Source organism: Vanessa atalanta, chromosome 22 (genome assembly GCF_905147765.1).
Source record: "Vanessa atalanta chromosome 22, ilVanAtal1.2, whole genome shotgun sequence".
Lineage (NCBI taxonomy): Eukaryota > Metazoa > Arthropoda > Insecta > Lepidoptera > Nymphalidae > Vanessa > Vanessa atalanta.
This window is the reverse complement of record NC_061892.1, coordinates 3,676,687-3,737,634: the sequence shown is the minus strand read 5'-3', so window position 1 is coordinate 3,737,634 and position 60,948 is coordinate 3,676,687. Positions and strand designations below refer to the sequence as shown.

General features: G+C 34.3%; 1 protein-coding gene across 1 annotated transcript; it reads left to right on the top strand.

The window, feature by feature from the left end:
• The first annotated feature begins 22,367 nt into the window (after positions 1-22,367).
• LOC125072796 lies at positions 22,368-40,864 on the top strand. Its single transcript, XM_047683492.1, has 6 exons — positions 22,368-22,472; positions 22,901-23,077; positions 35,166-35,325; positions 37,295-37,468; positions 38,926-39,092; positions 40,718-40,864. Exons 2-6 carry the CDS (start codon positions 22,907-22,909, stop codon positions 40,862-40,864), a joined length of 819 nt encoding a protein of 272 aa, XP_047539448.1. The 5' UTR covers positions 22,368-22,472; positions 22,901-22,906.
• Positions 40,865-60,948: the final 20,084 nt, after the last annotated feature.

Below are 60,948 nucleotides of genomic sequence, written 5' to 3'. Positions count from 1 at the left end.
CTAATAAAATGTCTCTTTTATTTAAAAAAGATTTAAGACTCTTTATCGCATAAACGAACAGGTTTCTAGGTTAACAAGGTAGATAATCTTAGAAGAATAGTTTGCATCAAACTATTCGATCTATATTGTTAATATAGATAAGTAGAAAAATAAATTTATTCGGTTATTAATAAAATAATTTATCCAAGGTATTTCACACCTACAGTATGGTCACTCTACTTAACGCCTGTACACAGGGGGGTTATAAAGCGAAATCGTCCGAATTGCCTCAGTATAAAGCCTGTAGTTTCTGATCACATACTACGAACCAATCTTGCTTCCCTTTTAAATTGATGTGTGGTCAATACACGAACCGTAATACCCCGTTTATATAAGTATTTCCAACCAGGGTTTACAAGAGACTTTGAATGTGTGAATTACACAGTAGAACAGAGCTATCAGTAATCAACTAAGATCATTTGAACGAAGGAGAGATAGTAGCACCATTTTAATTTACGTATTGCACGAGTTTATTCATTGCAGTAACTAATTCTCTTCGATCGATTTGAAATTTAGCTCTCTATATATATTTATTACTGCTTTGCCCAGCAGTGGGATAGTAATATAAATAATAAGTATAGAGTCTGTGTTATTATTTTTATATGTTTCTGATGTTATAGACAATAGCAGTGAAAATATTTATTTTGAATAATATGACGTACAAATGGAAGTAAAGTATGAATTTACTATATTTACATTATCCAATTGCGCTCGTTTTAAAGCTAAGTGAAATATTACAGTGTGAGTGTTGTAATACCCTTTGTAATAGCAAATTTATGCGGACATTTTGACCTAAAATACGGTCATAATAGTAGTCATAAAAGTTGGAATTTAAATGCTACTAGGTTATTGGTAATACAGAGCCTGCTAAAGACCCGCTGGGTAAACAGTGTATTGATCACATCTTGAAACTTTGATGTGTGAAAGTTTTCAGAAGTTACCCTTAAGCAATTCAGTGTAATAAGGGAGTTGAGCATATGCGGACTCGAACCTGTGAAACTTGTTTGAGATGTAGATGTACAATTTACTTTTCTAATGAAAGAAAATTCTTCGAAAAATGCTTGGTAGATCCAGGTATATATCGTGCCGTGCTTTACGCTCTCTTTGCAAAACTCACCTCAAAACAGTTCATGTGACCGACCTGACACGCTTCATTTAACTTTGCCAACGTGCGCCATCTTTTTTTAGGTGGAGAGCAGGGCAGTAAACGGGCAGGAGGCTCGGGTGGATAGAAATTGACTTCCACCGCCCATGGACATATGCAACACCGGGGCCTTGCAGATACGTCGCCGGCTTTAAGAAACGTGTAGGCAAGGAGCGAAATCTGGTTTAACATTTGGTTTGGTCCTGATTCAACTCTATTGAAAAGATTTGGCAACAATCTGTTTAAGGGCAGCTCCTTATTATATTAATATTCCGGCATTGCATCAGTCATTTTAATATGGCTTAAGAATATATTTAAATGAAGCCCCTTATCAATCGATAACTTGCCATTTTAATCTGTTGGTGGTAATTATATCATTTAATGACATAATTATATATATATTTTTATATTTTGTCTACTATAAGCATATCTTAACATATTTAATTCCTATTCAAAAATGAAGAGTTTTTATAAGAAATGATAAAATGAATTTAGATTTCAGACAAAAAACATTTAATATTTTTCCAATTATTTAAGAAATGTATTGTATATAAATTTATAATGAAATTCAAATAAAATATTCCCACCGCTGGGCTACTGCCTCTTCTCCGTCTGAGGCGAAATTCTAGCTTATTTCACCGCGATGATCCATTACGGGTTGATATAAAAATGTGTCAGAATATCATAGTAAATATGCAGGTTTCGTCGTGATGATTCTTCATGTTGAGCACGAGTTGAATTATAAACACAAACTAGGTGTAAATAAAAAAAAATCGATTACGATAAACGTAATGAACTAAAGTTATATTTATTTTTAAAAATAGCGACAATATTTTTATTTATTTGTTTCGGTATGCTAAAAGAACATTTTATATTCGAAGTTTTAGGTCAATTGAACGAAGACGAAAATTGGGAAGTGCAGCGCCCGCCCTAAAAGCAACATGTCGAAACATTCTTTCTCAGTGCACCTTGAGATTACGAAACGATGGCTCCCTGAGAGCATCATGTCTATGCGCCTTTTAGATAAGCTATGCGTTGATTATAATCAATCAGTTAGAACATTTTTCGATTTTACATACAACATAAATAAATTAGTTTTGTAAATAATAAGTTTTTATTCAAATGCGATAAAAAGAAAAATATAAACTTTTACTGTTAACTTTTAACATCATTTCACACTTGATACATTCGACTCAATTCATATGATATAAAAGTTTGAAAAGTTTAATAGATTAATTTATTCATATCGAATTGTTTTATTTACTTGTTTATCAACACGAATAAATCTCGCGACAAGCTGCTATATTATATAAACTATGTCAAACGTGTCAAATGTGTATGCATTGTCATCATTTCAACTCATCTGTTAAAGATTCTTAATTAAGTTGCAAAATTTGATACGTACATACTTACATTACAAGTTAAATACAAGCATGTAATAAATTTAGTTTAGAGGAGTGATTAAATGATAGTGCTGTCTTCTTTTTTCAAATGTCAAATCAATCATGACAGAAAGAGAAAAATCATTGTTTCAAAACGCACCTTAAGCAAAGGTTATAAGAAAGATCGAAAGACGTCCAATATTAGGTTTGTTATGTAACAAATGACCTCCATTAAAACACGTCAATGTAAATATAATTAGTTAATGAAAATAACAAAGTAACTTTTTCAATAACAAAGTATTAAAATCTTTCAGTAAATGTATCACAGCTATAATAATGTTGCTCTGTCATATTTCGGCGACGCGAGGCCACTCAAGGGAGACGATTCAACTCCGCAGTGTATATTAAAAGTGCACAAGTGTGTGCTCAAACACAGATGCACTCAATATCACGACTGGAGAGAGTTCAGGTACAGGACCAATTGCTTTACGTGCTTTCCGAGGCACTCCGAGGCACTCCGATGTACCCACTTCCAACTTATCACTGAACACTTAAATAACTGATGTGGGTAACATTCAAAGTGATATGTCTTTAAAGGTATAAACAACATTGACCTTCAAAAATATAAACCAAACTAACCAAACGACCTATACAAAATCAAATTTTAATAACTAAATTATGTAATCATTGAAATAAAGACATAACAAAGATAAAATACTGAGGAATTTAAAAGCTAATTTAAAAATTTCAAAACAAAAACATTACTTAAATATATTACTTATAAGTTATGAGATCGAATTATGAGATCTATGGCATTTACAAAATTTTTATTAATTCCACATTGAAAAAACCTTATCATCGACTCGATCCGAGGTCTGAACCCAGGACCTCAGGATCTGCTGCCAAAGACAGTCGACCGCACATGCGTTCAGTATTAACAAAACTTTGGAAGCAATCGTCCAACAATTGAATGACATAGTGCGCTGGTGATACCCTGATTTCTTAAACAAGTGAAGGCTACCTCGCTACCAAAGACAAGTTGGTATGCTAAAGTGCCAGTAACAAATAACTCTGTACATATACCGTCATGTATGTACAAAATAAGATGTACGATTATTCGTCAATAAACAAATAACAATAGAAAATAATTGTGGTATATAAGGTGATCAGATTATGTCTAAGTGTAATCACTTCAAATAAACTTACCAGCATACATTGTTATAAGTAAGATATAAAATTGCTCAAAATATATATATATTTTAAATATTTTGATTGAAATATTTGAAACATCACTTAAAATTAAAAAAAAAATGTGGGTAATATAACATTTGATGTGATACGTCTTCAAAGGTATAAACAGCATTGAGAAAATTTAAACCACTACATTTTTTATGACTAATTATAAATAAAAAATAAATAAATATTGGACAACATCACATACATTACTCTGATCCCAATGTAAGTAGCTAAAGCACTTGTGTTATGGAAAATCAGAAGTAACGACGGTACCACAAATACCCAGACCCAAGACAACATAGAAAATTAATGAAATTTTTCTACATCGACTCGGCCGGGAATCGAACACGGGACCTCAGAGTAGCGTACCCATGAAAACCGGTGTACATACTACTTGACCACGGAGGTCGTCAGATTATATAATAATTAAAAAACATTACTACGGATAACTTTTGTCAATTCTTTATTGGACTTAAAATAAAAGATATTTAACGTCAGGAAACCTCTTATGGGATTGGATGAAATCTTCCTAACGCTAAATTAAATATGTTTCAATATTAAACAAAATTTTTCGCGTGAAATGTTTGGAGCGAATGGTATTACCTTGTTTCTTACGTTGCTTTTGATTTAATATTCATGTATTTTACTTACTTATTTTTCATATACTTTTCTGCTATTTTTATTAAATATAAATCGTATCTAATACGGTGAATTGAAATTTTATCAATAGAACAATGAGTTTAACCGACACATTTAAGATGTACGCTATAATTTTTACTCAAAGCGTTTTTAGTTTTTAAATCTTATAAAAGAAACAATTGTTTGTATATAGCTTCGTAATGTATATTATATCGAGAAGAAACGGCAAATAATCCAGCAACTCTTTTATTAATCACCAATCTATCAATCAATATAAATTATTAAAAAGCTTAATTTTTTAAAGGTAATGTAGAAAAATAATTAGGCTTTGAATCGGTTTTTATTCTCGAACTGTCAGCCCTAGGATATACGACCACGTTTAAACTGGGCCAAGTGCCAAGTTTTAAATAAACTAGGAAATAAAACTTTCTTTATTTTCATACACTTCGGTACACACGAGGACATGAATTCGATGTGTGTACTCGGCTGAGTGAGACAACATGCACCGGACAAGCGTGAAACTGGACTTGATGGAAAATTCCAAGTATAAATAATTGAAATAGAAACCAAAAGAATTGGAAAAAAACAGAAATAAAATTAATTTTTTTTTTAAATTAAAGAATTTATAACTAAAGGACCGACAATTACAGAGTAAACACAATAAAATTACATACATAGTACATAGATTTTGTTAATAAAATATTATATGGTTTTTGCTCTGTGTGCATTGCTCACACATGCAAAGAAGTCACGAAGTTGGAAGCATGTACACGTCACGCACACACTAAAGGAAAACAGAACAACGTCATAGGAGAGCGTTCAAGACGTTTGCCGTCACGGCGCACGAGTCGATGTTACCCCCAAAGACCCCCAATAGAAGTTTCACAATGTTGGCTTTTAATCTGATACGGTTTCTCATGTCATGTCACGGTAATAATTCTTGCGGTTAGAAAGGATATTTATTAAAAGTATATTAGAGCATGCTACTTTTGATAAAGTATTATATATATTAAACTAATAGTTCTATTTTCTCCTCCAATGAAGTGTTAAGTTCATACTAGGAGCTTGTATTGTTATAAATAATAAGATATTAGAAGTAAGGATTACACTAGCAACTTTATCTCTGCTAAGGTTATTGGTTTTACCATTGTTAAAAAACAAGTTTACATTGGTCACGGGCTATTGCCACAGTCACTAATGGCTAGGTTTTAAGGCTGGTCACGGGATTCTGGATTTAAAGGCGAGTCGTGACAATAATAAGTTATTGAGTTTTTGTTACAAACTTCTTAGTAGCCCGCAGTTTGGAAGCTGGCAATGTTTACAGCCCTCCGTTGTCTCGGATATTCGGTACCTTTTAATAATGGATGGGCCATTCCGGATTAGAGTGAGAAAATGGGGATACACTTGTATCCCCATTATAATATGTTCAATGCATTTTGCAGTCTTGAGGAAACCATCATCAAGTACTTTACAACAGAATTTTTTTATCTTCTTTATATTACAAAAACATTGCCAGCCCTAATAAATAGACCACATAATGCATACTCTACACTGGGCTATGTGCCAAGTTTTAGATAAACTAGTGAATAAAATTTACTTTATTTTCATACACTTTGATACACATCAGCTGTGATGATGGTCGAATTCATTCAATATAATAAAAAAAAGTAAAGAGATACGTCGTGGTACATTCGGTTCGAACGAAGATGTTTTGGCTATATATGTATTATGTATTAAATAACAGACGCAATGGAAATGGGAATATGTTATACATAAAAGAAAGAGGCAAAAATAAAAAGAAAGAGATAGAAAGTGCATACGTGAGTGAATTTACTCTCTTATAAAACTCCTTTCTAAAAATTAACATCAGAAGACTTAGGCCAATAACCATCACGATGTAAAAACTTTTAGAGTGATTCTAAATTTTGAGTCAATTCTATGTACATAGTCATAAGTAATCACAAATTTCTCATGTTTTGGAAATAGGTACTGAGTTGAAATAAGTCTAGTCAACAAAAAGATTAGATTTTTTTGTCCAGAAATTCTCAGTTCAGATTCAAGAAGTTTTTATTAAGTATTTGCGTTCACACGCCTCGGCAAACCACGTATAGCCGATGATCTTGCACTTGAACTCTTTTCATTTCATCGGATTATGAGTGAGTGAGTAGGAGAGAGTGTTATACACTTGTACATTATATACCCAACGTAGTTGGTTGTCTCACTTAAGAGAGATCACCGTGGGAACCACGTAAAGCCGATGATCTTGCACTTGAACTCTTTTCATTTCATCGGATTATGAGTGAGTGTGTAGGAGAGAGTGTTATACACTTGTACATTATATACCCAACGTAGTTGGTTGTCTCACTTAAGAGAGATCACCGTGGGAACCACGTAAAGCCGATGATCTTGCACTTGAACTCTTTTCATTTCATCGGATTATGAGTGAGTGAGTAGGAGAGAGTGTTATACACTTGTACATTATATGTCCAACGTATTTGGCTGTCTTACTTAAGAGAGACCACCGTGGGAACCACGTAAAGCCGATGATCCTGCACTTGAAATTATTTTCATTTCGTCGGATTATGAGTGAGTGAGTAGGAGAGAGTGTTATACACTTGTACATTATATGTCCAACGTAGTTGCCTGTCTCACTTAAGAGTGACCAACGTAACGAGATCGATCAAGTTGACATCATCATTTATAAAGAATATAATCATTGTTATACACAATTATCTTGAACATTTTTCATGACTGTAAACACGCAATTACCGTTCATAGCGGAACGTAGCACCGCAAATTGCTAATAGACGGTAAAATTTCCGCTACTATTAAAACAACTTTCATCAGTTGTGTAAAAATACTTTATAAGATTTTTCCTAGTGGATAAAACACCTTATTCAATACTTCGTTGTACGTCAGTTAGATGTGTCTCGGCTGAGTGAGGAATGCGTGCGATGGACAAGCGGAAAACTAAACACGATCAAGCGAGACTGTTCGCTGTTTGATAGTTTGAAAAATCCTATTATCAAGAAAGGAAAGATAAATTTAACGGTGAGTTCGAAATTTTAGAAAAAATTCTCATTAATTATTAGCGATTGATAGTGTTAGCGATTGAAATTGTTTTTTTAAATTAACTTTATTGAATTTAACTTCAATTGCGTCCAAAAACAGACGATGCAAGAATTATTTATAGTGAAATATATTTTTGATGGAATGAGTTATTTAGGTTAATTTTTGAAGTCTTGGACAATTTTTCATCACAATACTAGGAATTGCGATTCAACGGAAAAGGTTTCAGGGTACAATTTCGCAGTCATGGTTAGTAATTATTTTCTCTCTCTAATATCTGGTTACTATATTATTCAAATATAAATGGAAAATGATCGGTCACTGATCGAATAACGATTCGGAAACAGACATAAAATTGTATGTATGTATGTATGTATGTATGTATGTATGTATGTATGTATGTATGTATGTATGTATTTATGTATGTATGTATATATGTATGTATGTATGTATGTATGTATGTACGTATGTATGGATGGATGTATATATATATATGTATGTATGTATCCATGTGTGTATGTATTTTTATATAATGCGTACCTGTTTTGTTATTCTTATATTCTTCGTTGTCACACAACTTACTTCGTATCACACTTGATGACACACGATGACATAAGGCCACAGATCCCGAGGTTCTGAGTTCAAGCTCCAAGTCGGGCCAGTCGGATTAAAGTTATTTGGTTTCTCTGCCGCAAAAAATCTCAGAACCAGCTCGCAGTCTGGAAGTGTTATGTAGGTACACTCCCGTGCATCCAACGTAGGTTGGTCGCCCATGAACTTGGTCCCTGTAACCGAAATCGGCCGGACGACATCATCAAATGTTATAATTATTTCAAAAGGTAGAATCAACATTCCGAACCATCGGAAAACATTTATTATGATGTTGTGTACAATGACGATTCTAAAATGCCAGTAAATGTTGTATAAAACATATTTAGATTTTGAATATGACCCATATTGTTTATTCCAGTTTTTTTTGTTAATTTTGACAATTTCATTATTATTCCGTCCGAGTATAATATCACGACGGCTTTATAAAATAAGGACCACTTTAAAATAAAATAAAACACTGAATGTACGAACATTTTCAAGATCCACTAAAATGCACCTTGGACTTTAAAATGTCACAGCGTTTTAGGTGAAATGAGATTTTCGTACAAAAGTCACGTTAAGGCCGGTCCTACATGACGGGAATATGATATGTTAATGGCGACTCATTTGAGACAGCTACATTAATATTTATACAAGTTGATTTATGGATGGAACGGAATTCGACTTTACGTACGGACATAACGTGATTTTGTACTTAATGGCTGTAATCATTTGTGTAATCAGTGGTAAATTTTAATTAATTAACATTTTTAATTAGTTTTTGTAATTAAGCGAATTAAATGATTGGAATTTTAATAATTTCGTTTTGTGCTTTTACTGGTATGGTGTTCATCGGTTAATATAATAAAAATATCTGTCTGTTAATGTCCTATTGGGAGGTTAAGGCCTCTTCTATTTTTACAGGAGGAGAATAAGCATATGAAAATTCTCCTCGCCTGGGTCTTTTAACCGTTGGAAATCAAACTTTTTGACCACCGAAGCATCATAGCTCTTAAATATAATAACTATATGCTAAATTTTCAAGAGCTCTCAAGCTTCAGGAACATAGTTTTCTCTTTTACTAAAATATGAATTAGCATAGAGTCTTACCCGCGTTAAACGTACTGCTCTACAGCACTGAGTCGTAGCGTGATATTGTGTAGTTTATAAATGGTCTATTTAATGCAAAATGATTTCAATTTGGCATGAAAGATCCTAAGATTATGTGGTAACAATTAGTTTAAAACAATTTAACGCAGTCATAACTTTATGGCAATAATTAGTATTGTTATGATCCGCTCTGAAGGTTGAGTGAAAAAGAGTAACTACATGCACAAGGGATATAACGTCTTAGTTCCCAACATTGGCGGCGCTTTGGAGATGTAATAAATAGATAATATCTCTTATAGCGCCTATCTATGGAGGGAAGAGCAGTTACCATGATATTACATAGATCGCCCATTTGTCAGACTACCTAACAATGTTTAAAAAAATGCAAAATTGCACATATTTTCGTATTAATTCATAGATTTATATATTACTATAGAGTGTGAGGAAGGTCTTGAGTATGGATGTGGATGGACATGTATACATGTTCATCCTCTTGCCCTTATCCAAATTTTACTTTAGGTCGGCGCAGCACGTCTTCTTCTTCCATACTTCTATGTCTGACGTCATCTCACAAGTAACATTATTTCTAACCATATCGCCTTTCACACAATCCATCCATCGTTTATTTGGTCGTCCCCTACCTCTATATACATAGAGATTGTTAATTATATATCTTAGATTTATATATTTAAACTAAATTCAGGATATCATGTAGATTATAACATAAATCCTCCTTTCATTCGAGGCAACCATTAATAAGTACTGGCGATCGCGTACTGTCTGATAATTTATGCGTCGACTGATTTCTGAATGCAAATTAATTTATTGGTTAAAATATCTGCGACAGTTATTCGAGAAATGTTTAATAGACGTCATTTAAGATAATATAATTTACTTGATGTATTTTTTATAAAACACTAAATGAACGTCATACATAAGTCAGAACTGTTAAAAGTAATAAATAAACTTGGGAACAGAGATGTTATTATAATCCTTATGTTTGTAGACGCACTAGCTCACTCACCTTACAAACCAAAACACAACAATACTTAGTGTTGCTGTTTAGCGGTAGATTATATGATGAATGGGTGTTACCTACTGGAACAAGCTTATACAAAGCCATAACACCAAATAAGTACCCCATATAAGTTTTTAAAAATTATCTTATCGACGATAATCATGTTTCGTCATCGAATAAACACGACATCAACAATTTAGACAATACAGATCAGTATATATAAGTACATGTGTGAACTAGATAACGTCGGTTAGCTAAGCATTTTGGCCGACAAATGACCGAATCGCATATAAGATTGATCGACAATCACCCTGTGTGATGAATGTGCAACGCGGATGCTCCCGTGATTAATTGTTGACGCCTAATTGATTCTAGCGCTGATTTCGTATATATTGTACCTAAATTGTAAATTATTGTATAACCTCATTTTAGACTTGATATTTTGTTAGATTTTTAAATGTAACTTGATATCATTCGCGTCTTCGCGTTTTAGGGTTTGGTCATCAGCCGTTCTTCCTTAGTTGTCCTTCTTTGGAGTTCAAGCTCGATTCATCAACGACGGTTCGGTGATTTGGCCGTGAAAAAGCAATACACAGACAGACAGACAGACAGAGTTACTTTTATAATACTAGTATAGAAAACACGCGTTGTAATGTCTCTTTAGATATAATATGTAAAGTAATATAATATTTGTAAAGAGTGTCTAATATGACTTGCGTTGTATTGCAAGATAATGAACCTAATTGGGTGATGAGTATTTAAAATATACGGTATAAGCAAAGAAACACACGAATGAACATAATAGTTACGTATGTTTCATGTATCTTAGAGCTGGCATGGCTTCAAGCCGCCATACATATGTTAGCGAGGAGCGTGGGTGTAAAGTTAACAATTTTCATCCGACGAGAGATTCGTCGGGCGATAAGCAGGTTACGGCACAGGAGGAGCAGCTTATGCTAAATGGATTTCTTGGCTCCCAAATCCGTGACGAGGAAGGATATTACTGCGATTATCCGTCAAAAATGTTGCCCAATTATATCTAGAAATCATTTTTTGTAAATAACAAACGTGAACAGTAATAACGTTGAACAGATTTAAGTTGTTACATACGCTATAGGTTCCAATAAATTAGCTTGCTTGTTTTTCTAAACTATTTGGCGTTCTTCCGGTACTTATATTGTAAAGTTATATAGATGTACACGCTCATACTTTACTTGTTTATTATTGTAACAAAACCGTCACTAAACCGTAACCAAACTATTATAAGTACAATTCTATGGGTCATATAAAATATTGCTGTTCCAAAACATGGCCTACTTTAGGCAGAAGTGCAGAACTCTTGGCACGTACCGGCTTAGATAAATGAGTCCATTGAATTGAGTGACATCTCTCACCGGATTTATCTATAAATTTCCCGTTGACGCTGAAATTGCACGAATTAATAGTATCGTGTAAAAATGATATAAATAATAAATAAATGCCTTATGCCAGAGCTCTCAGCTTCTACCATTGTTACTAATTATTTGAAACTTTATTAAGCGAACCTAGACTTTTAATGGGATTTAAACATTATATATTAAGGAATTAAGGCCTTATATTTCAAAATACTGGGAAGAATATTTCAGTACAGTATTAGTGAGATATAAAAACAAAATTAATTTTCAATTAAAGCGCTCATTATTATGGAACTGATTAAGTTATGAAAAATAGTGTTTTGGTTATGTCCCTTGGGTCGGTAGTTAAACTGTCCCACTCATCCTTCAAATGTAACACAACAATACTGAGTACTACTGTTTGGCGGTAGAATATGTTTGATAATGATGAGCATTTTTGTATGTAATTTTTTCAATATAATTAATATTCGATGTCAGCCCTAATTCCAACGGTGCGACGCAGGGTGGATATCTAGTATTATATAAATGTACTGAAACAAAAGGCCGATTTTCGTGAATAGTTACAAGCAACTTAACGCACACATATTTGTCGTGTGACTTGTACCATCGTACAAACTTTTCGCTTCACCATAATCATACTATTGATTTATTTTTTTCGTTTTTATTCGGTAACTTCGACGAGTAAGCCGTGCTAGTCGGTATTCGGCATCGTCTTAGAAGGTTTTTTCTGCATCGGAGAACACATTTCGTGTATTTCCTCTTTTTATATTTGAGTTTATCGTTGAACGCGGTTTAATTGGTGCGGTAATTGATGTTACCGGCGGTGTTTGCTTGTTAGTACCAAAAGCAGTTTATGTTAGTGAATTCATTAGAGTTATTTCGGTTTTTCGTTTGCTTCAGCTGGGGATTCAAGTTAGGGATTTTAAAGCACGATATGTATGTATGATCTTATACAGTAAAGATTTTAATTAATAATTAGTGTGGTTACAAAGTGTGTTTTTTGTCAAGCTTGACTATTGTCGAACAATTTTATATTCTACTGCCAAACAGTAGTGCTCAGAATATTTGTGTTTCGGCTTGAAGGGTGAGTGAGCGAGTGTAACTACAGGCACAAGGGACGTAACCTCTTAGTTCCCAAGGTTGGTGGCGCATTGGTGATATAAGGAATGGTTAATATTTCTTACAACGCCATTGTCTATGGGCGGTGGTGACCACTTAACATCAAGTGGCCCATTTGCTCCGCCTAACGATATCATAAAAAAATTTTGTAAAGTATCAACTTGTTAATGGCGTACTGCCGTGTTAAAGCCCACTATCTATTTAAAGAGAGAGTTAGGTTCTTATCCCGTCACGCTCTAATGCAAATTGCGTACAGATATTGTAGATTTTCATCCACCACATGCTGGTTTTTTTTTTCGACGGCAAACACGAGATAAATTATTGTAAATAAAAATCACGCACATGACAGTTCACAATGTTTGGTTAAGATACAGGTGTTCTAACCGATGGACCGACAAACACAGATCTGTATTAAATTTATAATTACAATTATAAATCATAAAAAACTTAACTGTATGTTAGTGAGTAACCCTAGCCCCGAACACAGTGTTATGTCGTTGGATGTCATAATTAATTATATGACATTATTATTAAAACTGAAACTATTTATTTTACATAATTATATATAAAATTATTGTTGTAGTTAATTGTTTAATAATTTGTTAAACTTTAATTAATATTATTTTTTGTGGCAGAATATTTAAGACTGGCATAAACACGTTATTTTTTTTTTAATTGATCTGACACGAGGTTTCAATCCCTCTCAATATATTTGTTGGAGAATTATTATCAAGTATGAAATTATTCTGTCCTCCTACATACATAACCTTAACATGAACAGCCTGTAAATTTTTCACTGCTGTGATAAGGGTTCCTCTCCTTTTGAGGAGAAGGTTTGGAGCATTTTCCACCACGCTGCTCCAATGCGAGTTGGTGAATACACACGTGGCAAAGTTTCGTTCAAATAAGACACATGCAGATTTGCTCAAGATGTTTTCCTTCACCGCCGAAATACAAATTAAGCGCATGAAAATTCAGTGGTGCTTGCCAGGTTTTGAACCCGCAATCATCGGTTAAGATGCACGCTTTCTAACTGTTAGTCCATCTCGGTTTTGTCCTCCTATTCTACCGAACTTACATGTAGTTAAATTTTTTTGTCATACTATGTATAAGTAAATATTTTTGATACTTACAAAAAAAATCGATAAATAAAAATACCCTAAACTATATTGCCGTATTCGCTCAATTGTTTTTTTGCTGCGTTAATACGTAAGTAACATATTTTTTTATATTTGAACGATTAATCACAAATAAACACTGCCAACCTTGTACGATAGAAAACAACCTTAATAACAAATGTTATTGCTATTTACGTAATTATTTATAGTATAATATATCATAGATGCATAATCCATGTTAAGCAATAAATTTTCGCTCGTAATTTCATTATTAATATTATAAATAATAAGTAGTTTAAACTGTTAAGTCAATTATTTAATACAAGATAAAGTATATCACGCTTGACATGTTAATTGTCTGCACTCAATATTCCTTATTCAAGTAGGCTCATAAAAAAACTTTTGAATCGTCATGTTCTATGTTGAATTAAATTTAAAGCTAAAACCGGAGAATAGATTCTACCGAGAAGAACCGGCAAGAAACTCAGTAGCAGTTGCGTAGCTATCGTAGGGCCAGGTGGTGCACCAGGGTCCCTGAGCTCTGGGGGCCCTCTAATCTAAGCTATAAAAAGAGCTTTGAATAGAGATGAAGTATGGATTTAATTTACTAATGATATGTTCAACTCACTGTATCCTGTATCCTATTCTTATTACTATCTATAATTTTGAATGGCAATATACGTTAAAGAGGGGGCGAGGGCCCGATTCTTTTTCTATGCACCGGGGCCCCTACCCACCTAGCTACGCCACTGCTCAGTAGTTACTCTATTCGATCAATTTAATTATAGAGTACGTCAGTTAAGAATTAATAATTTTGTATATATCCTGCCTTGAAGTCAAAACACACTATTTATCTTTAATCTTTTAGTGAGTAATATGCCTCGTTTTTTTTTTTTTAGTATGAGTTTTAAGTTTTTTAATAGGCCAAGTTAAAAATAGCTGTTAAAACTTATTATAGAAACGAATACTGTGCCCCAGTGTAACTGGGAAGCGCAGTTATTTCATTATATTCTCAAGTTCATCGCGCGTTGCAACTTCTGATATAAGTTTATTCCTTTTGAAGATTTTTTTAGTTAGGCCTTAAAAAAAACAATATCATTTAGTAGTATTATAGCGTTCTAAATTTAACACGACTTTTAAATTACAAAAAAAACGTTTATTAGCATACGTTATACACAATTGTCATTACTTTAGATATACACATTAATTTAGATATAAGTATAATGATTATTTGATATTCGTATTAATTAGCAAAGACGCGGCAGAGAATTAAAAATTACGCACACCTGACGGTGACGAGGTCGGACTAAGTCAAACTAACCTTGTAATTACGCAGGAGCGGGGTGCGGGGAGAACCGAATACCGACTCCTGCGCGGTGTCGCTCGGACCGACGCGGGGTGTGGGAACGCGGGGAAGCGCTAGCCGCTGGTTCAATAATATTACGCGCTATAGTATGGATTGTATAATATACTAGCTTAACCTGCGGTTTAATTTATAAAACTTTACCTTAAACACACGAACCTTTTACCAGGGATGCATCGATACGCCTTTTTGCCGATACGATACCGATACCGATACTCTTAGAAAGATATCGGCGATACCGATACCGATACACTTATCGAATTTAAATAAAGGTAAAATAAATGTAAGTGGACATGTTGATTGATTGTTTTTTGATTGATTTGGAATGTGAATATTAGTAATTAAGCTCAGTAATTAAGGTTCATTAATAAGAGTAAGTAACAAAAAAAACATTAAACTAATTTTTGTTTAAAAAACAAAGTACTATCTCGTTTGCAAAGAAAATGACAAAACAAGAGGCGCGTTTACATTACTTTTTTAAAAATGTAATTTGAACAATATCGTTGTATCGGCCAGAAAAATATACCCGATATATCGAAAAACCTGCTGTATCGCCGATATATCGGTATCGGTATCGGTATCGGATGCATCCCTACTTTTTACCTCAAGGGGAGAATCAAAAAAAGTATTATATATATCCATATCCTTCGCCGGAACCCAAACTATCTCTTTATCAAATTTCATCTAAAAAGATTCAGCGGTTTAAGCGTGAAGAGGTAACAGACAGAGTTACTTTCGTATTTATAATAATACTAAATATTACAAAGACTTCTGAAGGCACTACTGATGTTGTATTAATTTGATTACTATGATATAATTATTAACATAACTCATATTGAATTCAGAATGATCGGAATCTCTCGAATATCTATTAGACGGTCAATAGTTTGATATTACTAATTATGGATAATCTAATCTTCCTTCCAATATTGTAACCAATTATCAATATGTGTGCATTTTGCTAAGTGTCTAAAGTATATTATAAATGTGAAAATAACTTCCTTTATTAATCCGTTTCATTATTACGCGTTCACGTCTTAAGCACTTAACCAATCATCATGAACTTTTGCATACAAGTTCGGAAAAGGATACGCAACACCTCACACGGGTGAGAAGCGGTTGGAAATTAGTAGGAAATAAAAAGGAAACTGAATAGTAGGGATGATCCAAGAATTGATTTACAATTGATTAGCCGAATACCCATTTTAAAGTAATTGTAAAATATTAATACTAATTTTAGATATAAAAAAAAAACGAATTAAACAAGAAAAAGAAACAGAGCCGTGATTTTTTACGTTAGAATTTGAAACGAGAAACCTTTTATTGTCTCAATAATTATATTACTATCGCAATGGTCGTATTACTTAATTTATTACGAAATTCGATGAGAATCGAGACGAGCTATTCTGTAAACTCGATACTCGCCGCATAGCTCGACCATGAAATGTCAGAAACTGTCAGTTTTAATTCATTGGAGTCAATGTTGCATACATTGACTCCAATGAATTAAAACGTCTAAAGGTTTAAACTGATCAAAATTCCACACCATTTGTAAACAAACTATTCCACACGACTCCAACCAAGAGTAGCCAGGTTAGGGTAGCCCGTCTGTGTATATATCACCTACTCATCATATCTTAACGCGAAATGGTTGTGTTCCGGTTTGAAAGGTAAGCAAGCCTGTGTAAATATAGGCAAAAATCTTAGTTACCAAAGTTGGTTTGCATTGATGATACGAAGAATGATTATAATGATGCAGTACCGTTAGGGATCTGGCAGCTCTACCAGCCTACCTATATAAAAAAATCGATTTTAAATTTATTTTCTTCGTTGATGCTGTATTTTATGTTCTTTTATATTTATTTTTATTCATGTACTAGTTTTACTTCTAGTATCTCAAGTAATAATCCTTAATATTTAAAAAAATGCGATTATTATTGACATTCATGTATAACTCAACTAAACTAGCGATAAAATATAATTAGTCCCTCTTAATTTACCAGTCTTCAAATAAATAAATTGCTTAATGAAATTTTGTTCTTCTTAATTTACTTTCTCTTTTGTCTTCAAATAAAAAAAAATGCTTAATCAATTAAACATCGAAAGTAATGAAAAAAATGAAATTAAATACGGCCGTGATATAGCTTGCAATAATCGAAGTAAATGTGTCAACAAGCTAAGATATGTCGACTCTCGAAATACCGCGGCGAAATTGAAATTGAACCGAAGTTCGGCCGAACTTTAGGCGATTTTTTAATGTTAAAGATATTCAAGACTAGTTTCGTATTTGTTTAAACCGCATACGGCCCATCGATAGTCATTTATTAATAGATTTAAAATAAATTAAAAGTTAAAATTCGATCAATAAATAATAGTTAAGCTGTATAAAAAACACCATACTTTACTCAATATCTGTATCTCTTAAAAGTACAGAATGATTCTACAAGATTATATTAAACGCAAAGCGACCACGGAATCCAAGTCCAACAAAAAGACCGCCATATCTATTCGCTGTCTATCTTTACAGTAAAGGCAAACATGACAAATTGAATCGAACGAATTTTTAATTGTATTAATAACATATTCAGAGACGCGGTCATGTGTTGCTGTGGCATTATATTATAATTATTAATATTATTAATTTAGCAAAATAACTTCTCTGAAACGTACGAAATATAATGATTGAAATTTCATTTCAAAATTATCAGCGGTTTTTCCGTGATACGCGTTCAAGAACAAAAACTTTTGTAGATATATACAGTATATATTTAATAAAGTACAGCATCGTATATTAATAGTAAATTTCACCACTTTCGACGAAGAAGACGCGTCGCTTTGCACTATAGAACTATTCACTTAGGAAAGCGCTTACCTTAACGGCGGAATATTAACCGTAACGGAAGCTATCGAATATCCTAAATAAAAATGTTTCCGAAATCGGAACCGAATTTAGCAAAAACCTATTACCAAAAATGAAGTCAAATTTTTAGCATGTACATTACATACATACATTATCAGCCTGTAAATTTCCCACTGCTGGGCTTAGGCCTCCTCTCCCTTTGAGGAGAAGGTTTGAAGCATATTCCACCACGCTGCTCCAATGCGGGTTAGTGGAATACACATGTGGCAGAATTTCGTTGAAATAAGACACATGCTGGTTTCCTCACGATGTTTTCCTTCAGCGCCGAGCACAAGTTGAATTATAAACACAAATTAAGCACATGAAAATTCAGTGGTGCCTGTCTGGGTTTGAACCCGAAATCATCGGTTAAGATGCACGCGTTCTAACCACTGGGCCATCTCGGCTCTGCATGTAATTATCTCTTTTACAATTAATGAATAATGTAATATTCGTAATTGGAACTATCCGAAATAATTTAATATTCGTAACCATATCTGAAACCTATAAAACATATTATTGTATACGTATCCAAATCCGAAATTAAATATGCATGACATCACTGATCTATACCGGATATTCGCTTTTGTCGTTACACAATAATGTTCCGAGCGCTCCTACCGCCTCGCGCTTAAATCAGAGATAAAAGTACAAGAAGTAAGTAAGTATTTCCGATTGAAATAAAGTGACTTGATCGTAGGATTTGTTAATACAAACCAAGAGACACCTGAAACAACCTTTGTATATACAATTCTATCAGATAAGTAAGCGTAGGGTCGAAGGTTGTCCCTTTATTTAATCAAACGTCACCCGTATCCAAGATTCCTCTTTAGATAAGGGTGCCCGCAAATTAGTTAGGAACGACATATTTAGTTCCGTTTTATTTTAAATACTTGCTGAGTCACAGGGATTTACTTGCTTTAATCGACAATGTTCCACTTATGTGGGTTATTTATTATTTACTAGTGGGTCGCACGCGAAGCGTTTGTTCAACAGATTTTTACAAATTTCGAAACTTATGACAAGATTTTAAATTAACATGGTTATTTTTATTACTACAAGTATTTAAAGTGGGATATATACCATGTTTTTTATTTTTATTTGTTGGAACTCGATATTTCGTGAACAAGACATTCGTAGATAATGTCGTTTTAAATACTTATGACATGATTTTGTTTTGATTTAATTTCATACTAAATTGACGACGTCTGTTCACGGTCTTAACATTGTTTTTTTTTATACAGCCATAGCGCCTTTCTCTACTCGGCCAATAACTTGTTTCCGCTCTCTAAAATTAATTCTTTGTTAACTCATAACAATTTACTTATCGTAATAATTTATTTTAATTTTCTGCAATCTTTTAAGTGAAGCATCGTCCCATAATTCACTAGAACAAAAACCGACTTACGCTATTAATATATATATAAGATTTAATACTTTATTTAACAACATATAAATAACAGATAACGAAAAACAACCAACATTGGATTTATTGGCGACCAATGTTGAAAGGAGTTTTGTAAGAGAAAAGGTAAGTGCATTTAAATATCAGAGAGGATATAACTGTCACAAAAGAACATTTATATTAAAATATAACAATAAACTACACGTATAATAAATGTTATATAATCTATAAATCTTTGTTAATAAATGGACTATCGAAATCTAAAATAGTTTCAAATAAAACTTGTAGACATTATTGTATGAAATCAAATAAATAAAAACTCCAGCTTCTTAAAATGATAAATCATTTCAATGCGTGTAAATGAGTTATATACCCAAAAAGTACAGAGTTCAGACAAAAGAAAATTCCATCCGTGTAGAAGAGTTGTCGTTTAGGGATGGATTACTTGTTGCGTAAATATTACTAAGCGTATCTTCGATTAATTTATTTTTCACAAATACGTAGGCAGTCAGGCTACCTCATGGTTACCACAAATACATTGTACATCACCAATGTAAAAACGTATTATATTATATATGATACTAATGTGCCCGCGACGAAAGTTATTGTTCAGTTCTATATATCTAGACTGATTGAAAAACCAAATGACGTAAACTAATCATAATTATATTCTTTATATTAGGGTTCTTTAATTGTTTAACCACTACCAACTAACAGTTTGAACTATTTATGTACGACGTAAATGTATTTAAAGAGCAATTCATTCGATCGACGCTAGACTGGAATACTACAAAAAACTCGGTAAAACGCTGCGCAATACTTGGAAATCAGATGAATATTTAAAGCCATAAAATTCGAATTCGACTTCGGTTTTATTCGAACAAAAGAAGGATTGAAAATCTCTAAACCTCAAAAAAAAAGAGGGAAAAAATTCCATTTGTGTAGATCAGAATAGCTGGTGATAAAATACCACTTAGGAAAGCAACTGGATCGTTTATATAAGTAATAGATTAAAATACGTGTTTTATACGTGTTTCAGCCGAGTCCAGTGGTTTGATTGCGTGAATCTTAGTCGAAGATTGCGGGTTCATATCCGAAAAATTACAGCTCGCGAAGATAAACTTCGTGAAGAAATCTGTATATGATAGCTGATTTGTTATATTCTGTGTATCCAGTATTGTAAAATATTGTGGTATCTAATATTATTTGTTATACGAAGATAGAGAAAACCTCAATATAACATATCGTTCCGACCCGGGAATCAAATCCGGAACCTGGTAATCTGCAGCCGTACAAGCTATTCATTCGACCAAAACATTATTAACATTTTTGGAGAAAATACAATTAAATGTATTTCTAAAATATTTAATGAAACATCTAATGAATTTTACCGCAAAGGTTGGAAGCGTTCTTGAAATTGTGACAATAATATCTCAGATATTCTCTGTGGCTGTAAATTATGAAATATTTTTCTCATTCCACTTAAGATTTTTGAAATGGAATGGATAAAGTTTTAAACTTTTTATTTATTAATAATTTATCAATATTGAATACATAAATAAAAAAATGTTATATCTCGGTTATATAAGGTAAAGTTTATACATTTGCTTGGTAATAGTTTTTTTTTTATTTACGCAATGGAATCCTTCAGAAAGGTACCGGAATTCTTACCCAATCTCAACCATTGCGATGGCCGTCCTCGACAAGGGTCGTGTCGATATAACGCATCCGTGGACCCAGCTGGGCTCTCCTCATGGCTCAGTGGAGTTCTCCTTAGGGGGCGAATGTGATCATGCCCCCCGCACTTCTGACTAGTACGTACGACAGCGCGTGGCCATCTTGGCTAAACAAAAACGAAAAAAAAAAGTCCAAAGATTATGGAATAAGTTGAGCTATATTTTATGTAAAGAACACAAATAAACAAAATATACCTATTTTTTTGAATTATTATAATTATTTACTATCAGGACTTATCTTATATATACAAATAAAAACTAAAAATAGTTTATATACAAATCGTGACCGCGAGGAATGGCAAGAATATTAGCAGCATTTCCCCGTTGTATAGCAATTCCGATTCTCTAGGCGAAAAACGAACCAGCCCGTCAAAGTGTGAGTGTATTATTTTATATATATTAATAGCATTTTTATCTCTGTAGTTGAAAGTTTTATCTTCAAATAATGGGCAAAATTTTCTAATGTTTTACATCAATTAATCAGGGTTTTGATTATTTCCAATTGATATTAAATTAAACGATAATGTCGAATTTGTTGCTAACAATACGTGTTAAGAGACAAAGTAATGTTATGTTATGTTTGTTATCAGCCGAGATGGCTCGGCTGATGAGATAAACGAAGATTACAAGTAGAAAACTCCTTAAGTACCAATGGTATTGAATCTCATGCTAGGCTGTAAAGTAAAACGTCGTGAAAAAGTCTGAATGAGTTGTACGCAAATCTGCCCCTACAAATCGACTCCCACAAAATCTACTAGTATTGTAGCAGCGTGGTGAATTAGTAACAAACCTGCTCCTTAAATAGGACCTTTACACAAAGTGGAATGCCTACAGACTGTTACTTAATCAGCAATACATAAACAAGAATGTTTACCAATGAAGGAAAAATATACGATGAATGAAATTCCTCAGATATTTTTCATAACTAAGACATTATTAGAAGAAAATTAAAAGAGGCACTGGCTGTCTCCATTCAGCCAAAAATATCAAATAAAATTTTATACAATCTGCGTCAAATATTTTGACGTCAATATGTCGCTTGTCAAAAATAACGACAATTATATTTGGTTCTATATTTATTTAGATATATATAAATTTTCTTAAGGATTTCGTGAATCAGTTTACAAAATTGCGGTGTCAAGTTTGATTACATAAGTTATAAAGGCGGTAGTTACGTAGAACATAGAGGGTGTTACAGATTAGATCAAAGGTAAGGCATCCGAAAGTTTTGAGTACCTAGGACAAGGATTCTAGATTATATTTAGGTAAGATTGAATTATAAATTTCAATATTGGAGAAGATCGTTATCGAAAGGTTGCAAGAGGGTTTTCGATTTACGACAACTATTAATTAACACCAATAGTAAGCAGAGATTTATAGCGGACAGATTCTCTCAGCAGCTAGTCTTCGTTTAGAATAATTGGCTTGGACGTAATTGGTCAAAATTACATCATAATTATTGCGTGTCGTTTTTTTAGAAATTGAATAAAACTTCGATACAAAAATGATAGACAACAGCAGTTTATAATTATATAAATATTAGTTCAGCCCTCGTGATCTTTTCTGTACCAGGAATACAACTATGCATAATTTCAAAATGATTAATTGACTAGTTAAGCTGACTTTAACGTTTTTCAGTAAAGTATGGCAAGAAGTGCAGAAGCAGAAGTTGAGAAGATGAAATTGTTGGAGGAGAGAATTAAAGCGCCTTCAATCTGGGGTCGGGTGCCCTGCGGAGTACGTTTTGAAGATCTACAGGAAAAACGGTATGAGGACGCTGTGAGGTTGTTAAAGAACCATTATTTACCTGAAGAGGTAAGTATTTTTAATATATGTGATATAAAGATTGAAAATATTTTGTTCTTAATAGGTGTCGTGTTGTTGATACTATTAACTGCTTCGTTGGTGTTAATCTAGATACTAGTGGCTATCTTTCAAAGCCGTCTATTCCAAGCCTCAGGGCCACCACCAGTAGCTAGTTGGCCGGACACCATAAAAATAGTGCACACAGGTGGTCTTACCCTGTTCTCTCACCTTCACCTTTTCTGAAAGAAACTTCGTAAGAACGGGTGAGAACAGTTAAACTAGGAAGAAAATGATTGAAGGAAAGTTATATCTATAAGAAGAGTTAATGGATATAGTCTTACGCCAAATACTTAGATAGACAACCGAGATATCAACGGCATCTTTAACTTTGAATTTGGACAATGACTGTGCAAAGTTTCGGTTCAACCGTTTAAACGATGCTTTCGTCATTCAATAAAAAATGAATAAATTATTTTTTATACATAAGATTCGAGGGCTTTGAGTTGTGAAATAGTCGAAATTGAATCCATAAAATAATGAAAAGCAATCAGCGAAATGCTTCAGGAGATTTCCAAATGTTTAATTAAATAACTGCCGGAAAAAAGACGGATCATTCGTAGTAAAATCTAAATTTTATTTAATTAAGAATTTGAAGGGGAAATAAAAAAAACAATCTCACTAAAGGTTTATTAGTTTAGTTGAAGATTACATGTTAATATATTTTTATTAGAAAAATAAGGCGAGATGCACACTGGCTAGAACATAATATCTTTTTTTTAAAAATAGGTAGATGGATTGTCAAATGGGCCACCAGATAGATAAGTAAGGTCACCATCACTTATAGACAATGGCGCTGAGGATAAAATTAATCAATCCTTACATCGCCAATGCACTACCAATCTTGGTAGCTAAGATGTTAATTCTCTTGTGCCTGTAGTTACACTTGCTCAATCAACCTATAATCAAGCAGAACAAAAATATACTAAATAGTGCTGTTTGGCAGTATAATCTGTCATGGATGGATGGTAACTGTCTAAATGGGTTTGCCCAAAGCCAAAAGAAAAACACCTGACTTGGTGCCGTTACAAGGGACATAACATCTTAGTTCCGTAGGTGGCGAATAAGCGTTCTAAAATCTAAATCTATTTTATTCAAGTATACTTATACATGCACCTTTGAATCGTCATTGTACAGAACTACGAGTATAACTGAAATGGACCGTAAACTTAAAGACATCACCGATTCGGAATATAAATTGTACAGAGAAGAATCAGCAAGATACGAACTAGTTATTATTTTCTAAAACTTGAAATACAAAGTTATATAAGTTAAATGCAATTATATATAATATGATATTCTGTCTGAAAGTCAACAAGTATTAGTTCCACGATTTTTATCGTCTTTATAATCTTGTGTTGCATAATATAACCGTATTTATTAATGCTTTTTTTAATAAACGGATATGGAAAAAGCATGGTTAATATTTCCTATAGTGTCAATTTCTATGGTAGCGACTAATTACCATTTGGTCCATTCGCCAGCTTACCTATTGATGTGGAAAAAATACGCTTTTACTTGGTAGTAGGGCTTTGTGCATGCCCGTCTGGGTAGGTACCACCCACTCATCAGATATTCTACCAAACAGCAGTACTCAGTATTGTTGTGTTCCTGTTTGAAGGGTGAGTGAGCCGATGTAACTACAGGCACAAGGGACATAACATCTTAGTTCTCAAGGTGGCGCATTGCTGATGTAAGGAATGGTTGATATTTCTTACAGCTTCATTGTCTATGGGCGGTGGTGACCACTTACCATCAGGTGGCCCATTTGTTCGTCAGCCTACCGATAACATTAAAAATAAATAGGCTACGATACAGAAGCTTAATGTAAGCTTAAAGTAAGATACGATGCTTAATGTAAGTGAAACCGCCAGGGGCCGCTAGTTTTATATTTAGGTGAAGTAATGCTTGTTTTATTTGTATTCTTCGCGATCACGTTCACGCATCGTTCATTCGATTGAGCTGAAACTCTGTACAGTAGTTGTTCGGACGTGCGTGAAGCTTTCTGACAAAGTACTGTCAACGTAAAAAGTATAGATGTTGAGAGAGTCGAATCGAATAGTTTCTAAAAATATATATATAAAGTCGACTCGTAATAAATAAAATATTAAGAAAAAAATTTAAAAAAGTATGTTGATTTAAATTTTTAGGATTATATGGAATTGTAAGACAAATATATCTTAATCAGACTCAATGAAAATTCGTTAAGGGTCACGTGATTGCCCTTCCTATATATAGTATAATAATATATATTTATAACCGTTGAAAAGTTTTCTTTGTAATAATTATAAGGTATCTTCTACTTAATCATATAAAATATAAATGAATATTCGAGAAATTGTGATGCACTATTAGTATAAGGAACAAATTGAAAATATTACACGACTAAACAGAGTCAGTAATTATTACGTAGGACAATGTATACGGTTTTACAACATGATGCCGGATAATGTTATTCTTTTTACTTTTGTGAGGTTAAAAAAGCCGACAAAGATTAACAACTCCATAGATGTCAAATGAAATGATCGCTTCGAGGTCGTTTAAAAAATAAATAATTAATTTATCATTGTAAATTCAGACATAAAAAGGAAAAGCCCGCTGAGATTTTATTGTTCATCTCAGGTATGTGGTTGTTTCCGAATCGAAAGATACTTAAATTCGAATGTTGACAACTGAAAAAAACACTAAACCAATATACACAAACTTATACCAAGATATACAGCGTTACGCAATTCATTTTTTTTTTATAAATTAATAAATATTGGATAATATAACATACATTACTCTGATTCCAATGTAAGTAAATAAAGCACTTGCGTTATGGAAAATCAGAAGTAACGACGGTACCAAAAACCCAGAAACAAGACAACATAGTAAAATAATGGACTTTTTCTACATCGACTAGGCCGGAAATCGAACCCGGAACCTCGGAGTGGCGTACACACTATTCGACCACAGAGGTCGTCAAACAGTTTTATGTAATACTTGTTGTTGTCGCGGCTTCGCTTGCGTTTTTGATTTTGGTTTCCAAGTGTTAAGCATAAAAAGTAGGCTATGTCCTTCTTTGGAGCTCCAGCTTGCTTTATACCAAAATGACATTAACCGTGCAGTGACGGAGTAAGAATACAATTCACTGCCCCTCTCTCTCCCATGGGTGTCGTAAGAGGCGACTAAGGGACATCTGAGCGACCATCTGCTCATCTGGTGGTAGGATGTCAATCATCCGCCTGGCTTGTTACCACCGTACGCATGGTGAAACACTCGTGAAGTGGCTGCTTGCAGCCGCGTTTCGAGATCAGCCGGCGTACAGCCAGTGCCCGAGCGCGCATTGTCGCGATAAGAGTTGGTCCGGTGGATGTTGCTGTTGAACCAATGCTGGAGGAAAGTATATTGACCCGCCGGTCAGGGAGACCCGTAGAAACGGTTGTTCCGCTGGCCGCCCGTGGCAGAGTACAGGGGCCCAAGCGTTCCTAACCAGCTCGCGAGGCTGCCCCACCAGGCCACGCATAATCCCGGTGTGGACCGTCGTGCCGGTTGGTGACCGGACGGTGGGGTCCCGGCGGCCACTACCGGGAGGGTTCGGGGGCCCTTCCGCCCGGCGGGTCAGTTTATTTTCTCTTCTGGCAACTTATTGGGGAAACACAGCTCCACACTTTGACCGTCCCTATCGTGGCAACGCATCGCTCGCTTCACGTCTCTTCCTCTTTTTTCCCCCTATCCATGACAGTGCATAAAAGAAATGACGGTCGTACAGCGGTGCACACCCCCACCATTCCCACGCTGTTTGAGGTTGAGTTCGTTAACATCCGTGGACTCCACGCTAACCTCAATGCTGTCCACCACCATCTCGAGACAGCACGGCCAGCAATGTTGTTTCTGACGGAGACTCAAATACTCCGTCCTGTCGATACCAGCTACCTTAATTATCCCGGCTACATGCTTGAAGAATCCTTCAAAGCGAAAGCCGGAGTATGCTTGTTCGTCAGGACGGATGTTTGTTGTCACCGTCTGCGCTGCTTGGAGGACCCTTCCTTCTCCCTGTTAGTGGTACGTGTGGACTTGGTTCGTCAGAGTCGGGTCTACGTGTGCCTCTACAGATCCCACAATGGTGACTTGGAGACAAGCCGACTATTTGACCATCTTAGTCGGGTGGCAGATGCTGCGCAAGAGCAGTTTCCTAACGCGGAACTGGTGTTTTTGGGGGACTTTAACGCTCACCATGAATCATGGTTGAAGTCCTCCAAAACTGACCATGCGGGAAGGACTGCCCATGCTTTCGCTCTCACGCATGACTTGACCCAGTTGGTTGATCAGCCCACCAGGATCCCAGACATTGACGGGCAAGCGCCTTCCCTACTGGACCTTCTGCTGACTAGCCACCCGGTGGAATATCAGGTTGAGGTTCGGGCTCCACTTGGTTCTTCGGATCACTGCCTGATATCTACCAAAGTGCCACAGGCCAAGCTGCCGCCACCAACGGTAAGCAAACGTCGCATTTGGCACTATAAGTCGGCAGATTGGGACGGTTTGCGCGATTACTATGCGTCAGTCCCTTGGAAGGAGCGTTGCTTCAGTGAGAATGACCCGACAGCTAGCGCCGCTGCTATTGCTGGTGAGATCCTGTTGGGGATGGAATACTACATTCCTAACTCAGACCTCGCCAGTAAGGGTACGCGTAACCGTTGGTTCACTCGCGAATGTGCCGATGCTGTGTCTTCTAAGCAGGCGGCTTATCGCGCGTGGATCAATGGCTGCGTTAGTGGGGCATCTAACATTGACTCACTGAAAGCAACCTACAATAAAACTTCCAAGTCTTGTAGGAAGGCATACACAAGAGCGGATGCACAGCGCATTGCGCGGTTTGGCCATGACCTTATTTCACAACCTAGAGGCTCCCGTAGCTTCTGGCGTCTGACCAAATCTGTGCAAAGCAATTTCTGTCAACCTTCGCTGCCACCGCTCAGGTATCCGGACGGATCGCTAGCTCACAGTCCGCAGGAGAAAGCTGATCTTCTGGCAAACCTCTTTGCGGATAATTCCGTAATCAATGATTGTAGTGCGCTGCCACCAACAATTCCTTCATGTGGCTACACGATGCCTGACATCAAAATCAGGCAACGTGATGTACGTGCAGAGCTACAATCACTTGATGTGCGGAAAGCTAGCGGTCCCGATGGAATACCAGCCATAGTGCTGATGAAGTGTGCAGCGGAGCTGTCTCCTGTGTTAACGCGCCTGTTCCAGCTGTCTCTTTCTACAGGATGTGTGCCGGATTCTTGGAGAGAAGCTAATGTGCAAGCGGTTCCCAAAAAAGGGGATCGATCTGACCCGGCAAATTATCGGCCAATAGCTATCACCTCAGTTCTTTGTAAGGTGATGGAACGGATCTTAAACAACCAACTGATCCATTACCTAGAAGATCACTGTCTAATTAATGATCGTCAGTACGGGTTTCGACCGAAACGGTCCACAGGTGATCTTCTAGCGTACGTAACACACCTCTGGGGTGAAGCTATCGATAAGCGTGGAGAGTCGTTGGCCGTCAGCCTCGATATCTCCAAGGCTTTCGACAGAGTCTGGCACAGAAGTCTTCTCTCCAAGCTGCCGGCATACGGTCTGCCGGTTCAGCTCTGCACCTGGATTGCTAGCTTCCTACACAAGCGCAGCCTTCGCGTTCTAGTTGATGGTTGCGCTTCAAAATCCCATGTAGTGAATGCTGGAGTCCCCCAGGGGTCTGTGATATCCCCCACGCTCTTTCTTCTGCATATCAATGATATGCTCTCTCTCGGGAACATACATTGCTATGCAGATGACAGTACAGTGCACGGGGGATACCACGGACGCGCAGCGGCTGGACGGGCGGAAACTGAGGAGAGACGGAGGGATCTTGTTGTTGAGCTCGATAGGACGTTAGGACTCATCGCCAAATGGGGCTCTGACAATCTTGTTGAGTTTAACGCCAAGAAAACACAGGTGTGCGCTCTCACAGCGAAAAAGTCACCATTTTCCCCTCCTCCTTCCCTCTGTGGCACCACGCTGGAGATACATAGCAAAGTCGCCATACTGGGAATCGACGTTCGGTGCGACCTCAATCCAAAGGATCACATTGAGGCTGTTATAAAAACAGCCTCACGTAAACTCGGAGTCCTGAACAAGGTGCGGCGTTTTTTCACGCCTGCTCAACTGCTCCTGCTGTATAAAACACAGGTACGGTCCTGCGTTGAATATTGCTCGCACCTCTGGGATGGCTCCGCTAAGTACCTACTGGAGGCCTTGGATCGGTTGCAGCGACGTGCGGTTCGCATTATTGGCGATGTAAAGGTCACCAACACCCTCGAGCCTTTACAATTGCGTCGAGAGATAGCGGCACTCAGCGCTTTCTATCGAATGTGTCACGGCGAGTGCTCAGAGGAACTATTCTCCCTTATTCCTGCTTCCCCTTTCCTTCACAAGTCCACGCGTGCTGGTTCTCGATGTCACCGCCTAACTGTGACATCAATTCCATCGCGTACAAAGAAATTTGGCAACTCTTTTCTTTGTCGCACTTCCAAAACATGGAATTCTTTACCAGCGCACGTATTCCCCTCCTCTTATGACCTGGGTTCCTTCAAGCGAGGCGTGAAGAGGCATCTTGCGGGCCGGCAAGGCGGGGGCGGCTAGAGCAGATCACCTTTCCCAACTGCACTAGCCGTCGTCGCGTTTGGACTCTACTACCACTTACCATCAGGTGGAGCAGAGTCATTTGCCCTCCCGGACAATAAAAAAAAAAAAAAAAAAAAAATGAATTAAATCCGGTTAAGTGGTTTGTACGTGAAAGAGCAACAGACACATTTACTTTTACAGTATGTATTTTTATATAGTTATGCGTTTTGCAGTTTCGAACATTTCTTTTTTAATTAATGCGACGTGAATTCTTGACGTGACAAGCATCAATTTCATGTTCTCGACAATACATAGACAATGTACAATTTGTCTATTCATAGATCAGGAAAGCTATTACGTCAGTGATTAGTCCTAATTTCGCATTCCAATCCGACGTAACAGTCTCATTATTAGACGTCGCATCACACGCCTCACGTATGATCGAATCGTAGTGCATGCATGCATAGACGTAAAATTAACCTGATATACATATTTATGAAGTACAATGTTGAGAAGGTCTTAATAAATATGTAATATATTGTTTTATAGTTACCGTGTTTTGCATACATTGTTTCCTACCAAACCATGAAATACTAAATTTTTCACAGTGAGACCTCGATAGAGGGAAAAATATTAATATGAAAAAAAAAGAGGAGAAAATTAAATATTGGTTTGAATTTGGAACGAAGTTCTTTTACGTAGACCTTTATCTCTCTTTCCTTTGTTTCTGTCTGCTTCTATTTTATACCGTTTTATTTAAAAGTATTTTTTTTTATAATTGCTTTAATTCACACAGGATTTTTGTGACATTTTTATTTCATTGTCTATTATTTCATCACGATATAAAGCGAAAGCATCTTCGTTCTAACAAGGTGTACCAAAAAATTTCTTGTTATTTTTTTTATTAAAATCATTTATTATGAAAATAATTTATTACAAATGAAAACTTACATCAAATAGTGATTTCATTCCAAAGTGTGACTAATATAGTACTGTGATGATGTTTGTTTTTAATGACATAGATATATTCAAAATAGTAAAGTATTATAACATAAAATGCATATAATTTTAAATATAAGACAAACACATTATCTAACATAACATATAAATACTTTAATTTTTTTTATGATTTTTAAAGATTGTAGATGGCCTTTATATGTCCTACTAGTGGACCAAAACCTTTAAGGAAAAATTTTAGAGCTATTACGATGATACTCCCCTATTGTAAGGTAATGATATCACAAGTGACAATGTTATACATATTTTTTTCAAGCTTGCCCATATTCGATCCAAATCTGTTACGATTCAAGTGTTCCCACCACAAAAAAAACTTCCTACTGAATCGTTTCGTCCTCGAAAAAATTCCTAAATATTACATTTCGAACACTCTGAGAATCTTTGCAATTTTTTAATAAACCTTTACAAAATCCAATCTGCCAAATCTTTTTCGACGTGTTAATTAAATTATTTTCAGGAAAATCGTTCAATGAAAAATGCGTTTTCAAATTGAGGTTGTTCTATTGTCATCGTTCCTTTTGTTAAATCGTCGAATAAAGGATTTCCTCGACACGAATGAATTAAAATTTGATTGACTTTTTGACACGGTGATTTATACATTATTACTAAGGGCACATGATTTATTTTAGCATGTTTCCTATAAAGTTCATTATTCCATATGATCGTGCTAAGTCTTTACTGTAGGTACTCATATTGTTGAAAGACAAAATAATTTGAATAGTGTATCATTGCGTACAGCAGTGCATTGAGGCCAAGTTACAAAAATATTAGCAAATGGGCTATTTGATGGTAAGTGGTCACTACCACAATAGACACTGGCGCTGTAATTGTTTGTGTCGCCAATAACCTTGGGGACTAAGAAGTCCCCTGTATCTGTAATATTGGCATACTCACACTTCAAACTGGAACACAACAATTGTATAGCTGTAGAATATCTAGTGAGTTGATACCCAGATTTACCCAGCAGGCTTGCACATAGTTAACCACCAAGAGAGATCGATTAAATTTAATTATGGTAATCTCATTTCTCACTCAAATATGTTTCGGAATTCAACTGTATCGAATAATAATAAAGATCAAGTAATTCGTTGTTATGTAATACAATTACTTTAGTTTCGGTTATTAGGACACAATATAAATAAACACAATAAAAAACAAATAGCCATGAAAATGTTCAAATATATCATTAGAATAATATCAAATAATGTTTTATAACAAAATGAATAAGAAAAAAATAAATGTGGGTAGGTCAATAAAATTGCGGGTACTACAAAACTAGATTTATAAAAAGAGGTAACATTTGCTAATAATTATTTTGTACGTGGATGTCTATATAAGGCATTTTTTTTAATTCTCATTTTATGAACTGAGTCAATAAGATGACTATGTAGTTCTCGTAAGAATACCCTATATAATACAAAAACTAAACTATGACTAACTTAAAATTAATTAATTCTACGATTCATATCATTGCGCACCATCTTATACGTCCTTTTTGCTGCTGCGGATGTTAAATTTGTCAAAATGATGTTTTCGAATCTCAACGTCCTGTCTGCCAACTCACTTCGGACACACTCCACCGTGCGACAAATCATTCGAGGCAACCAAATGCGACCGTATCATACGGCCTAATGACGGCGATTTTTAAATATATATGTATATATACCTTCATTGCTAATAGTAGAGTCTGGTAATTTATTGTACATTTTAAACGCCATTGAACAGTATATTTTTCTTTCGGCGGTTAGTCATATTTGCCATAAGCGATCGACGTCCCATTAGGGTAGCACCCAGTCGTTCAATGAGCTTCCATCTCAACATCAAGAGAAAATCTATTTTTTATTACGTAAATGTCCAAATGCTATTACATCTTATTATTTGTTGAAATATTAATTTAAAAAAATAATAGAATTTGTTTCTTATTATTTTAAAGGTATTGTCTCAATAATTTTTATCATCTCGAGCCGTACGAACTAGCCAATTTTCTATCTAAGGATGGTCTAAATGTCAAAGTTGAGAATGCGTCGAAAAAAATAGTGGGCATAAGTTGGCCACTAAGTACACGCACACATCTAAAGTAGTATGATGTTTAGCGAATGTCAAATGTATATTTCAAGCACACTAAGATAGTAAAGTTGGCGCGATTATTTTAGTTCTTTTGTAGTGTCTGCATCTAGATGTATAAACTAAGGTCAGGAGTATGTGAGTATGTTACGTTGAGTGTCTCGTGTTCTTTTTGTTAGTCCAGGTCTGCGACACAATGGTGGAATACCGTAGCCGATTCGCGTTCCATCGCGAAGACCTGCTGTCTACGATGACATAGTTGCCATTATCGTACTATAATTGAAAACCTTCGAAGACCGGCTGGATATTTAAAACTCATCGCACTTAGAGTTTGAAGCCGGGTTGCAGTACCTAATAAACTATTTACTACACCAACGAGCCAGTCCACTTCGCCTTATATATAATAACCCAAATAGAAAGTTTTGAAGTGTTTCGTGTTGCTTTCGTGATGTCTGGCCTAAATGTTCTCGCGGTTAAACATTTAAAAAATCGATTGTAAAATTTAATACTCGTTAAAGTGAGTTTTTGTGTTACGAAAGTAATGACTTCTTAGTTGATATATCTTGGGAATAAGATGATCATCTATCAGCTGTATTCAGCGAATTATTTTTTGTTCTTGTATGAAAACAATAAATGTAAAATATAACATTTAAAAAAAAGAACCCGCAGAGTTTCTTTCGCCGGTTCTTCTCAGGTCCGACGTGTTTATTTTAGAAACGATGGTAGATTTTTGACTATTAATAATTTGATAAGCAAGTTAAACGCTTCTATATTAGATAAAGATTTTTGACTTTGATTCGATATTATAAATATTGTTATCGTATTTATACTTTAATGCAATGGCGAAAATATATTTTTCTCATTAAAAATATAACAATGAAATTATACCTTAAATACGTCACGGTTGACGGTGCGTTGTACGTGTAAGGAATTGTTTTTGATAGTGTCATGGTCATTTTTTGGAATGCCTTACTACATTTTGCATATAAAAGAAATAGGAATTTCACCTAGCATACTAAGAGGCAAAAAATATAGAGAAAATAAGTATAGAATATGTAATATAATATAAGTGGGCAAACGAGCAGGAGGCTCACCTGGTGAAAAGTGACTACCACCGCCCATGGACATCTGCAACACCGGGGGCTTGTAGGTGCGTCGCCGGCCTTTAAGGAATGAGTACGCTCTTGTCTTGAACGTTCCCAAGTCGTATCGGTTCGGAAAAACCGCTGGCGAAAGCTGGTTCCACAGAATGGTTGCAGTGGTTGTGTTGAGTCCTCATTGCAATAAAAGTGAGTGAGGAATATAAAATATTTATGGGAGTTCTTGTCAAGCCTTTGTTCCATAGAAACGACCAAATATGTGGTAGCTTTAAATTTTATGAAATAATGTGAAGAATTTTTGTAATTTTATTTTTTAATATTTGGAATAAAATTTCATGTAAAGAAGCTTATGAATTATAGCATATTATGAAAGTGATGTTATTCTGGGGATCCATTAACTTGGCAGTAATAAAGCCTTTTAAATATAATTTAAAACTTAAGTTTTTCAGTACATTTCAGTACATTTTGGGTAAAATGGGCACTCAGTGGTGCCTATTTTCTAGGCTCAGTACTTAGCAGTAGGTTTTAAGAACATTTTGTTGTTTAGTATTTAAGTAATATTGCGAGACTAGGGTCATATTTAAAGCGTGAACATGGTTGAAGTTACGATAACTGATAAAAAATGGAGATGCTTAAATATATATACATACATGACCTCCTCAACTCGACCTCTGTAGTCGAGTAGTGTTTACACCGGTTTTCATGGGTACGCCACTCCGAGGTCTCAGGTTCGATTCCCGGCCGAGTCGATGTAGAAAAAGTTCATTAGTTTTCTATGTTGTCTAGGGTCTGGGTGGTTGTGGTACCATCGTTTCTTCTGATTTTCCATAACACAAGTGCTTATATTAAGCTGCTTACATTGAGATCACAGTAATGTATGTTTTGTTGTCCAATATTTATTTATTCATTAAAAAAAAAAAAATTCATAGTAACTCGCCCATAAGAAGACCGTAAACTGCTTGGGAAAAATATAAATAATTGTTGAAAAAATTCATATATAACCAAAGAATTAAAATATGTTATCGTCTACGGCTATGTGTTTAGACAGATGTTCTGTGAAGACGTGCACGCGTATGCCTCACCTACTGCCTATAATAAGCACGTGATAGTTTAGCCACTAGACCAACGAGGCAGACTAGGAAGATAATTAACATACTATATCTATAATGACGTCACTGTCGTTTCTAATACATTATAATTAATTTTAATTTCTTTAGTTAACATACAGGTCTCTCAAAATATCCGATGATAAAGAGGGAGTTGACGAGTTCGTCCACAATGTTAGGATCTGGATGAAGGATAAAATGTCAATAGCTGCTGTTAAGGAAGGCACTGACAAACTTGTTGGAGTACTCATCATGAGGATACAGGAGAAAAGTATGTCAATTATTGTTTGTTCTAATCATCATAAATATAAATTTAGTTCGTATTACGTTTCGTGAAGAAGAATTATGGCATAATGTAGAAGGACCTTGGTCGTTCCATTAAAAATTACGGAGCCGTACAGCATTCATCGAGGCCAAATTGACACTAGCCGTAGAAAGTAACAATCTTTATCATGTAGTTTAATGCACACCATTGGTTGATCTAAATATTAGCTTGAAAGTCAAACAGTTGGCAAAAATTTGGGAAAAGAAAAGCGATAAATTTAGCGCGTAGGACGAAGAATATAATAAAATAACAACAAATGCTTTTATAAAATCGTTCCCAGCCCAGCAACTATTCGAAATCTATTTGCGTATCAATTGTATCGATTCGCGTAGAACTCGATTCCTGTGTCGGCCGTAACATTACGGGCGGGTTCCTTGACTGTTCGGAGCCTAACTTTTTACTGCATACGAAAAAGAAATTCCGATTCAGCTTTAGGATTTTACGTTGAGTACAAGTTAAGAGAGATAGCGATGAAATTAAAATTAACCATATCTTGGATTTCATTGGTTTTTTTTTTATACGATGTGTCCTTAAAAGAAGCGGTTTCTCTTAAGTTTTTCTTAATATTTAAATGCAATTTAATTGAGCGGCTTTAATATCATTTCCTGCAATGAAACAGCATTACAATGCACTTATGAGTACACTCGCATTTACAATAGTATTTACATTAAAAGCTGACGTACACGGTCTTAATGGCTTTCCATTTTAACTGAACAGAATTATACCAGTACTAGTAACCTACAACATATAACCTATCCTCGCATCATATACGCCATAATCCAGTTTATATTAAAGAATCATTTAAGAAAATACCAAGTTGCTCGCATTCGATGACATGGGTCGAGCAATTTGTACATAAATTGGATTCAAAGTAGTCTATAGGGTACGTCTGTATTAAAGAAAGTTGTTGTTATCGTAAATAGGGACGAGTAAAAGGTGGGGTGATACGTCATGATATTGTTTCGGTTGATGATACGAAAATTGGGTAGGCGTCAATGAATTTACATATAGAAAATACTAGAAGACAGTTCAAAGTTGCCAATGCGCTTATTAAATAAATCGGGAGCATGGTTGAAGTTGAATCGTTTATTGACAATGGAACATGCAGGCAGATCACTATTGAACTCAAATAAGAAATAGACGGATACACCAAAGGAACGGACAATATGGCTGTGGAGATTTGGAGGATTGAAAAATTAATATTGTCCTAAGTATATAACGAATTCAAGAACTAAAATATGCAGCAACCTTTTACACTCTACTTGCCAACCCTAGCATTGCTGAGACTTTTTAGAAAATGCTTATAAAAATCGTGTGTGTAAGTATCGAGGGAAAATACAGGGATTAATGTGAATTCGTTTAGTCCAATATAGTCTGGCATAAAAAAAAAAACTACTTATAAGTTCGAGTCTTGGAAAATAATCTAATGAAACTCTTTTTGGACCTGATTTTTTGAATTTGAAAATTAAAATTGATTGTAACATAGGCGAAGTATTATAGATGATACTTAAAGTCAAACTCTTTACTCGTTAGCAATAAAAATGAGATTTTTATTTCAAATATTGGTAAGGTATTAAAATAGAATCACACTTGATCTCTTCGAATTAGTAACAATATAATTGATATTAAAAATGAGTCATTAAGAATTGTAATCTTGACGAATAAATTAAGAATATTTTATGAAATAAGTATGTCGTGTTATTCATTCCGCGACCACAGATTTTACAGTAATATGTCTGTTTTATATTTGATATCAACATTTTGGACGTATTAACTTTTTATTTCACTTACGTGCTCTGAGTTATACGAGCTTTAAATTTGTTATTTAAATTTTATTTAAAATCGTTTTTAATTAATACAGAGGTCAACCTAAATATGTTTGAAGCATTTTTGACTAATGATAAATTCATTTTAGACGCTTTCACACGAACGTTTAGCCGAGTCAAGATAACTTACAACGATAAATACACGACTGTGATGAAATTCTATAAAGATATCGAGACACCTGTTGATTTGTTTGAAAAACTCGGTGTGAAACGATTTTTCAAGATTTATATTCTAGCTTTGAAGTCAAGGTATCGTCATAGGGGTAAGATATCATTTTTATTCTACTTAGTATTTATATTGGTTTGAAAATTTTAAAGTGTCAATTCAAATTCCGTGTAGTAATGACGAAGAGCGTCAATTATACTAACAAAGTATCACTTTACCGCAATCGAATCAAAACGAAATCGTTACTGTGCAGCCGTTTTCTTATTCTACTAAGACAACGATCCAGTTGCGGTTCGATCGATGTTGGATCGGAATATAATTGGGATATAAATGAGTAGAATTAATCTTCAGTCACGATTAAGATGAGTTTTTTGTAAGGAATTGTTGAATTTTGATTGAAATAGATTGGTGGTAGGGCTTTGTACAAGCCTTTTTGGGTAGGTACCACCCACTTAGATGTACTATCGCCTAACATCAGTAATCAGTATTGTTGTGTTCTGGAATGGTGAGTGAGCCATTACAGGCACAAGTGACATAGCGTCTTAGTTCCCAAAGTTGGTGGCGCATGGCGATGTAAGGAATGGTTAATATTTCTTACAGCGTCTTTGTCTATGGACGGTGGTGAACATTTACCATCAGGTGGCCAATATGCTCGCCCGCCAATGTATACCATAAAAAAAATAGAATCAGAAAAGTATCATAACCAAATGTTAGTAGAATTTGGCCCACAGTTGAATGATTCATTAAAACTATAAGTTTATTGGAACGAAGTTATTTTACGCGGCTTACAGTAGAGTAAACTGGCAGATGTCAGATGTCGACACGTAAGGAAAAAGTGTTGCATAACCTTCAGGCGACCTTTAACATTATTTTTCTGCTTCTCTTTCTACTTCTATTCTATAAAATTTCTATATGAAATTATTTAAACTTATTTTTTCACATTGTTTTAATTCACATGGGACTTTTAATAAAATTTTTTCATTGTCATTTGATTATTTTCAAACGTTGTCAATTTATTTTATTGTGTCCGTTATTTAATACATGATATACAACGAAAGCAACTTCCAATCGGGGTCTCAAGACACTTCTCTTAAATTTTTTAGTAAATGTAATGATGTACATTGTTCACTTTAAATCTCTTTGGAGAAAATCAACATCGACTTCCCTTCCTTCGTGATTTTTACTTTGTATATAATAAATTGATGTAGCTTGATTTGTATATTTTGTTTCTTTAAAATTTTTGTCATTAACTTTCTAACACTCAACAGATTATTTTATAGTATCATAACTGCCTTGTGGGTTAAGAGGGTGGCTCAAAAGGCCCCCGATTTGTTCTCATATAAAATACAGACAAATGTTTACCGGAACGGAAGTACCGTGCAACGAAAGACACTTAAAACAGTTGATTGAATTTTTTGTTCCGTTGGATTATAGTAATTAGAAAAGGAAGACCATTATATGCACCGCACTTTTCAATTGTGTTCTATGAAATTTGTCGACGACGAAATCAGTCGGGACGAAATAAGTATGATAATATGAGTAAGATTATTTCAGGTATAGCGAAGGAGATGTTAAAGGCGGCAATAGCTCTAAGTGCGAGTGCTAGTGTTCCAGCTGTTACGGGTATATTCACAACAAGTCGGAGCCAACAAATAGCCGATGAGCTTGGGTTTGAGAAACACCACGAGCTCTTTTATGTGAGATACCTTATCGATGAACAAGTGAGTTAACTACTTTTGTATGTATTTAATGGGTCTGGGGCATAGTTTTACTAACTAATTGATACTTTATCGATATCGAATCGAAATGTAATCGTTGATCTTCAGCCGTTTGCCTATTTTATAGGTATGGGCGATATCTGATTTATGTGACATCGGTTGTGTAACAAAAATTTGGATGAAATATCGGTGTTGACATAGGATTTCAGATTTCGCCCTATATTTGTTTAACTTTAAACTGTACGGATTGTGAGAAAGACATGAAAAGAATGAAATTTCGAAATCGGTTTAACATTCGCTTCATCTCTTTCTCACAGATGGGTTATTGTAATGTTAAAGAGAGACAGGACGAATATTTCATGAGCTTGATGATACCAGAATGATATTTATAGATTTTTAGATGCGGTGAAAACAGTTACTCGTCAACATCAAATCGATGACATCTGATATTCTCTGATTCTAGATGATTTTAGATGTGTTTCGATATATCGAGCACATGCCTATTATTTTGTTAACGCAACGGTCCAATTTAATTTAATTCAAGTCAAATTTGGATCGGAATATAATTCCATCTTGATTGTACGGTAATCGATATAGATAGGTAAAATTGGAACACAGTTACGATTAAGACGAGTTTTTTGTGATGAATAATCGAAGTTCGATTGGAATAGAATCGGGAAGGTATCACTGCTATTAGTTGGTAGAATAGCTCCCATGATTATAAGTGGTTATAAAGTACTAGCGTATAGATATCACGGCTGGGATCAGACGTTTTTCTTCTATGGAGAAGATTTTGGAGCCTATTATACCACGATGCTGAAAAACGGATTTTAAAATTTATTCAGGTTTCCTCCAGTTTTTCTTCACTACAGAAATATTAAGCTCATGAGTCGTGATAGATCAGTGTTGCTTGTCTAGGCTTGAACCCGCTATCCTCGATCAAGAGTTGTTGTTGTTTTAACCGGTGGGCCATCGTGGTCTGCTGGAGCCATCCTCAAACAATAAATACAATTATGTAAAATTTTATGTCACATATCGATTGAAGAATTTGTTTGTAGAATATACCAAAATGAATTTACATATTCAAAGAAATATGAAATAGACGAAAGAAATCTCTTCGACTTGAATTGAATGCGCTTGTCTAAGTCGACATGAGCTTCATCTTCACGAGCAAGCAGTAGCGAAATCTCTTTGTAGTTGTAACTGTTTAATCTCTTTGTATTTCACTTGATTGCGAAGATATAGCTCTAGTTTTACAGGCTATTGCCCTTTCTTACCAACTTGCGTTTTTTCACTTCACTTTCCACTCACTTCCGTTTAGTTTCGAAGACATATTTTCTCGTTTCGTTTTGAGAGAAAATACATTCTCGTTTTTCGACAAATATACTGAAATAAGAATTAATTTGATTTAAATTATTCCCATACTAAATTTAAGTTTATATTGCCTTTTATCTTGTCAAGATTTCATGAGATATCAAAACAAAAATAAGCTTATTGTCTCCTTCTTTAACGTTATTCAATTATATTATTATCTCATTTCTTCTGGTCTTTTAATTCAAATTTATGTTTGTAAATAGTTGTTTTTTTAATTATAAATTTTTAACCAAGTGGGCACATTGTACTTACAGATAGTATTTTGGGATACCGGCATTGGTAACTATGGAGCAGCGTTGATGGCATACCGGATTCCCTCCGTCGAGGAACCTCAAGAATTGAAGCCTCAGGCATCTTCACGCTTTAATATACAGCCTGCTGAAGATGACGATGATGACTGAAATCTTCTTCTCTTCTCTTCGTTAAATAAAAGCATATTAAAAACACTCTGTTATTTATTGTGAGGTGTGATTGTGATATATATATGTTATGATATTGTTAGTTAGTTAGTAAGTAGTCACCACCGCAAAGACAGGCGCTGTACGAAATATTAACCATTATTTAAATCGCCACATCGGAAGACAAGAATTGCATAAAGCCTGCACAAAAAGATGCCTGTGTAAGCGTGTTAGAGTTACAAGTTAAGCCAAGTGAGGTACTGCCATTATTTGAAGGTTTAAATATGGCAATAAAAAAGTAATTTAATTCGAAATTCGAATAATTTTGTAATAAATGTTGTAACACGTCGATTTAATTAAGCCCACTTCATCAAGGCTGCGGCCTCGTACCGATGTCATTATCAAAGTTTTTGGTATCAAAACTTTTTAATAAGATCCGTTTAGATATTGAAGAAAAATAACTTATTTAATATAACTTTCAAAATAAGGTGATATTATCTAAATCTCATTAAAATGATGAAACAACCAGGTTGATATCGATGTTTGACATCCAGTTTTATCAGCAAACTTCGCTTTAAGAAGATTCTTGTTTAACTTTCAGTCTTTACGAAATTTTCAGTTTTAGGCATGATTTTCCCTTATCAGTATGGTGTTTTTTAATTAACTTCCTTTGGTCAGCTCTGAGTATTTAACGCTTTGTAGTATCGGTTAGTAGAAAAAACACTGTTTGGTGCTCATAATATTTTCAACAGAATTAGAAACTATTTGGAACATGGGTATTCAAATAAATATCTTTTTGTCAATTTTAGGTGGGATCTTTTAAAATGTGAATATTAACTTAGTTTTAGTTTGGCTACTGAATACAAAGTATTGGTATTTGATGGCAGAATACCTGATGAGGGGGTGGTACTTACCAAAACACTTACAAAGCCCTACCATCGAGGAAAATCAGATTATTTACCCTCAGATGACCCATTTATCTGCTAAGGTAAGCATTTTACTTGTTGACTTCCAGGCAGAATGTATTATATACATATGTAATTGTATTTAAATGTTGAAAAAGAGTAACTAGTGCGTTTACTTGCCGGTTCTTCTCGGTAGAATCTGCATTCCGAACCGGTGGTAGCTTTACTTAATACAGTTTGTTAAAGGACAATTCAAAAATTCTTGTAAAAGCGTACTTGAATATATATACTTAATATTTTGATTTTGATTTTTAAATTAAAGAAAAAAACGATGCGTTGGTTCCTATAATTGTTAAGGTTACATGTTTTTAAAGTGAAGCTTTATTATTACGCCTCGTTAATAATTCTCCCGTTCGTATGAAAACGAATCGTTCCTTGATCATAGTAGCTGGACATTAATCAATCGCGTTATACAAAGCAATAAATAATTTCTGTCTCCGTCTTGTCTTATTAACTTTAGGAGCAAAACTTTGTTTATTCAACTAATTATTTCAAAGGAAATAATGAACTTCAAACAAAGGGTTCAAATGAAAAGACAAATTACATTTTACAAAGTAAATACTATTCAGTTCGATGCAATAGCGTCAATCAAATTGCCCTTTCACAGTTTGAAAGAGATAGAAGATGGTATAATAAGTGAGTGTGAAAAGGACAGGTGGGAAGTTTAATCAAAAACAATCCATTCCAATGATATTAATTACCTAGCCGACGCGGTTTGGATTTGGCCACAGATGTACAATATTTGGATGCGATTTAATTCATGGCCTATAAATATTACTGTTTAAAACTTTTTGGTATAGTGGCAAGCATGTTTGGCTGTATCTTCTATAGTCTCAGGTCGAAATCAGAAACCCGGTACTTATAATATGTATGTTCTAAGAACAAACAATTACTGAAACGAGTTTAAAAAAAAAAAACTCAATAATCGATTTTTTCACAACACAGTTACAGTTTTTTTCTGGTCTCACAATTGTTTGACTATTTTCGACTATTCTGATTTTGTTTTATTTTTTTATATTTCTTTACGGTATGTAAGCTATATCGATTTAATCCACCAATTTGTACTAAATTGATTGTCGAATTGCATTGTTTTTTTTCGATCGTATAGTTCTCTCTGATGCTCCGCATGATAAGTCGTGCAATATTTCTGACAAAAATAAATAATGTCAATAACAAAAACAGTTAAGACGTAAGTAGAATTACTTTTTGCATATGTATATAATTATATACGGAAACTATCCTTAATAAATAACGTAACCTAACCTAACACACAAATATTTTTTTCGAATCAAAGTGATAGTTCTAGACATTCCGCATTCGAACTAAACTATCCAGTGTACGATTAACACAGTATACGATTAACACACGTTAATCGTAACACAAGAGAAAATAGTTTTTGTAGACTGCAGATTTGAAGCCAAATGTCTCAAGATCTCTCAGGTTTTATCCCGTAATTTGTTGCTATAAGCTAGCAACTAGACCAAAGAGGTCAATAAAATATATAATAATTTGAATACTACAAAAAATATTCGAGAGTTTTCGAGCATACACGTTGAATGTTCGCTCGTGATATAAATATTTTATCTTAATAAAACTGATCGTTATATAATTGTGATAATATTTCTTATAATTGTTTTTATAAATATAAAGTCTATAATCATCTCCAGTAATTACTAATTTCGTGATTCAAATGAATACCCCGTTTATGCAAATTAATCGAATTTCGTTTCGTCTGCTAGTGTCGTTCATTATAAGATGCGATGGAGAAACGGAGAGAAGGAAGGGGTAACTTGTTTAAATTAGAACTCTCTTTTCTGAAAATATCCCAGTTATAGCTCGGAGTCTGAAACTTAGAGGAATGAGTACCTCCCAAACCACGGAATGTCCAGTCCCATTAGTCCTGCGCCTGAACTTTTTCCGGTCAGATAAGATATGCCGTTCTATCGGATTATGGACGTGAGAGTGGAAGGGATAGATAATGAAACTGTGTTAGCACACACATTTGTGCACTTATGTTCTGCGTAGTTGGCTGGCTTCCTATAAGATTGACCGTGGCCGAAATCGGTCAGGACGATATCATCATATTCAATGAACAGGGAAATATTACTCAAAGGTGACCACTGATTTTAAACGTGCCTAGTATGAGTTTTTAGATCATTTCGGGCTCGGGGATGGAGGAAAATATCACGAAGTAAACTTTCACGTCTCAGCTGAAATTCTGCCACGGGTGTATCCATGACACCGCATTGGTGTTGCAGGGTGGGAAATATAATAGCCTAATTGTAATATTAATTGTAATAACACTGGGTGGTAGGGCTTTGTGCTAGCCGGTCTGGGTAGGTATCTCACTAATCATATATTTACCGCTAAACAGCAGTACTTAGTACTGTTGCCTTCCGGTTTGAAGGATGAGTGAGCTAGTAACTACAAGCATTACGGACATCATAATTTCGTTTCCAAGGTTGGTGGCATTTGAATGTAAGAAATGTTCAAGATTTATTACGGCGTCAATGTCTATGGGTGTTGGTGGCCGCTTGCCATCAAACCGTCCGCCTATGTATTTTATTAAAAAAATAAAAAAAAATAAACGTCGATGAGCGCGCCTTAATGAGTGATTAGATCTATAATTGTTGCTATGTGAAATTATTTGTATTTATTAATCATAATATACCAATCATGAATTTTAGTATGGCAACTTACATATGGCAACTTTCATTAACTATTTTATAATGACTTGTAAATTTTAGTTGCTCATTTTAATTTTCTAGTCGTCTGTAGATTTCTCTTTCAACTTCATCGCAATTGATATCTTTGAAATAACTGTAATTTAAATATCAAAGAGTATATAAGTGCATGTCGTATTTACTCGATGTTTTTTAAAATTCGATTTTGATTTTTTTGACCTGGTAACTTCCTTTTTTTATAATATCGTTAGGCAGACGAGCAAATGGGCCACTGCTGGTAAGTGGTCACCACCGCCCATAGACAATGGCGGTGTAAGAGATATTAACCATTACTAACACCACCAATGCGCCACCAACATTGGGAACTAAAATGTTACGTCCCTTGTGCCTGTAGCTACACTGGCTCACTCACCCTTCAAACCGGATCACAACAGTACTGCTTTTTGGCGGTAGAATATCTGATGAGTGGGTGGTACCTACCCAGACGAGCTTGCACAAAGCCTTACCACCAAGTAAGTTCCTTTCTAGTGTTACCAAATACTTTCAGACGTCTGTAAAAATAAATCCCCTTTATGTCACTGAACGTATCGACAAAGGTTATAGTTAGACGCAAATATTTAGCTGACAATGACTATATTTCTTGAAATACAATACAGTAACTTTTAAAATATCGCTTCCCGCGCTTGGTAACCAACCGCCATCTTGTTTAGATGCCCCGCTCCTTCGAGCGGCCACCAGTGTGCCCAGTTCATAAAAAAAATACATTTTCCCGGTAAAGCTACTTTAAATTTAGGATAATTATTTAAATAAACCTTACACGTCCATACCGCATTCATTCAAGAGCACGGAAATAACTTATAGAAATTTAGAATTAATTAAAAAAAAAGAGAAAACTATTAATTTTAATATTAAATTGTAAATTCCAAAGGAATAAAGATGTCATTTCATATGCGTCGTAAATATACTAAATCCGCCGTGGCACGCCGATACGAGATATACAGGTGATGAACCTCTTGTCGCTGGCTCGACTCGGTCAATATCCATAACGTCATATCTACTATCAGGTTTGAATCTTCAAAGCAAAATAAAAAAAATACAGTTCTCGAGCGAAAAAGTTTTAGAAATGTAGTTCATAAAAAAATATATACAAAGTAAATAAGGGAATTATGATTTTAGATATTGATAGAAAATTATACGTCTTTACAATATTTATTCCAAATTTAAAATAATCCAACAATTACAACATTCTAAAATAAAAATCCACAAACAACATCAATTCGTCCTATCGCGAGCATCGACGCGAGTTTGCCGCGGTTATTGTATGTCTATGTACCAAAATCGCATACAATTCTGATCGCGCGCGGATTATATTGTATAGTAAAAGTGAATAAAGTTAATAGGAAATCTTAACTAAAGATTGCGGATTCAAACCAAGGCTAGCAACCTTGAATTTTTACAAAGCCGCATTGGAGCAGTGTGGTAGAATAAGCTATATTATTTTTAAACTGAACAATGCAGTTTTGTTGGACATAGACGATTAGATGATTGTGAATAGTTTGTAATGTGATGGATTGCAGGAGTGGCACTCTTAAGGCATAGAGTGAATGCTAAAATTTAAAATGATTGCTTATCAAATCTATGTTGCCGCTAGTCCGGCTTTATTAATGTATTGTAAATAATTTTGTCATTAATCACGCTTTTAAAAAATTGTTGTTTATACCAAAAAGTACTATAACATGTATTTGGAGTAATTGTACGATTCAACTTGCGCGGTTTCTAAAAAACTGGGTCTAAATTCGTTAGAATGGCGCCAAACGAGAAATGACGTATTTAGACCCAGTTTTTTAGAATACGAACTAAGATCGTTCGAAAATAAATATTGATTTTGAAGTTGTTAACTAAACCCATCTTAGTAGGTATAACCCACTCATTATATATTCTACCTTGAAACAACAATACTTAGTGTTGTTATGTACCGTTAGTTTGAAGGGTTAGGGAATTAGTGTAAATACAGGCAAGGGACATAACATAATTATCAGTTCTCAAGGTTGGGAGCGTATTGACAATGTCAGGATTATATATTATTAACAAACTAAAATTACTTTTAATAAATGTATTATAAGAATATTAAATAATAATAATTAATAACAAAATACTTTAATCAATTTCTGTTTTGCTAATTACAAAAACAGCTTAACAATGATACGCCTGACCATATTTCGCGTCGCCTCCCGCCAAAAAGGAATGAATCTAAAATCCATCTGTTCGGAAAGTCACACAAATTCTCCTTATTGCTCATCCGCCTGAATATGTCATAAAAATAAAATAATATTTTTTTTGGATATAATAAAATAATATTTTATTTGGATTGGTGCAAACTAGTTTTGATGCTTTGATATTCATAATAGTATATTAAAATAGAAATATTTCGATATCGATTTCATAAAATTTTGAGTAACAAAAACTTGTGCACATATGTCTCCAATTTCAAAATCTCTTTAAACAGAGATCAATTTATCATTCCGTTGATAGCTTCACCGGCTCCATAGCAGACGATAGCGGACGGATTAAAAAAACAAGTCATGTGGAAACGCTATTTCGAAACAATCTTTTTATTTTCTACGGGACCATATTGTACGAGGCAAACATGGCATGACATTCGAACGGGAACGTGATGGAAATCCTCATAACGGTTATATAGAAATAAATCAATATACGTTAGTTAAATATTTGTCTGTATTTAAATCTATATATTCATGCGAACGTAACTCTGTCTGTCTGTTGCTCTTTCACGATCAAACCACTGGATCGAGTTTGCTGGAATTTGCTATGAAGCAACCTTGAACTCTTAGGGTTCAAGCTTGCTTATGCTAATAGCTAATATCTGACGAACAACCCCTAAAACTTTTATAGGTAAGTACCATTCATTCATCAGATATTCTACCACCAAACAACAATACTTACCATTGTTGAGTTTCGATTTGAAGCATGACTTAGTCAGTTTAACTTTGGGTCTCAAAGGTTGGTGCCGCATTGACGATGTAAGGATTAGTGTAATATTTCTTACAGTGCTAATGTATATGGGTGGTGATGATCACATACCATCAATCTACCTATATTATGTCAATAACCAGCACGGTAAGGTACATATAGTACATCCGTGAAGTTATTCGTCAAAATAAATATTTAAAGCTGAGTTAATCACGTTACTAAACGGCCCATCACTTCGAGATATGCAAAAATAATTTTGCAACACAAACATGTGAATTATGCAAGTGCAAATTGTACGTTGTATATAATAATCTTTGTTCTAATTCACAAATAGAATTGTGCATGGCATGCATGCATAGTCTGATCTTAATAAAACAATGCAAAGCACAATGGTGCGCCCGCTTTCATTGTTAACTGCATGTTTACTTGCTCAATTGACGTTTACTTTACTTACACGAGCGAGTTATAAGCGAATTTATCTTGGGTATGTTCTGGTGTGTAGACTTATAGCGGGTAAGTCGTTTTTCAATTTGTATATTAATTAAATGTCACAGTTTTACTCGGTAGTAGAGCTCTGTTTGAGCCTGTAGGGAGATACCACCCAATAATCAAATATACCGCCACTCAGTAAATATCGTTGTGTTCCGATTAGAAGGCTGAGTGAGGTAGTCTGTAAATCTTAGTTTCCAAGGTTGGTGGCGCATAGGCGATGTAAGGAAAGGTTTCTTACAGCAACAATGTCTATGGGTGTCATCAGGTAGCCAATTTGTCCGTTCGCCTACCTATATCATAGAACAAACAAAATAATAAAAGTAATAATTATACACTTTCAATCAATTTAGCATATATGTATTGTGCTAACTACTATTTTAAATATAAATTATACTGTTATAGTTTATTAATGTAATTTGAAGAGAAGATTATTCCACCAGGCATTTTTCATTTCATTCAGAATTATATAAAAAACAACTCCATAATAAAAATATAAGCCAATATTCGAGCGATTAGCAAAAGTCCACGTTTGCAGCTATTTGGGCCATTTCAACGAGATACAAATTATAGAGATATTGGCGACGATTTTTCAAAGAGCTCAAGGTACATCCGCAATATGCTAGTAGAAGATTCATAGGTTGCTAAATTACGTAGTCAGTCTGAACCGCAATCGATATTGAAAGAAAACAACGAACGTTCCTTTTGCAGCGTTCAGATATTAACGTTAGGATGAAGTAACATTTGAAATTACTAAAACATTTGGTGATATTTTTGGGTGATACAAGCATTTATCTATTTGGTATCTACGTATCATGCAGTTTTTAATTAAAAAAGAAAGGTACTAATAGATATCACATGTATACGATACCAAAATAAGTCTGTAAAAGCATTAAAAAAAATAGCAATAAATTCTTTATTCAAGTACGCTCATAAAAACACTTTTAAATAGTCATGTTCCAGTGTTGAATTGTAGTAGAACCGAGAAGAACCGGCATGAAACTCAGTAGTTACTCTTTTCCACCGGGTCTCATTTTTAAGGAAAAATGTAGCTTTAAAATTTCGATATGATCTTTATTTCTGGCTGGCCCATAGACTATTTGGGACTTACAAAATACTAATACGATAAAGGCTAAAGTTTGTACATATGGGTGTTTAGTATCAAACAAAAACTACTGAATGTATTTTAATAAAACCTTATCATAATATAGCTTATACACCAGAATAAAACATAGGCTATAATTTACAAGATATTGTACGAATAATACTTGACTTGACTACTTAATAATACGAGCGGAGCCGTGGACGAAAACTAGTATAAAATAAAGTCCATATCAACATTTACAATTTTGACCAACAGATACGACGTATATAAATACGGTTAGAGAAATTTATTTCCTCAAAATATTTACATCTAAATCACTTACAGAGAAAATTACAAAACAATTAGTATAAAAATTAAGTCGAATAGGCGTACATAATAGGAGTAATATTACAATAACCCAATAATATCAGTACAGTGCTAAACAATACAAGGATATTTTGTGATGTAAATGTAGGGTAGTCTACTAAATATATATATATATGTAGTGCGTAAACAAAATAATGATAAGGTGACATATTGAATCTATCTGATGGTTTTAAATTGGTGGTTTTTATTGTATATATATTTTTAAAGGTAATGTGTGGAATATAATGTGTGCACTTATTTATGATTATTTTTATAATTTATATTATAATAAAGATATATGTATGTAAATTAGGTAATTTAATGTTAAATTAATACTTTAGTACTTATTTTACATAAAGTGCCTATCTTTATAATCTATAATTAATATTGTTTTAAGTTTACTGTAGTATGGTGTTATTAGGTATTATGTTATATTAGTTACATCTATATGTATTTGCAGTTATTTTATATAAGATTTATTTGAATTTTAAGAAAATTCCTTTAAAATGTGGCTTTTAATTATATGTTAGCCATAATATAAAAAATTGTCTGCAAAAAGCGTGAAATGAAAAAACGTCTTACAAATCAAAAAAGTTTATTTAAATTGTCAATATCATGTTTATTTCTGGCTCACGTGAATGTGATCAGATCATATTATAATTTCGAACTCGATTCAAGTAGCTTTCGATCATACTTCGTCGTGACATTCATTCACTCCTCACACACATTATTACGATCTTTTTCACTTCGAAAATTTTCAAGTCGATATTTGATGTAATCTATTCTCGCTTCTGTATCAATATATTTTCAGGTGAGTGTACCTATTTGTGAAATTCACTGCTTTCGTGCAGATTTTTAACTAATTAAATGGCAAGGGCTTCGTGCAACCTACCTACCCATCTTGATAGCAACAGCCTACTCATCAGATATTCTAGCGCTAAGCAGTTGAATCCAATACTGTTGTGTTCCGTTTTGAAGGGTGAGTGAGACTGTACTGACACATAACAACAGGCACAAGGGACATAACGTCTCAGTACCCAAGATTGATGGCTCATGGATGTTGTATAGAATGGTTAATATTTCTTACAGCACCATTGTCTATACGCAGTGGTAACTTCTATTCATTTAACCAAATCCCAATTATACCTTAATAATATAACAATCTTAATGAAAATATAAAGTATTCAAGTAGGTAAGTACAAGTACTCGTAATTTTAAAAGATTATATCGGATTATGAAGATTAAATCATGAGTTCAATTGTTTTTATATCATGTTCCAACATCCAAAATTTTATACATAATTCCTTAGTTATTTAGGTAATTATTTTGTCACAAGAATGTGATATTCATATTCTGTTAAGTTTGTTGCTCACAATGTTTTGAACAAATATCAAATCTATCAGGTAATCGGGTAGTTTAATACAATAAAATATTTTTCGCGTAATTATAGAACAGGAAGTGAGGCTGTTATGGTCCTTCCTGTAATAACATGGGGTCATTCATCCTTCAAGTTAGATCACTGCAACAAAAAGTACTGAGGTATGACGTTTGAATTACTGTAACGATTTAAGCCTAGTTTATATGGGGTCAGTAACAAGGGAGTACAGTAAGACAGTCCAGCGCTCACTTGCTACTGGACTCGAGTAGACACCTAGATTCAAGCCAGTCCAGCGCTGATTTCGCGCTTACAAGTCAGTCCAGTGACTAGCTACCTATTTATTTTCCGGGCCAGTAAGTACATTTATACTGATATTATAAAAGCGAAGTAACCCTGTATATCTATCCGTCTGCCTGCCTGCCTCTTTGTTACTCTTTCACGTCCGAACCACTGAACTAAGTTTGATGCAGCAAGTATAAGCCGAAATAAGAACATAGGCTACTTTTTATGCCAAGCACCAGACAACCAATCTCAAACGCGAACGAAGCCACGGCCGACAACCAGTTTCATGTAATCTTGTAAAATGATTTAAAAGTGCTTGTAAGAGCATACCTGACAAAATATTTTAAGTTTGGATTTTGATATAGTCGTACAACTTTTTCGTATAAAATACTATCGAAATGTTTCAAAAGCAGTGGCACTTTTTTTTACCAGTACACTTCGACCTTAATAGAGTATATAAGTCGATTTCTGCGGTCCTAAGCCTCATGCGAATTTAACCCGTACAATTTTTGACAAGGACTTTTTAAAATTCCACCGCTGCGCGCGATCCGCAACAAGAGCAATAGACCTTTGAAATATAGAATCTCTTCTCATTTAGTTTCAAAAAGATAGAAAAGTTTTTAATGAAACTGTTTTTGTATAATTAATTTAAAATTTTACGGTTCATTTATAAACGGTTTTTTTGTTTATCTTAGAAATGTGTAATTAAATATTATTATGATTAAAATAAAACGTACTTTACTCGTTAATATTAATTAAAATTATTTTTGAATCTCCGTTTTATTTAATTGTTATAATAATTATAGTAAATATCGTACCTATATCTTTTTCTGACAATTCACTTATTCTGCGGTCAAGTAGTTCAACGATTTCTTATACTAATAGTTTCTTTCAATTAGTTATTTACTTGCTAAGAATAAAATATCGAGGTAAAATCTTACAAATATTTAAAGATTGAACTTGCATTTTAGAAATTTTATTACTGTTCTTAATGTTCTCTTAATAAATTAAAATAAAATAAAATTAAAAAATGTAGATTCGACTCGAATTGACTGAATGTAGACTTAAAATAAAAAAAATAAAAATTAGCACTGTCGAATATCAATTACATTAAATTGGACAGCCTTGGACTTATATTTTAATTAAAAAAAAAAAATAACATATCTGTACACACATACTACATAATATTGAAAATACCAAATTCCTCCTTTTCCGAAGTCAGTTAAATAATATTCGTACTATACTCATACAGTTCGCAATGTTCATGTATTATTAAATTTTACAAAATACGGACACATTTCAAACTTCCGACTAAAGAATTCTCAGCATCTTTCATGAGTTGAATTCTCCACATTTCTCATACGGCGTGTATGTCTAGTCATAGATTCTTGGTTGAAATAAAATTTGCAAATTCAGTTGCGGAGTTGGCAATGCTTAAGGATCTTTACGCTCGCTGGCTGGCAATACCTTGTCATGACTTGGATATTATGTTACGAAATCAGTAAACTCCACAGGTATGCGACTTACCGCTTTGCAGGTTTGCAAACAGATGGGAATTTTAGATTGTAACGATTTGGTTTTCTGTGTTATTGACCAGTCACTGGGTAATTAAAAAAATATTAAATAAATATTGGACAACATCACATACGTTACTCTGATCCTAATGTATGTAGCTAAAGCACTTGTGTTATGGAAAATCGGAAGTAACGACGGTACCACAAACACCCAGACCCAAGAGAACATAGAAAACTAATAAACTTTTTCTACATCGACTACGGCGTACCCATTAAAACCGATGTACACAACTCGACCAGGGAGGTCGTCATTGTTATGGCTATGAAAGTTGTAATAACTTAGATTTGTAGAATTTGGTGATCTGAAGAATTTTATGGGATTGATGAGTCATTGAGCGAATACTTTACTTTATTTAAAATTATTTTTCTTCCAGAACTTGATCTGTGAAAACAAAAAACTTACTGTCGCATATTGTCGCATATATTGCTTAGTTTCTAATTAGTATAAATTAAAAGACTATCCGATACTTATTTTGCTATTTGTTAAATACTAAGAAAATAGTATAATATTATAATGCTTGTCATTCGTTTGTCCGTGTGTATCAAAAACGACAAAATCCTACGGAATAAAGCGACGTCGCCGGAGGATTTCTTAAAGAACAAAATGTCCCACAACACTTACCGCGTGATATATCGCGTCCGACCACTCTTTATTTTCGTACCATATCATCCGTTTCTAAAAGGATAACTCGTTCTGATATGCATTTACCATTTATTAAGATGTTCTGGTGACGACCTTTTGTCTTATTAGGACATTAGTACATGTAACCGAATGTTTTTTTTTTATTTCCACTATTGGTAAACGAACAGGCTTACCTGATGGAAAATGACTACCACTGCTTATGGACATCTTCAACACCGGGGTGCTTGTAAGTGCGTTGCCGCAAAAGGTTCTCAAGTGGTATAGGTTCGGAATCGGAAAAACTGGGTTCACAGGTGGTTGTGCGAGGCAGAAAATGCCTTGAAAAATCGCGTTCTTAAAAATCTAGGTGGTGCGGGTGGATGTTTGAATTTTGCCGCGATGCGAGAAGGTGAATATGTATATATTACAGGTTATATTTATAAAATAATTTATTTGATGGGATTGTGCGGTCTGGGGAGACAGACCTATAACTAATCAGATATTCGTATGTTAAACTGGAAAAACTTAGTATTGTTGTATTCCGGTTTGAAAGGTGAGTGTTGCAACGGACATAAGATTTTAATTATAAAAAAAATATAATAAAGAAAAGTAACAGGCTGTAAATGTTCCATTCAAAGCAATGCGGATTGGGGTACAGGTATGGCAGAGTTTCATCTAATACGTGCATAGTTGATGAAGAAGGTGAATTATATAATAAAGAACATGAAAATTTAGTGATGCTTTGAATCAGAAAGAAAGTAGATAAAATTATTCATCATAAGTCTTGATTAGTTTATATATTTTATATATTATGTAAAATATATGGTGTTGAGTTAGAGAGCGAGACTTCTTACATCAATCGCCTGTAAAGCTTTGTTCGGCGTGACGACACAAGATGGTACTAGTTTTAGTAGTTATAATAAAAATAGCTTTTAAGTGTCTTCTGAAATTATATCTTATCACAAAACAATAAGGTTTAGTTTTGTTTAAATCGATTTGCTTTAAAGCAATTGTAAATTAAATTTTAAATAAAGAACGGATGTTGAATAATACTGATTTGTATGCCGACTATCATTTTCAAATCTTTACCCAACGAGCACAAGCACGAGTAAAGATACGTCATTTCGGCTGTGTTGTGTATACTCACACAGACACATATGTAAAGAAGTATTACCTACGTTATGTAACACACATTAGCAACACTCGCCACACATTAACAATTCAATCCGTGATTACTATCACAACTATATGGGTCCAATTTCTGGCGAATTGATTCCAAGGTAAACATTTACCAAACAACTTGAGAGGACTCCTTTGGACATTGAAAGGATCACAAGTATGTTTATTAGCTCGTACTCTAATTAAATACAAACCTATTTGTGTTGAATTGCCTTTGGTACAAATATATACGTTCGATAATAACGTTAATATTTTCATAACCTTTTTTCTCTATATTAAATGAATTGTAGGAGACATTTTTGTAGGTAGCATGCGAAAAGTCAATGAAAATTAAAGCATAAAAAGAATATAAAAAAATAGTAGTAATACATATCTGGATTTATAACCTTCGTTTATGCTTCAAATTTCATCCACTGTGCCACTGTGGCCCTTACTTGTACTCTAATTAATTGTATTGTTATTCTAGTTAACAATATAATATGCGGCATATTGCATTTAATTAATAACAATAATGATTATATCATTAGTTGATTAATCTATGAAACCGTACTAATCCTGTAAAATTAGAGTAGGATGGATAGATAATTATGAATAGCATAGAATACTTAATTAATTGAAATGAAAAAATGAAATTCGAACGGTCCCGTTATAAAAATATGTCAATCGAATGAATGTTCAAATGCAGGGAAAATTTGTTATTGGTGAAGGATAACATTTGTGAGGAAAACTTCATGAGTTAGATGAAAGTCTAACAGACGTGTGATCAACCAACGCACATTAAAGCAGCGTGGTAGAATAAGTAAGCCTTCTTTCTTAAAAGGCCTCTCATTTTGGCGTGTTGGCCACGTTGGACGTGTTGGCCAAGCTGTGTGTTTTTTTTTATGATGTAGGGCTTTTAGGATAGACATTGGTACTGTTAAAAATATTAACGTTACATTGCCAATGCTCGACCAACCTTGGGAACTAAGATATGTTCCTTGTGCAGTAGCTACACTGGCTCACACCCTCTTCAAACTGGCATATCTGATGATAGGTGATATATTTCCAGACGGGCTTGCACACAAGCAAGTAAGGTTTTAATTTATACCAAATGTGTAGAATGAATTTTAAAAAGAATAGTAACCTCACCTCAAACTTTTTTACAACTCACGTTATAGAAATACTTGTATAAACCCATGTTTTTATCTAACAACAAGTTATGTACGTCAATAACGAAAATTCGAAGACAAAATTTTAATATTACCGGCACTGACGCCTTAAAGTGTTCATTGAACCAGAGGAGGGGTTATATTTTTTATTGAAGCACCTCGTCTAGAAATAATCTTGCTGAATATTTAGTTATATTTGGTACCTGTTTTGTATTACTTTGGGTATAGAGTATTTTTAAGTAAGCGTCACCGGCGAGCTGACGGACATGAAAATTGTTATGTTTTCCTTCATCGCCGAGCAAGAGATGAATTATATATACAAATTGAACATAGTATAAAATTACGGTTGCAATACTAATATACATACTTATAGATTATTACTATCATACAATACTATTAATAACGAGAGGAGGTGGCCCAGTGGTTAGAATGTGTGCATCTTAACCGATGATTACGAATTCAAGCACCACTGAATTTTCATGGGCGTAATTTACGTTTATAATTAATCTCGTGCTCGGCGGTGAAGGAAACTATCGTGAGAGACCTGCATATGTCTAATTTCAACAAATTCTGCCCCATGTGCACCCACCCAGCCGCATTGGAGCAGCATGGTGGAATATGCTCCAAACCTTCTCCTCAAAGGGAGACGACCATCAGTAGGAAATTTACAGGCTGTTACTGTTAATACTATTAATATATATGACTAGTTTTTATCCGCGGCTATTGATTGCGAACAAACAAACAAACTCTTCATAATATTAATAAGATTATTACTTAACAACTACGATAAAATACAGCGTTCTTAAAACTAGAAAGAAGGAACATTAATCTTGACATGCTGAAAGGAAACAGTTAGTTAAAGAAAAACTTATATAAGACTCGCTGGGTTAGTAAAAATGAAGTTCAAAGAAACAAACAAAGAATTCCTCTATCATTGCATCTATACAAGTAAATAAACTTTAATGTCTGTCTGTAAATTTGTATGTTAACAAAACCAATACAATGATGAATTTTATTTATATCTGGTTTGAATTGTAAAACGAATAAAAAATAAAATATGTAATTATGTTTGAATTACAACGTGTCGTATAGTTTTCATTTCATTAAAATCAAACGAGCTATTAAAATATTTTAAAAACTGAACGTTTCGATACATATTTATTTCACACACACGTATATAATCATGAGGCACACTTACCACTTCAATAAAATAGCTATAGTACGACTAAATATAGATAGTAGCATTGACAAAATTCTTAAAACCGATCAGATCCGAATTTAGTGACTTAACTTTATTTATTTCATATGCGAAAATGATCTTTAAGCAAACGAAATAATTTGTAATATCATATAAGCAAATATATTCGCCAAATTGACGACGGATTGTTTTTATTTATTTGTCGACGCTACATTTAAATTGTGTCGTATTTTAACGTTCTTTACATATATTGAATATGCGTTGCAGAACTGTCGCGTGTTTGAATATCGAGCACACACGCATGAGGAGTACAATAATAAAATAAAGCATATTGACTTTTATTGATTACTTACGACTTTACGTATAAATTCAATAATAACTTTAGTCGTCAGTTAAACAATTACATATATTGACTTCTTTTTTTGAATGCTATATCGTTTTTTTTTTTTATAATAAAGGTAGACGAACGAGCAAATTCTGCTGTTATTCTTTTATTCCACATGGTATTTTTAATAACGATTTTATTTCTTGTCATTAAATTATTCTGAAACTTCATTGATTTGTCACATTTTGTTTTTTATTTAATACATAATATGAAGCGAAAGTAACTTCGTTCCACCCGTGTGTACCCAACACATCGACTTTTTGTCTAATTTTCATTTCAACGATTAAAATTCGGAACCGCAACAGACAAAGCTGAAAGTATTAACTAGCTATAAATATAAAATGAAGAACAAAAACAAATAAACGGAATACACTGACATTTACAGTAAAAGGAAAAGATGAATACACCTTGCGCGAGCTCGACTTTTAATATTAAGTAAAACCCAGTAAACGAATTTTATGTATCACTAGGTCGTCCCGACTTTGTACGGATGGAATAAGGATTTTATCCTAAAATATTTTATAACCAATGAGATATGTATATACATTCGCCGACCTATTGTATCCTAGACCACTTCTCGCGTATTTTTTCAGGCGTTTATTTCTATATCCCGTCAGATTTTTAAAACTACCGGTTCTAAATATAAAAAATCTACAGATATTTATAACTTTGCCGTTTCATACATTCAAATCATTTGTTAAAAATAAGAAGGTACTTTATTCAATACAGGGTTATATAGATGATAAAAAAGCGTAGAGATAATACTTGTTGACTTCTAGGCTGGATGTATTATATACATATGTACTTAACTAACGTGACTTTGTATTTTTAAATATTGAAAAAGAGTAAAGTTCTTGCCGGTTCTTCCCGGTAGAATCTGCATTCCGAACCGGTGGTAGCTACACTTAATACAGTTTGTTAAATGACGATTCAAAATGGTTTTAAAAGGCTACTTGAATAAAGTATATTGTGATTTTGATTGAGAAGGTATTATTAATATTTATATACATACATATATTGGAGGTAGTGGCGGAATAGTTTAAAGTTGTTAATTTTATTATATTTGTATATATATATAAAAAAAAAAAAATATTAAGTAATCAATATTTTATAATAAAATCTATTTAACGCGTTTTGTGATATATTTCGAATACACAAGTAGTTATAACTTACCTTGCCAACAAAAATCAATAATATAAAAAACCTCATTTAACAACTAGTTGAATAATGCATGTGAGTCAAAATTCTAACAAAATTATATATTTGTATTTTATAAAGGATATATAAAAATGCATTTACCGCGTTCTCGTTTAGTTCAAACGGAACGTTAGAAGTCACGACATCGCATGTCTAACAACGATGAAACTGTTGTGCATTAGCTTTCTTTATTAATAACTAGAACCTGTAACACCTCATTACTTCTATAAAAGTAAATTAGATAGCTTTAATGTGTTTTCAACGAGCTTTATTTATTAGTTATGGGGCTTTGTTTTTTTTAAACACGACTACTAAGGTCTTTGCGTTATATGCAGAAAAAATATTTTAAAAAAATTGTGATTCTGTCGAAATATACGTAAATCATTTAGATTCACAGAACACGTTATTCAAACAGAAAATATTTAGTCGGTTTTTTTTGCGGAGTTGGAAGTTCTGCCAATGTCACAATATTACATTGTTTATTATTTTTAGTGATGTACAACGATAGAAAAAAAATGTGTCCATTTTGAGGTTGCCTTTCTCTGATCTGTATTTATATTTTATTTTCATTTACTATGCAAATTGTTTAGTTCCGTACATAGAACTATTCAATGACGAAGGCGCGCCCTTCCAAATGTTATCGACGTGCATTAGTACGAGTGACGCTCGTGAAAACGAAATTCAAAATACTCTTTATTCCAGTAGGCTCATAAAATCACTTTTGAATCGTCATGTTACAGTACCAAATTAAACGCAAACCTACCACCGGTTCGAAAAGTAGATTCTAACGAGAAGAACCGGCGAGAGATTCAGTAGTTACTCTGTTCCACCATTTATATTACAGAGTTTGTCAGTAAAGTAGAATTAAATTTTAATGTGTAATTTAACGGTGAGGCGCGTCCTTTTGAGGGAACAGATATATACCGTGGACAGTAGATCATAGCAGTAGAAGTCTTCTATGTAGAATGTAGGTACTAAAGTACGACTGCTGAAAGAATGGTTTAGGTGTGTCAGTAGGTCATGATTAGAGACTACTACAATGATTTCAATCGAAGTTTTTCTTATCTATTAAAAATATACATATATTCATATGAAATACTTGGTACCTTGTGCAAGTCCGTCTGGGTGCCATTAGGTATTAAATTTCCATTAAACGGCTGAGTATTGTGTTATTCTAGTTTGGGAAGTGTAAGACGATAACGATGTATGGAATGGTTAATATTTATTACAGCGCTAATGTCTATGGGCGGGGGTGACGTCCACCTACCTTTTTTTTGTTTTGTTTTACGAGGAGGAAATGCATTTACGCATGCCGCCCGGTCGGGGGACCGGGACGGGTATGTGGGATTCAATCGGGATCTAATGCCCCGTGCCAGGGCATGCTAATGCTAATACCCTGTCCTACCCACTAAAACCATCCTCGGGCTTCCACCATGCCGCCGAGTGGTGAGGCAACGGGATCGCCAATAGCATGCAACCGCGGCCCCACCAGCGACAGCCGCCGTAAGGCGGCTGAATACATGGAATGCGCGCCTAGTGCGCGCATCCGCCGCTGACGTACACCACGAGGTGGTGACTGACATGTACCCCAACGTCCACCTACCTGTTTTTTATTTTAAAAATCTAATTTAGAATCCATAACTGTGAAATAGTTTTATTATATGACACAGGTTATAATTATTAATTTAAATCAGTTATATTTTTTGAAAACGGATATAGTAACAAAAATTGAACAACATTTTTTTACAATTAAACAACACAAATATTGAATTAAAAATTTCGAAAATGGAAGCATGAAATTAAAAATATTAACGGACATTACATTTATTTTTTCTCTGCACCGGCTACTTTAAGAACTGGGGCGTAAATCGCTTCAATCCCAAAGCAGAACGTAGATAGCTAAACAACCCTCAGAATCTCATGCTACACTGACGTGCTTTCATTTATTTCCTTAAAAAAGGTCATACTTTAAATGAGATAAAAAAATAAATTTTATTTTTATATTTTATTTTTTTAGCTCTCTTATATAATGACTAATCTTCATACTTATGTAACTTTAGAAAAAAATATTGTATCACTGTAAAATTAAGTTAGATACATAACTTTAATTTACTTGGTGGTAGGCCTAGCCGCTTTGGATGAATACAACGCATCCATAATTTCTACTAGCAAAGAGCAATACTTGTGCTGTTGTGTATCGGAGACCCAATTGACATAATATCTTAGTACCCAAGGTTGGAACTGCATAGGCGTAATACATAGCTAACATCAATGTTGATGAATGGTGGAGACCTATCTCCTTGAATAGAGAACATTTCGATAGTCTCCTCTCCTCCTCCTCTCCCTTTGAGGAGGAGGAGGCTGCACATTTAATATTCCTTATAGTGTCATAGTTTACCAACATGCGGTCTATTTGCTAGTCCACCTACTTGAAATAAAAAACAATTTATCTTCTTCTTCAGTCCAATATTTCGGAAAACTGGTAACAGCTGGAACATTCGACACTATTTTTTCTTCAAAGTATCTTGAATCCTTAAAGCACTAA

Bases quoted from the DNA above. Each gene is read 5' to 3' on its own strand.
- LOC125072796 (XM_047683492.1), top strand. From the start codon at position 22,907: ATGGCAAGAAGTGCAGAAGCAGAAGTTGAGAAGATGAAATTGTTGGAG. The intron at 35,326-37,294 runs GTATGTCAATTA...AATTCATTTTAG, and splicing joins CATGAGGATACAGGAGAAAA to ACGCTTTCACACGAACGTTT. The intron at 37,469-38,925 runs GTAAGATATCAT...AGATTATTTCAG, and splicing joins GTCAAGGTATCGTCATAGGG to GTATAGCGAAGGAGATGTTA.